General features: G+C 32.9%; 5 protein-coding genes across 8 annotated transcripts in view; 4 read left to right on the top strand and 1 right to left on the bottom strand.

The window, feature by feature from the left end:
* The window catches only part of LOC130960784 (putative disease resistance RPP13-like protein 1), a 3819-nt gene extending 1836 nt beyond the window's left edge, over positions 1–1983 (top strand). The window contains exons 1-2 of the mRNA XM_057886243.1: positions 1–1612; positions 1813–1983. The exon at positions 1–1612 is cut by the window's left edge and continues 1836 nt beyond it. Coding sequence (XP_057742226.1) covers positions 1–1607 — 1607 coding nt within the window. The 3' untranslated portion in view covers positions 1608–1612; positions 1813–1983. The remainder of the gene's footprint in view (positions 1613–1812) is intronic.
* A 25806-nt stretch (positions 1984–27789) lies between these two features.
* On the top strand, positions 27790–32412 carry LOC130960791 (putative disease resistance RPP13-like protein 1). Of its 2 annotated transcripts, none has more exons than XM_057886252.1 (3): positions 27790–31237; positions 31527–31622; positions 32200–32412. In XM_057886252.1, exon 1 carries the CDS (start codon positions 27885–27887, stop codon positions 31230–31232), a length of 3348 nt encoding a protein of 1115 aa, XP_057742235.1. In that variant the 5' UTR covers positions 27790–27884; the 3' UTR covers positions 31233–31237; positions 31527–31622; positions 32200–32412. The 2 variants fall into 2 exon arrangements, with proteins under 2 accessions (XP_057742235.1, XP_057742234.1); XM_057886251.1 differs by having other exon boundaries at positions 32196–32412.
* A 9040-nt stretch (positions 32413–41452) lies between these two features.
* LOC130960793 (putative disease resistance RPP13-like protein 1) lies at positions 41453–46262 on the top strand. Of its 3 annotated transcripts, XM_057886253.1 has the most exons (4): positions 41453–45048; positions 45261–45325; positions 45551–45818; positions 45954–46262. In XM_057886253.1, the coding sequence occupies exon 1, from the start codon at positions 41687–41689 to the stop codon at positions 45041–45043; it is 3357 nt and encodes a 1118-aa protein (XP_057742236.1). In that variant the 5' UTR covers positions 41453–41686; the 3' UTR covers positions 45044–45048; positions 45261–45325; positions 45551–45818; positions 45954–46262. The 3 variants fall into 3 exon arrangements, with proteins under 3 accessions (XP_057742236.1, XP_057742238.1, XP_057742237.1); XM_057886255.1 differs by lacking the exon at positions 45551–45818 and having other exon boundaries at positions 45958–46262; XM_057886254.1 differs by lacking the exon at positions 45551–45818.
* A 3129-nt stretch (positions 46263–49391) lies between these two features.
* LOC130960601 (kinesin-like protein KIN-UB) lies at positions 49392–58381 on the top strand. The gene is made up of 19 exons (XM_057886044.1): positions 49392–49637; positions 50596–50696; positions 50821–50943; positions 51130–51315; positions 51520–51741; positions 51870–52023; positions 52122–52271; positions 52489–52577; positions 53300–53503; positions 54113–54229; positions 54671–54805; positions 54896–55027; positions 55464–55602; positions 55679–55771; positions 56081–56206; positions 56355–56480; positions 57380–57523; positions 57708–57836; positions 57910–58381. The coding sequence occupies exons 1-19, from the start codon at positions 49472–49474 to the stop codon at positions 58068–58070; spliced, it is 2697 nt and encodes an 898-aa protein (XP_057742027.1). The 5' UTR covers positions 49392–49471; the 3' UTR covers positions 58071–58381.
* A 5812-nt stretch (positions 58382–64193) lies between these two features.
* On the bottom strand, positions 64194–65814 carry LOC130961453 (AT-hook motif nuclear-localized protein 22-like). The gene has a single exon (XM_057887351.1). It carries the CDS (start codon positions 65290–65292, stop codon positions 64357–64359), a length of 936 nt encoding a protein of 311 aa, XP_057743334.1. The 5' UTR covers positions 65293–65814; the 3' UTR covers positions 64194–64356.
* Between the last annotated feature and the right edge of the window lie 6275 nt (positions 65815–72089).

Genomic DNA, 72089 nt, shown 5'->3' with positions numbered 1-72089 from the left:
AATCCTTTTCCCATGAGGAAGACTTGTTGTACAAGTCGATTGGTGAATTGATTCATTTGCGATATTTAGATCTTTCTAACACATTTGTCGTAACATTGCCCGAGTCATTGTGTGATTTGTACAATTTACAAACTTTGAAGTTGAGAGAGTGTGAAAACCTTGAAAAGCTTCCCTCCAACATGCAAAATCTTGTGAATTTGCGTCATCTTGATATTGAAGACACTGAACTGGAAGAGATGCCAAAATGTATGGGCAAATTAAAAGACTTACAGATTCTGCGTTACTATATTGTTGGCAAGCATGAAGAGAATGGTGTTGGGGAATTGGGAGAACTTGTAAATCTTCGAGGGTCATTTCGTATTGAGAAATTGGAGAATGTGGTGAACAGCAGTGAAGCTTGGAAGGCAAGGATGGTTGATAAGAAATACATGAGTGATTTATGTTTGGAGTGGTCATCAGGTGAAGATAGTGATATGGTTGATTCCCAAATGGAGAAAGATGTACTTGCCAAATTACAACCTCACAAAGACCTGAAAGAACTAACAATCACGGGTTACCGGGGTACCATGTTTCCAGATTGGGTAGGGCAGTCTTTGTACCACAACATGACTGAGTTGGTGCTGAAGGGATGCGGGAATTGTTGGGTGCTTCCTTCACTTGGACAGTTACCCTCTCTAGAGACGCTGTTAATTTCGAACTTGGAGAAGGTGAAGAGGATTGGTGGTGAATTCTACAAGGATGATGGAACTGATCATCAACGGGAAATACCCTTCCAATCCCTTAAAAAACTTGTTATTTCAAGAATGCCTTGCTGGGAGGAATGGGAGTCATTTGAATGTGATGACGATGATGCACCATTTCCTCAACTTAAGGTGCTCATGATAAAGAAGTGTCCTAAGTTAAGAGGAGATTTTCCCACTTTCCTTCCATCTTTGGAGGCACTCTGGATTTTAGGATGCGAACAGCTTGGTTGTTATCTGCCAAGATCTCCCATCATACGCGATTTAAAAATATCTGGCAAACAAGAAGCAAGAATGCGGGAGCTACCACTTTCCACGTTGGAACAACTATCAATTAGTGGAGAGCAACAGGTGGAGTACGTGTTCACTGCCATGACCTACACCGAACCAACCTTTCTCACATGGCTAAAAATATCAAACTGCTCATCAGCCATATCATTTCCAGGGAATTCTTTGCCCCCTTCATTGGCATCTCTGTACATCATAGATTGCAAAAGTGTAGAATTCCCAATGCAACACCAACATCACTCACTAAGGTGGTTATATATAGACAACAGCTGTGATTCACTTACATCCTTTGCATTGCCGGCATTCCCGAATCTCAAATATCTGACAGTCCAAAGACGTGAAAATTTGACATCTCTGGAGGTGTCACACTCACAGTCCCTCCATGAATTATCAATTTTAGTCTGCTCCAAGCTGGAGAACATAAGGCTGCCTGCCTCTTTAAGTGAACTCATCATCGATAAATGTCCGTTGTTGGAGGAACGCATACAGAAGAAGGACCCCCACATTTGGCCATCCATTTCCCACATTCGCAACATTGAAGTTAATGGAAAACAGATTCGCAATGACTCAACATCTTAAAACAGGTACTGTTTTTCTCTCTCTATCCCAGACCCACTTCATCTTCTCCAACATCATATTCATTTTCTCCTACGTAATCTTTATTTTATTTCCAAATTTGTAGTCCATGGTAAAACTGTTAGCTTTTTTAGGATGCAGTATCAATTATGGATTTTCTTTCCATCCCCATTCAACTGTTTTTACCCATTTATTTCTTCATGTATAGGGACATCTAGTGATTCTTCTGGGACTCATGAATTTGTTGCATTTGGGTGCTGCATCTCCAATTTCTGTAAGGAAGCTCCTCTTTCTCTAAGCTCTCTATTTGAATTTCATGCTACGTTTGTCATGTACTTTGCTTTTTCCTGTTGAAATTTAAAGGGTTCCTGGAGAAATAATTGCCATTGCAGTACAAGTTTGACATTAAAATTGCTCTTATCATTCTATACTCTTCAAAGTCTCGTGTGTGAAATCTGCAATAAACAATATAGCAAAATATTTGGACATGCTTAAAGAAAGATCTTGCAGAGTAATTGAGTTACTTAGTTCAATTTTCTTAATCTAGAAGATCTTGAAAGTATGTTTGAAATGACAAAAATTAAAATTCTTTTTCATGCTTTAGAACAAATAAAAATAAATAATTTAAATTCGTTTGACAAATCGGAATTCTCATGTTTACTCCAGTTATGGAATGGAATTCTTGTATGTAGAAATTATTTTGCTGGTTGAGTGCATGGAAAAGGAGCTAGGCATAGAACTTTCTTGTCAAAACTTCAAGCTGGACCACTCTTAGAGTTAGAGGTATAATCCTATGCTGCATTACTTCTATGATTCATAGCATTTCTTATACAATATACCTTCTCATACATCTGTTTCATAACCATTGTGAATAAGGATTTTCCTTTTGCTACATCCAAGTATGTACAACCATCACATACGCATGGTGTTACCTATTTTAATGAGATCATAATTAAGCAAGTAAGTAAGCACAAGCATTGAATTTTCTTGTGTCTTTTTCCAATTTTCCACAAAATTCTTAGATTGTTGCGTTTTTTTTACCCTCTGATAGCATGGAAAAACTTGGTAATTTGGAGCAAGTAATGTTGAAAGCTAGGCTGAGTGGCTGATATGATGATCTCAAAACAATGTTGCTCAACTCAACGAAGAAATGAATTCTAAGGCATTTCTTTGAGTAAGTTTTAAGTTTTGAGTAGTATTACTGTTATTTTATTATAAGTTGTTGTTTTATCCCATAATTATGCATGATGCAGTCCTGAACAAGTGGCATGGCTTATAAGCAGAAACAAATGGTCATCTGTTTTTTTTTATTATTTTTTTTGGTCAGAGTGAGAGATTAGAGATTTTGGCCATAATATTATATATACACTACATACAGCATAGACATGCTTTGTTCTAATTCTAAGTGCAAATGCAATGTTTATTACAAGGTTATAATTTTGTTCATTCAAAGATCATCCCTCATTGGTTTTGGTATTCCATTTATTATCTTAGTATTACTTTCTGTTGAATTAAGAAACTAACTATGATGGCGAAAACATTTATGGTTTAGTTTCTAATGTGTTCTTTTTTGTGGCAGCAAGAAAACATATTGGATCAAGTTGTAGTAAGCACCATTTGGAGAGCAATGGAACCTGGCCAAGAAAGATTCTCTGCATCAATGTGAAAGCAGAATTCATGGAAGACATCATCCTCGTACACAATCAAAGGAAGAAATGGATGATGTGGAACAGAATTTCGCAAAGACAGATAGACCGATCAATATGCAATAAGACCTTCAATTATCTTTTTTTATCTTCAGAGTTTTCATGTCTTCATCATTTCATTCTATTTGATAGTTGATATATGGAATAATAAAAGACTAAACTATATTGTGGAGCCAAGTTAAGTCATTTCATGAACTTATTGGTTACCTCATTAGTTCGTTTAAATAATTGTCATAGGTTCGAATATGGTCTTCTACATGCAGTAATCCATTGGTTAGTAGCAAATGCTTCAATAGAGCTCGAATCCGGTGACGGAATAGTCATTAGCGTGCTGGGTTAGAAAATACTATGAGAAACCAAAAAAAAGGAAAAATCTAAATTCAATTTAAAAAATAAAATAAAAGTATCATGACAAAAATACATTACATAAAAACTAATAAAAAATAAATGATGAGAAAGAAGTTTAGAAATGTCTGCTTAATCATTGAACCAAAAAGAGAATTGTTTTATCTAGTAAAATTAGAAGATGAGTGAATACTTTTACTAAATTTAGAAAAAAAATTTCGTGATTTTTTTTATTGAAAAATATATTCTTCACTTTTTACTAGTGTTATCCAACAAAAATTATCTTGAAAGAATGACTAAAATATAAAAGTAAATAACATAAGAAGCGTCTTAGGAACATATCAATATAATTTTACTACAGATAGAATATACTTTTTGTTCTTAATATTTAAAAAAAAGTATCCATAATATTTAATTTGTTTAATTTTATTCTTAACATTTTTGATAAGTTTTAATTCTATTTTTACCGTCAAATTTTTAATAGTCAATACATAATTAACCCTTTTTTTTCCTTCTAATTTTTTTTATATTTATCTCTATTAGATAATATAGTTTTTCTACAGTGAATATAAATATTAAGAATTATTTTGTGTATTTTAAAATAGAGACTAAAGTGTCAAATATTAAAAATCTGAGAAATTAATTTTGATAATTACTTTAGAATTTTTTTTGTTAAACTATATAAAAGCTTATCAACTGTATTTAAACCAAAACTAGAGTGAGACCCGCGCAATGCTTGGAGAGGTAGATTATTTATACTATATAGTATATTTTAATAAATGTTATATTAAAAATATTTGGGTAAAAAACCTAATTGAGCCAAGGGGAGCTCATTTTAACCGAAATCAGCCAAATCAAAGTTTGATACCTTAATCCACCAGAACTCATTTAAAAAAGACATAGGTTATTTATATTAGAGTTATACAAAACTGTATTTTATTTTATTTTTTCATTTTTTGATTTGCATTAATGGCTACACTTTGTCTTTTCTTGCAGTTTTTTTGTTTGTAAATAATGAAAAAAATAAATGAATGAGAATGAAAAACATATAAAAATGTTATATTAAATTTAAGAAATTTTTGACAATTAGTATAAGAGATTAAGAAATGAAGAGTAGTAAGAATTTTAATATGTATAAGTTGTAGAATTTAAATTTTTGTAACTGAAATTTTTTATAATTATTATTATTAGGGATAAGTATTGTTTTGGTCCCTCACGTTGAGGGTCGGAATCGAACCCGTCCATGATGTATCTTTTGATTTAAAATCATCCTTAACGTATTTTTTTTGTATTAAAATCATTCTTTTTTAAAAAAAAAAATTAATTTTATTCCTAAAATACCCCTACTTTAATAAATAAAATTAAAAAATAAAAAAAGAAAAGAACATGTTTTAGGGGGGAGGAAACACGTTTTTGGGGGGGTGGGGCCGAAAGGGAATGCGAAGTGCGGAGGGGAGGGAGAGGGGGAAGGAGAAGGGGGGAGGGGACGGCGCCGGCGAAGCTTGGACTTGCCGTCGCCGTCGCCGGAAGAAAGAAGAAAGGAGAGGGGCTGCGACGGGGGTGAAGAGAAGAGGGGAAAGAGAGAGGGAGCGCCGGTGGATAGGAGGACCGTTCATGCATGCTTCTGCCGCCGTGGAATGCGTCGCCGGGAAGAGGAGCACAACGCGAGGAGGGCGGCACGCGAAGGAGAGAGAGACGGATCCGAGGCTGAGCTGGTCCGCACATGCTCCGTCACCGGTCCGCAGGTGATGGGTGGCCGAGGAGAGAGAGGGATCCGAGGGTGGAGTGTGTCGCCTGGTGCAGTATTTTACAACCCACAAACTAACCGGCAAGTGCACCGGATCGTACTAAGTAATACCTTACGTGAGTAAGGGTCGATCCAACGAGAATTGATGGATCAAGCAACAATGATTGATTGATTGGCTTAGTTAGGCAAGCAAAAATTGGTTTTGAGATGTTCAAAAGGTTTAAGTTCAAACTCAGAATATCAAAAGGATAGACAAATAAATAAGTTGGGAATAAAATATTGAGAAAACAGTTAAGGTTTTAGAGTTATCTATTTTCCGGATTAACTTTTATTACTAATTAATTTAATCATGCAAGATTTAATTTCATGGCAAACTATATGTGACTAGACCCTAATTTCTTAGACATTTCTAGTCTTCTCTAAAATTCATTAACTGCCAATTCCTTGGTCAATTAATTCCAATTAGAAGGTGATGATCAATTTCTAGTTTATATGCCAAAAGAATCCTAATTATCCAAAAATAAAGGGATTATATGTCACGTATCCCGTTAAATACAAACAATTAGAAATTCAGTATAATATGTTTTCAAGCTACTGTTCAAGTAAAGAGCTTTTCCAAGTTTCACAAGAACTCAATTAGAACATGGGTCATACTTCCGTTTCACCCATATTCATAAAATAAAGAGCAAAAACAATTATTGAAATATAAATCAAAACATAGATTAAATTAGAAAGATCAAACGAATTAATCCATTACAAATAGACAGAGCTCCTAACCTTAACAGTGGAGGATTAGTTGCTCATGGAAAAGAGAGAAAATTAGGATTGTCAGTTATGTTCCTATCTGATGGCATCTAAATTCCTATTTATAACTAATCCTAATAAATTTAAAATCTAATTATCTAAAATTAAAAATAATATCTTTTCCTAAAAGATAAGATTTGAATTTAAATATGAATTAATTAACAGATCTTCAGTTGATGGGTGGGGACCACTTGATTTGTCCATTCTGCAGCTTCTAATCTCTGTTTTATGGGCTGGAAACTGGGTTAAAACAGCCCCAAAATCGCCCCCAGCGTTTTTCTGCTTTTTCTGCACGTGGCGCATGTGACGCGTCCGCGTCATCCACGCGTTCGCGTCATTTGTGCAGATTCCAGTCCACGCGTTCGCGTCAGGCACGCGATCGCGTCATTGCAATTTCTCCATTCTGCGCGGTCGCGTGAGCCATGCGTCCGCGTCGGTCTTCGCTGGTAATCTCTTTGGTTTCTTCTTTTTCTCTGCAGAAACTTCATCAAATTCATTCGAATGCTATCTAAAATAAATAAATTTGCACAATACTCAAAATAGCATCCATAGTGGCTAAAATATAATTAATTCTTAATTAAACTCAACAAATTAGATGCAAATTTACTAGGAAAAGATTGACAAGATGCTCACGTATCACAACACCAAACTTAAACTGTTGCTTGTCCTCAAGCAACCAAAACTAATATAGGCTTGAGATGTAAATTTGCATGAGAATGAGAGTTTGATTAGGCTCATGTCTCTTTTTATAGTGGGGTTTATAACTGTAATCCTGAGTAGGTTTGGCATCTCATTCTCCTTTAAATCAAGAATGTTATTGTTATTCGAAATTAGAATCCGGATAATATTATGAATTCTCTGATCTTTACATTTCAGTTTAATCCTTGAACACAGCAATATTTACTTTAATTTATTTTTTTTCTTTGGTGCTTTGCACCTTGAGCCTAGCCGTGACTTTAAATGTTTTGTCTCAAGCTTTACTTGACACAGAAACACCACAAGCACTTAACTGGAGAATTCTGTTTGAGTTCTGATTTTTCTTTTAGTTACTCCCAAACAGTGGTGCTTAAAGCCTTTGGCATACTCTGTTAAATGCAATTGATCTCGACTCTAAGTGTTCTGTCTCAAGGGTTACTTGACACAATCACACCACAAGCATATGACTAGGGAAACAACTCTTTGAGCTTTTAATTATGTCTGACCTCCCTAGTCATTGATGCTCAGAGCCTTGGACCTTGCTTTTATTTATTAATTATTTATTTAATTTTTTTCTTTTGCTGTTTTTTTTTTTTGCTTCAAGGATTAAATTTTTGTTTATTTCAGAGAAGTCATAATAATTCTCTAAATTCCTGTTCCTTATACATCAAGATCCCTTGATTCAAATTCAAATATACACTGTTCATATCATGCATTCAAAAATTACAATTAATACCACCACATTTAAGTAAATAAGACTACTCTTAAAATTAACTCAATTTCTCATGTAATACATCACTTCTGTATTTTTTTATTTGAATTCAAGTTTAGTGAGTAATACATGAGACATCTTTTCAGAATTAAGGCAAATAAGAGAAAACTAAAGTAGTCCTAGGATTCTAACTAATAAAGGATCATGCAACAAACATAGCAAAATAGCAGAAAACCGGAACATAACATAAAAAAGAGAGAGGAATAAAAAAATGAAAGAAACTCAACCACCTTAGTTATCCTAGCAGTCACTTTATTCTTCAGGTTGTGCTCCTCAGTGAGGATGATTCGCCTCCCTTTTGGTGCCATAGGAATAACAGAAAAGCTTTAAACAAAGCGTCAATGCCAAACTTAAATATTTGCTTGTCCTCAAGTAAAGAAAATCTAAAAACAAAAACAAATAATAAGATGAAAGAAGAATAAAAGGATAAAGGAACAAGAGAAAATTAGGATTGGGAGAGAGAAAAAGAAAATTAAAACTGGGCGGCGAACTAGTGTAGTTGTGCGGCGCAGGCGACGCGTTCGCGTGGGTCGCGAATTTTTCATAATAACGCATTAGCATCAAGCACGCGTCTGCATGCTCTGAATTTTGTTCGAATGACTTGGGAGCCAAATTTTCATACGACGCGTTCGCGTCATGCACGTGCTTGCGTGGATGAGAGTTTGGTCAAATGATGCGAATGCGTCAGTCACGCGTCCGCGTGACCAAATTTGTGCTTTTAGCACACTTCGTGCCCCAAGCCAGCACAATTCTCTGCCCAAGCACTCTTTTACATCGATTTTGCAGGTCACGCGTCCACGTCGATGACGCGCCTGCGTGAATGGCGAAAATCTCAAATGACACGAACGCGTGGGATCATTTGTGCGAAAGGCTCTATTCTGGCGCTATTCCTGTGCAACTCTCTGTCAAATTTTTTTTTGAAATATAGCTTGAGGTGTTCGGTTCCTGGAATAATATAGCTGCATGATTAGAAAATTAGTAAGAACTCAATAAAAATAAAATAACTAAGAAAACTACTACTACAAAAAATAACTAAGGATACGAAAAGGAACGATCATACCACGGTGGGTTGTCTCCCACCAAGCACTTTTAGTTAAAGTCCTTAAGTTGGACATGTGGTGAGCTCCTTGTCATGGTGGCTTGTGCTTGTACTGATCCAGGAATCCTCACCAATGTTTGTAATTCCAATGGCTACTAGGATCCCAAACTAGGCGCATAACGCCTTTGAGCAAGTTGAAGCAAGTGACAAGGCCCCATGAGTGTTGATTGTGGGAATGAATTCTAGGGTCCCAAACCTTGCTTTTACACCCGTCTTCTTGTGTGTCACCATTGTTCCCACCGGGTGGCAAGCAATCTGAAGTCACACAGAGACATCCAAACAACCTTCTAGACCCATTCAAATTAGCTCTACACCAATCCTTGCACTTCAATTTGGAGCATGCAACCATATTGAACCTTGCTTGACAACTCTTACCACTAACCATCTTCCTCTTGCTCTTAATGTCACAAAGAGCTCTAAGTTGACCATCCGTCTCTAGTAGCCCATATTCAAGTGGGAAAGCAAAGGTTAAGGATAGGAGTTTTACCCACTTAAATGTTGTATTGGATGGTGATGGCTTTGGAAGAGGTCTTGCAAGCTCCACTCCCTTGTGCTCTCCTTTGAATTCTTCTACCTCTCTGCAAGCTTCATCAATTTCAACATCTTCCTCTTGGTAGCTTTCTTCTAATTCAATCTCTTCTTCATTGCTTACCAAGGGCATGGGAGGTTGTGCATCTTCCTCTTCTTCCATATGTGAGGGTGGAAAGTTCTCTAATTCACTGGAGTATAAACTTCTTTGATTGTCCTCACTTTCTTTCATAGGATCTTGCATTGTATCTCTTGGAAAGGAATTTGCTTGTTCCTCTTCCTGGTTCTTGATCATTGTCTGCACATATTTTTCTACATTTTTGACACTTGTCTTTATATCATGTAGACATTCTTTCATGAGAAGCTCAAGATCTGATGGTATTTGAGATGAATAAGGAGATGGTGGCTCTTGATATGCATAAGAAGGAGATGCTGGTTCTTGATAAGTGTAAAAAGAGGATGGTTCTTGGTATGGGTAGAGAGGTGGTGGTTCTTGGTATAAATATTGAGATGGTAGTTCTTGATATGAATATGGAGGTGGTGGCTCTTGATAGTTGGAATATGGAGTATTGAAGTTCTTTTGGTTTGGACTTTGCCAACCAAAATTTGGATAGTTCCTCCATCCACCATAATATGAATCACTACTTAGGTGTGAGTAGTAACCCACGTGATCTCTCTCCATTATTTTTCCTTAGCACAAAACACCAAACAGGATTAAATGCACTATGTAGTTGACAAGCAAGTAAAGAAGAAAGAACATAAGGGAGAATTAAACTCAATAAATAAAATAACTAGAAAGAATAAACAATTAAGGGGACACCAAATTTAATTTCAAAAATTAAGAAATTTTTTTTGTATATTTTTTATTTTTTATTTTTTTATTTTTTTTATTTAAATAATAAAAGAAAAAAAAAGAAGGAAAACGTAACAGGGAGAGGGGACGAAAGAAAAAAAGAAAGTGTAATGGAAAAGAAAGAAGAAAAAAAAGATTTTTTTCTCGAAAATTTAAAAGCAAATTTTAATTAAAATAAAAATTAAAATGCCTAATCTAAGTAATCAAACAACTAATAGTTGTTAATCATTCTCAATCCCCGGTAACGGCGCCAAAAACTTGATGCGGTATTTTACAACCCACAAACTAACCGGCAAGTACACCGGGTCGTACCAAGTAATACATTACGTGAGTAAAGGTCGATCCCAGGAGGGTTTATGGATCAAGCAACAATGATTGATTGATTGGCTTAGTTAGGCAAGCAAAAATTAGTTTTGAGATGTTTAAAAGGTTTAAGTTCGAACTCAGAATATCAAAAGGATAGATAAATAAATAAGTTGGGAATAAAATATTGAGAAAATAGTTAAGGTTTTAGAGTTATCTATTTTCCGGATTAACTTTTATTACTAATTAATTTAATCATGCAAGATTTAATTTCATGGCAAACTATATGTGACTAGACCCTAATTTCTTAGACCTTTCTAGTCTCCTCTAAAAATTAATAACAGCCAATTTCTTGGTCAATTAATTCCAATTAGAAGGTGATGATCAATTTCTAGTTTATATACCAAAAGAATCCTATTTATCCAAAAATAAAGGGATTATATGTCACGTATCCCGTTAAATACAAAGAATTAGAATTTCAGTATAATATATTTTCAAGCTAGTGTTCAAGTAAAGAGCTTTTCCAAATTTCACAAGAACTCAATTAAAACATGGGTCATACTTCCGTTCCACCCATATTCATAAAGTAAAGAGCAAAAACAATTATTGAAATATAAATCAAAACATAGATTAAATTAGAAAGATCAAACGAATTAATCCATTACAAATAGACAGAGCTCCTAACCTTAACAGTGGAGGATTAGTTACTCATGGAAAAGAGAGAAAATTAGGATTGTCAGTTATGTTCCTATCTGATGGCATCTAAATTCCTGTTTATAACTAATCCTAATAAATTTAAAATCTAATTATCTAAGATTAAAAATAATATCTTTTCCTAAAAGATAAGATTTGAATTTAAATCTGAATTAATTAACAGATCTTCAGTTGATGGGTGGGGACCACTTGATTTGTCCATTCTGCAGCTTCTAATCTGTGTTTTCTGGGCTGGAAACTGGGTTAAAACAGCCCCGAAATCGCCCCCAGCTGACAAACCCCAATTTGTGGGTTTGTCTTGTATTGAATTTAGAGTATTTTGATAACCTTTTATCACATTTAGCCTATAAATCAGCATGGTTTTGTTATCTCTCCCGTATTTGTGCCTAAGTGTAAAAACATGCTTTTTAAGCCTTATTTTGACGAATCCTATTTCTTCTTTGATTCCATAAGATGCCTTGATGTGTTTGCTAGTAATCTCAGGATTGAAATAGGTTAGGCATGGATCAAAGGAAGCAAGGAAGAAAGCATACAAGTGGAGAGAAGCATAAAAAGTCAAAGAAGCAAAGTCAGCCATGCACGCGCACGCGCACAAGGCGCTCGCGCGCACATTGCGAGACAGGCCAAGGACGCGCACGCGTACCATGCGCGCACGCGCCGATGATGGCACATGAGCTCATTAAGGCAACACGTGCCTGGCGATTTTGGGAAGGTTTCAGCAACCAACTTTGGCGCCAAAATGCATATAAGAGCCAAGGATTGAAGGGGATTGACATGACATTAACACATTCACATCCATAGACTAATTGGAGAGCATTAGATAGATAGTTTTTAGTTAGTTACATTTGTAGAGAGAGAAACTCCAACTTCTCTCTAGGATTCATCCTCATTTTCTCAATTCTCAACCATTCCTTGGTGAGATCTATTGCCACTCTCAATTTACTTTGTTCATGTTGTAGATCATCTTCTCCAATCTCAATTAGTGTTTGTAATTGTTCAATTCTTGTAGATCTTAGAATTAGCTTTGTTGTTTTGGATTCTATTGATTCATTAAAGATCTCATTTCCATTGTTGTTCATTGTTGATTGTTGTTAATCTCTTGTGTTGAATTGCTTTAGTTCTAAATCTCTTTTCAATTTTACTATGTCTTTCATTCTTGCTCTCCAAGTGTTTGAGAAAATGCCAACTTTAGATATGGAGTAGCATTCCCTCACTTGGCCTAGTGGTTGAGTCATTGGAGACACTTGAATAATGGATGTCAATCGTTGATTAAGAATTGAGGATTGCTAATTGACTTAGAGTGCACTAAAGCTAGACTTCCCTAGGGTAAGACTAGGACTTGTGACTTGAGTTAATTACTTTTACTTGACTTTCCTCTATTATTAGGGGTTAACTAAGTGAAGCAACACTCCTTTGTTATCACAATTGAAGGAAGCTATAGTGATGGGACTTCCAATGTTCAACCTTGGCCAAGGCTTTTAATATTGATTGATTGTTGTTTTCTTTTATTCACACTTTTATGCCACACTCTTCAAACCACAAAAAGACCACTTAACCAATACATGCATCCTTGTAGCATTCCTAGGGAAGAACGACTCGGGACTAATACTCTCGATTATAGATTGTAGATTTGTCTGATGATGGATTTTGCGTCGGTTTAGACTGTACTACGATTGACTACTTAATAATTTCTATACCGGCAAAAATCCATTCGTCAAAATGGCGCCGTTGCCGGGGAATGCGCATGAATGCCATGTTTTTGGTTAATGTAAATATGTGAATATTGTGAATATGTTTGTCTTTTGTTTGTTTGTTAGTTTTTGTTAGTTTTAAGATCTCTATTGGTTTTGTTTCTATTTGCCACTATGAATTCTCATCCTTGTGGTTTTGGATATAACTATGACTATTTTGTAGGTGATGAAAACTTGAATGATGGCTCACATTATGGGAGAGATGAATTCTTAGGAGGGGAGCCATATCCATATGAGCAATCATCATGGCAACCTTCCCCTTCAAGTTACTACGTTGGTAATCCTTCCTATAATGCATATCATTCCTGTGGATATGATGATTCTTATCATGGTTATACCACTCAACCACCACCATTCTATGCACCATATTCTCAACCCACACCTTATTTCCACCAAGTGTCCACATATGATCCAAATCTATATCCCCCCTATGCATACCCTTGTGACGATTATGAACAAGCAACCCTTGAATCACCACCACTCCAACATTTTTACCCTCCAACCCAAGTCCCCATGGATGATGCACTTAGTATCGTTCTTCAAGAGCAAGAAGAGCTCCAAACCGCCTTCACTAGTTTCACCTCTACCCTCCAAGAATTTACATACCGTATAATTTCACCCTCTACCAATAACCAAAATGACTTCCCACCTCAAAGCTTTGATGAATCTTCCTCCCAACCATATTATGACTTCTCCTCTCCGCCACAAACCTCCATGGAAGCATATCAATGTCCATTAATCCAAGAGCAATATGATCCTACTTATGTTAGCAAAGCGGAACAAGAACTAAGGGATCGTTTCAAGGAAGAAATTGATCGACTTCAAGCAACCATCCGTCAAAAGATAGATTCTTGGGATTCATATCACAAGCGAAATGAGTTCACGGATGATTGTGAGAAAGCAACCAAAGAGGAAGGTATGAGAGAGACTTCAGAGTCTCAAGTTGAGCACAAGGAAATGGAGTGTATGTTGCAACAAGCGGAGGAAATGAAGATTGTTGAAGATAAAGAAGTGGAAGAAGACCTAGAGGAGGATGAACAAGAAGGAAGTTCCATCAACAAAAATAACTCTACATCAAGTGACAATGGTGATCTTGTTGAAGCTTCCCCCTTCGAATGTGAAGCCAATGTTGAGGAGGGTGCGCAACCTCCAACACATAACTTGATCAATGATAAAGGTTTGAAGGAAGTTAGCAAACAAGAAGAATTTAAAAAGAGTTATCCAAAGATGGAAATCATCATGGAGAAGCCAAAGGAAGTGGAACCTACAATGTCAAGATCATTGAATATCTTCCTTGCTAAGTCGCCGTCCCAATCACAAATTGAGTGGGTAATCATCTCATCCTTTAATTTTCTTGGCCCATATCAATATGCGTTGTTAGAAACGGACGGTCAACTTAGAACTCTTTGTGGGCTAGAAAGTAAGAACAGATTAGATGTTGGTGGACAATTTGAATCAAGGAGCATAAAGGATGGGAGATCAAACTTTGAGTTTCAAAGGTTGAGTGAAGCCAAATTCGATGGGATTAAGATGATGAGTATGAGTTACAAGGAGAATTCAATAAGTTTGTCACCCTATTGGAAGCATGAAGATCAAGAAGAAAAGGGGTTGACAAACAAAGTATGGGACCCCGGAACATACATAGATCACTATCAACTTAGGGGCCTTGTTACTTGCTTAGGCTCCCTTAAAGGCCTTGTACGTTTAAATTGGGATCCCGGAGGCTATTGGAAGAGCAAACATTGGTGGGGATTCGAAGAAGAGTTTAAGCATAAGCCACCTTAGCAAGGACTCCACCAAATGTCCAACTTAAGGACTTTAACTAAAAGTGCTAGGTGGGAGACACCCCACCATGGTAAACTCTTTCCACTCCCTTCTAATATTGTTTAATAAATGATTTGAGTTACCATTGTAGGTAGTTTTTCATTTCATAATTAGCTGTTTGTGTACATTAGTTGCTAGCATATTAACATGTATGTTGTGCTTAGTAGAATCAGAATAAATCTCAAAACCAACTTGCATTTTAGAAAGTGTGTGGTTTTTGACCAAATAAGGAGTTGTAGGCACCATGGGGAGTCTTTGGGCAATTTAGAGCTTTTAGGCATTTTCTTGTTAAAAAAAAAAAAAGGGGGGGAGGGTGGACGCGCGCGTAAACCGTACGCGCACGCGTCCCTGTATGGATGCACCACGAGTCACACTCCCGAGAGTTGGGCTTCCCTTGGGCAAACATTATGCCCTGAGCCCAACACGACCCACGCGGACGCGCACTACGGGCGTGCGCGCCGTTTATGAGGACATGGAAGTTCGCGCGGACGCGCACCTGCCGCATCCGCGCCGATTTGCTACTGCAAATGATTGAGCCAAACCCCAGAGAGTTGAGCCATTTCTGGGCTAGCTTCAGGCCCCAGGCCCAACTCGATCTGCGCGAACACACGCATCGCGCCAGCGCGCCATATCACAATTCGTCCATGTACGCGAACGCGCACTTGCCGCGCGCGCGTCCTTACGTGCTGCCACCAATCTAGGCTTTTAACCCGAGAGTTGGGCGTGCCTCAAGACACTCTAAGCCTCAGGCCCAATCTATTGTACGCGTGCGCGTGCTGTACGCGCACGCGCTCATATCTATTCTGCCACCCACGCTAGAGCGCACTGCACGCTCACGTGTGAACCTCCAAATTCTCACGGCGCGCGGACGCGTACATGCCGCGTGCGCGCAGATCTGGTGGCGCGACTCCCAGGCCATTCTCCAGAGAGTTAGGCCTGAGTTGGGCCAACTCTAAGCCCCTAGCCCAACTCCACGCACGCGGACGCGCAAGGTGCGCGCGCGCGTCGATTCAAAATTGGGATAACCCTAGCACGCGATGCACACTGCGCAGTCGCGCACCCTCTCACCCCCATCTTCATTTTCTTCTTCTCTTCTGCCATAACCGCGGCCGCCCCTCCGGTTTAGCATCGAGGACGATGCTTAATTTTAAGTATGGGGAGGGCACCGGTAGCAGTATTTGGGAAACCGGTGAACCTTTCGGCCTAGTTATCTTGTTTTACACATCTTTGTATATATTTTGGATTTTAGAGATTTTGATGTTTGGATATTTTTAGATGTTTTTGATGATAGATTTCGTACTTTTAGTTGGATTCTTCTTTATACACTTTGTTTATCTTTATTTTTAGTTTGAAGTTGTGATTAGAAATCGTACTTTGGATTGCAAATATTTAGTCACCCTTTTTGCATAACATATTGGTTTTAAGTGAAAAAGGAAAGGGTGAACTAAGAAAAATTTTTGAATTTTTCAATCACAACAATGCTTAGTCAAACATTGAGATTTTTCAAGAAGTTTAAATAGAGGGCATTAACCCAATTGATTGAAAGAAAATTTTGGTGAAACTTGCTTGAATTTCATACTTTGTGAAGCATGTATTGAATTGAGAACACAAGCTTGTGAGACTTGAGCCTATTGATGTGGTTACATTTTATAACCACTTATTTTCCATTCTTGTGTGAAATTGTTCTCTTTCTATGATTATGATCCTTAATTTGCTTGATTCTATATATCCATTTATTTCTTGTATTTATGCATTTATATGATTGAGGCCATTGTTTCATTAACCACTTACCCAAATAGCCAACCTTTTACTCTACATTGTTAGCCAATTTCGAGCCTATGCTTAACCAACTTATTCTCAATTTAGCACATTACAAGCCTAAGGCGGAAAACCAATGAAAAGTCCTTGTTTGGATCTTTGATGAGCCTAGGCTAGTGAGAGTGTTTATGATTCAAGTTGGTGAGGCTTGGGAACATTGGATGGGATAAAAGGGGTAGTACGCTTTTATGTTTAGGAATTGGGTACATATTCATGTATTGATTAAATGTAAAGACCTTATGCATTGATGTTCTTGTATGTAGTTCGAAAGAAGAAAAAAAAAAGAAAAAAAATTATATAAAGAAAAGAAAAAAAAATGAATGAAAAAAAAAAAGAAAAAAAAATATGATGATGAAAAGGAAAAAATATATATATATATAATAAAGAGGGGACAAAATGCCCCAAAGTGAAGTCAATAAAAAGGAATCAATGCATAGGTGTTATGAATCAAATAAGAATGCATGAGTATGTAAGAGAAAAGTGAAGAATGGGTAGTTAGGATAGCTTGCATTTGTATAGGTCATTATATAGTTAGGTGGGAAAGTCTATGTTAATCAAAGATTCAAATCCTAGTCCACTTAACCATAAATGATCCTACCTTGACCCTAACCCCATTACAACCTAAATGAAAGACCTCATGATGAATGTATGCATGCATTGAATAAGTGTTGATTGTTAGAAGGAAATCAAATTTTGGAAAACATGATTAGAAGAGAATTGAGTGAATTAACCCTTAAACACTTGAGTGAATAGAGCGGATACACATCCGGTGAGGGTTCCAAAGTTCAATCACATGTATTCACCCATATTATCTATATTCTTGCAGGTTGAACTCTTTTTGATAATTCAATACAATTGTGGTTTGGACTTAATTCCTATTGCCTAGCTCTTGTACTTACACATGTTCTTGGGAATTGATTTGTTTGAACTAAGCATTTCCAATTGCTTTAGGTAGTTGCATTTAGATAGGATTCACATAGTTTAGTTGCATTCAATAAATGTCATAACCCTTAGTTCCTTCTTATTTTAGCATGAGGACATGCTAAGGCTTAAGTGTGGGGAGGTTGACAAACCCCAATTTGAGGGTTTGTCTTGTATTGAATTTAGAGTATTTTGATAACCTTTTATCATATTTAGCCTATAAATCAGCATAGTTTTGTTATCTCTCCCGTATTTGTGCCTAAGTGTAAAAACATGCTTTTTAAGCCTTATTTTGACGAATCCTATTTCCTCTTTGATTCCATAAGATGCCTTGATGTGTTTGCTAGTAATCTCAGGATTGAAATAGGTTAGGCATGGATCAAAGGAAGCAAGGAAGAAAGCATACAAGTGGAGAGAAGCATAAAAAGTCAAAGAAGCAAAGTCAGCCATGCACGCGCACGCGCACAAGGCGCTCACGCGCACATTGCGAGACAGGCCAAGGACGCGCACGCGTACCATGCGCGCACGCGCCGATGATGGCACATGAGCTCATTAAGGCAACACGTGTCTGGCGATTTTGGGAAGGTTTCAGCAACCAACTTTGGCGCCAAAATGCATATAAGAGCCAAGGATTGAAGGGGATTGACATGACATTAACACATTCACATCCATAGACTAATTGGAGAGCATTAGATAGATAGTTTTTAGTTAGTTACATTTGTAGAGAGAGAAACTCCAACTTCTCTCTAGGATTCATCCTCATTTTCTCAATTCTCAACCATTCCTTGGTGAGATCTATTGCCACTCTCAATTTACTTTGTTCATGTTGTAGATCATCTTCTCCAATCTCAATTAGTGTTTGTAATTGTTCAATTCTTGTAGATCTTAGAATTAGCTTTGTTATTTTGGATTCTATTGATTCATTAAAGATCTCATTTCCATTGTTGTTCATTGTTGATTGTTGTTAATCTCTTGTGTTGAATTGCTTTAGTTCTAAATCTCTTTTCAATTTTACTATGTCTTTCATTCTTGCTCTCCAAGTGTTTGAGAAAATGCCAACTTTAGATATGGAGTAGCATTCCCTCACTTGGCCTAGTGGTTGAGTCATTGGAGACACTTGAATAATGGATGTCAATCGTTGATTAAGAATTGAGGATTGCTAATTGACTTAGAGTGCACTAAAGCTAGACTTCCCTAGGGTAAGACTAGGACTTGTGACTTGAGTTAATTACTTTTACTTGACTTTCCTCTATTATTAGGGGTTAACTAAGTGAAGCAACACTCCTTTGTTATCACAATTGAAGGAAGCTATAGTGATGGGACTTCCAATGTTCAACCTTGGCCAAGGCTTTTAATATTGATTGATTGTTGTTTTCTTTTATTCACACTTTTATGCCACACTCTTCAAACCACAAAAAGACCACTTAACCAATACATGCATCCTTGTAGCATTCCTAGGGAAGAACGACTCGGGACTAATACTCTCGATTATAGATTGTAGATTTGTCTGATGATGGATTTTGCGTCGGTTTAGACTGTACTACGATTGACTACTTAATAATTTCTATACCGGCAAAAATCCATTCGTCACCAGCGTTTTTCTGCTTTTTCTGCACGTGGCGCATGTGACGCGTCCGCATCGTCCACGCGTTCGCGTCATTTGTGTAGATTTCAGTCCACGCGTTCGCGTTAGGTACGCGATCGTGTCATTGCGATTTCTCCATTCTGTGCGGTCGCGTGAGCCATGCGTCCGCGTCGGTCTTCGCTGGTCATCTCTTTGGTTTCTTCTTTTTCTCTGCAGAAACTTCATCAAATCCATCCGAATGCTACCTAAAATAAATAAATTTGCACAAAACTCAAAATAGCATCCATAGTGGTTAAAATATAATTAATTCTTAATTAAACTCAACAAATTAGATGCAAATTCACTAGAAAAAGATTGACAAGATGCTCACGCATCATCGCCGCCGCTGGGGATGGGTGGCCAAGCGCCGGTGGTCTTGCATCTTCTTTTTCTTCTGCTGCATCTGCTTCTTTTGCTTCTTCTTCTACTGCATCTGCTTCTGTATCTTCGGCTTGTGCATCAGCATCTTCTTCTTCTGCATCTGCCTCTACTTGAATTTCTGTTTCTGATTCTATGACTGTCTCTGCTTCTGATTTTGATTTGTTGTTTTTTGATTTGGTTGTTGAATTTATTGAATTTGGGTTGATTTGTTGAATTTTTTATTTTTAGATTTGTTGAATTGATTGTTGGATTTGTTGAATTTGTGAAATACACTGTGGTTCTTGCAGGGGAATTGGTTACCTTCTGCACTATGAGACCTTTATTTTTGTGTGGGTTTTGATTTGAATGAGTTTTTAGTGTGTTAACTGGGTTTGCTTTCAGTGTACTGCAAGTGTAACTGTTAGGTGTTTGTGGAATTAGGGATTTTTGTGTTGATTAACAAAGATTAACAAAGCTATTGATTATACATTGAAATGGATTGATGAGAGTGATTTTGCAACGGTGGATGAGTTTAAGAAGGAAGAGGAAGGTCTTTAAAGTGTGTTTGGTCCAATTATTTCCAAGATGATTGAAGATCATGATGCTCGTGGTAGTGAAAAGAGAAGAGAAAGGTTGAAGAAAATGTGCTGGTGGTAGTTGAGGGCATTTTTGTCCAGAAAAAATTAAAAGAACGATTTTACTACAAAAAAACATGTTAAGGATGATTTTAAATCAAAAGATACATCAGGGACGGGTTCGATTTCGACCCTCAACGTGAGGGAACAAAACAATACTTATCCCTTATTATTATGACACTTTTAATGTATGTTTATTGCATTTAATTAGTACTTGATGTTTCAATTAATAGATAAGAGTTTTTTGTTTTAATCTTTTTAAAACATTTTACTAAATAGTGATTGGTTGATTTTCATCTAACAATTTTGGGTATTAACTCTTTCGATCTGTCATTACCACTGTAAATCCTTCTACAACAAAGAGAATAAGACATGGTCAAAGAATGATAATCCATTCCAAGTAAATTGTAGAAGCAATACTGCACATCTGGAATAACAATTTCAAAAAGAGGAACACGTGAATATAAATTGTAGAAGAAGTACTCCACATGTAAAATAACAATTTATAATTTGATGATGAAATATTGCAATCGATAGTATATAGGGAGCAATAATTTTAAATGCACATTAATTTTGGTTGTGACTGTTGGACAGAACCATTTACAAAAGAGGAATACATAAACTTGTGCTACTTGCAATGAGTTCACAATTAAAATATTATTATTTATAACAAATAAATAGGACTATTGAAAATGATATTGAACAATGAGAAGAGTAAACAGCAAAGTTGAAAATCTTTAAGAAGAGACCTGGGACAAATTTCCCACGTTTGCGGTGCCGAATGGTGACGTTGATCTGAATTGAGCTCTGGCATGGAAACCGCAAGAGGAGAAATAGAGTTTGCCCTGTTTTATGTAATTTATGCAATGTGGCTCCGCCGGAGATGGACAACGCGATGTATAATTTGTTTTGAGGAAAAAACAATGACTTATGGGACCGGAAGAGGATGGAGGAAATAGGATGGGACCGAAAGAGGATGGAGGAAATATGATCTTGGTATGGAGAGGTGCTAAGAGGGTGAGGGTTTGAGAAAGGTAATAAGCTCTTTGGTTTTGAGAGCTTTTTGTTGGGGTAAATGTTAATTTGTATTTTTGTTGTTTTAGAAATAAGGATTGATTTGGAAAAAATTAATTTGTTGGTTTTTATTATGTTTTTTAGTTATTTTTTTATTTTTTTATGTGAAAATAAAAGTTGATTTGGCAAGACTTGAGTGATGGATTTTAAAATTTTGCCAAGTAAGCATTGGTGCTGACATGACGTTAGTAGAAGAAGAGAAATAACTTAGAAGTAATGTGGGTAAACCTATATACCAACTTTATATATTAAGAATAGATATGTTTGATTGTGGCTTCATTATTAAAAAGAACTAGAATGAGACCCGTGCGATACGTGGGACGGTAAATTAATGATAGTATATAATAAATATTAAAATTGTTATATTTTGTAGAAATAAATTAAATATGTGTAAATTGAAGCTAAATTTAAAAGGTGTTTTATTTTAAATAATTTGTAGTACAAAAGATTTGGATGTTGGAGTTGTACAAAGTGATATTTTTATTTGGTGGTTTGATTTTTGCATTTGTTTTAGTTGATGGACTTAGTCATCTTATGTGACGCTCGTCCTCCTTTTTTTTGTTGGTTGTTAGAGTTGGTGCTTTCTTCTTTTTGTCGTAGGTTCTTGCGAAGACATGTTCTTTATGAATTGTTGAGTTTGATGCACTTTCTATTGTGTTATTTGGTTCCATCTTTGTATGTATGTTCTTCTTTCGAAGATGTGTCTTGAATTTGTATAGTTTTCTTTCTCCTTAATCTCTTGATGGGGTGGTGCTTCAATGTCATTATTTTTCTGAAATGTCATTAAATTTGAAACAGTTGTGCCCAATAAGTTTTTTGCGTCGCCATCAAATAGTACAAAAGTTGTTGTAACACTTTGATCTAAAACCTTTAATTGAATTCTGAACTTAAAATAAGTATTGGGCTAGCAACTAATAATTTGATAGATGAGATTATGAAAAGTATATAGAGTTACCTTATTGTTGGATATTGTGGTGTTTGATTACATGTGCTACAAATGTAGTTGTTTCTTTTTTTTATATGCTTTCTTTTGACACTTTTTACATTTAACATAGTTTCATCCTAATTTGTCATCAATTTCGTTTATAGTTGCTAAAATTGTGAAGATCTTTTCTTATTCCAATATTCAATTTATGTTATCATTATGTATATGGTATTTGAGTAAGTATGAATGTATGATGCATATTGTGATTTTTTTTTGTCATACCTGATCATCAGATTCTTATTGCAGTTCGGAAATAAATTTTTTTGTGCTAAATTTGATGTTATGTGAAGGAATAGTGATAAGAGACTTATATATGTAGTTTAAATGGTATGAAATTTAAATACTTATAACGTAAAAGTTATTATAATTAATAATATTATTATGACATTTGTAATATGGATATTTATTACCTTTAGTGAGTTCTTTATAAAAATTAATAAATTAATTGTTGCGGTTATAAATTTATTGTATTGTTTATAACGGTAAGATATAATAAATATAAGAATATAAATTCAATGTATTTGGAGGTTATAAATTTATTGGATTCTATTTTTTAGTTTTTTATTTGTATCTAATATGAAAATGTATGTCTAATATCATATTTTTTGGTTTCGTTTTGATACTCTTTTAATAAATTTGTTTTTTTTTTAGTTTTCAAATATTCTTTCAAAATTTATATTGGTAAAATAAAATAGAATTTGTTTTTAATAATAAGTAAAAACTATAATAATAGTTCTTTGTATCTAGTGTTACTTCTAAAAATTAAAATGATTATTTTTTTTACCAAGTTACAGAGATTCAAACTCGCGACCAATATGGGAGACTATACCATTTGAAGTATAACTCATTGGCAAAAATTAAAATGATTATAATAAACATAATTATATTAATAAAATATAATTTTCATTTTTTTAAACTTTTAATTTATAAATTAATTGTTGCGGTTATAAATTTATTGTATTGTTTATAACGGTAAGATGTAATAAATATAGGAATATGAATTCAATGTATTTGGAGGTTACAAAGTTATTAGATTCTATTTTTTAGTTTTTTATTTGTGTATATATATATATATATATATATATATATATATATTTTGCTGATTTGGAAATAATAGTTGATTTGGTAAGAATTGAGTGGTTGATTCTAAAGTTGCGCCAAGTAATATTGCTGACATGACATTAGTAGGAGAAAAGAAATGTCTCAAAAGTAATCTAGTGCATATTTATGTATTTACTTTTATATATTAAGAATAGATGTTTATAGATACTCTCTATAATTAAAAAATTCTTAATCGGCTCCAAATTACTTAAGAAATTAGTCTCCAATAAAACTTAAAATGCAAGTCATTGCTAGACTAAAAAAAACATATTTGCAAGATAGAAAGATGGTTATTAGGATTGACGAAATCATTGCTAGACTAGAAGATATTGCAAGTCATAAAGTTATTCTTGGTCTAGAAAAGATTTCAATGAAGAACATGCCAGGAGATTTGAGGTATCTACAAATTACAAATTGAATAAAATATATAAAATACGCATATTATAAAGTAATTCGCTAATATATAGAACTGTAACTCTCAGAAATCCACAATTTATAAAAGCTCAACCTACTTAATCCAATGGATATATTATATACCTAATAAAAATAATTAATTGATGAAAAAATACTTTTTTTTTCTTTCAGACATTCAAATTTGCATACTTAACCGTATGTTTGTGATACGACAATCAGAATTAAATTGAAAATTATTAATTACAGTTTACCATATGGGTTATCTATAAATTTTTAGTTATCAATTATTAATTACTTTTTAACTACTTTTTGCTGTGAAATAATTTTTTAATACTTTTAAATTAAAATATATGATTGAAGATCTCTTAAGAATTAATTAGTATATGCTGATAAGTAGTGTGACTTCAGTGTGAGTTCACTTAGTAACTATTAAGTTAGTTACTCTGCTCATCTGTCCCTGAGTCAGTCAGTTAGTGATTAGTTACACTTTTTCTTCTTTCTCTTTCTGTTAATCGGTTAGGTTCTGTTATGATGAGTGTTAGGATTTGGTTGAATTAGTCCCACATTACTTAGGATAGCAAATGGAGTGGGTGGCCTAGGTTATAAATATGAGGCTAAGTTCTCCATTTATTTTTGCACCAGTCGGAAACACTTTAAGCTTGTATCTGATTTTTCTTTTTCTCTGTACTCTTTTATTAGAGAGTGTTATGAGGTGTAGTTAAATATTTGCTTTGAAAGAGTGTGGGTGTACTGGGGTGCCGGTGTTAGAGAGAAAGAAGTCTATGTGTTGTAACAATTTTCACATAGTGATATTCTCTGGTTGTCATTTGACAACGGCCGTGGTTTTTTCTCCGGTAATTAGAGTTTCCACGTTAAATTCTTGTGTTGTGATTGTGTCTATTTTATTTCTCTGTCAAAGGTGTTTTCTCAAGGGGAAATGATGTCTTATTCCCAATAAGTGGTATCAGAGCCTGGTTCGGTGGGATTTATTCTTAGTATGCTCTGTGGTTGCAGCCTAATCTGACCTTCCACATCAGAAAAGAATTTTGTCTTGTGCCTTGAGGTTGATCTTTAGTTGCTGTTGTTGTTGCTGGAAGGCAGTGTGACACTGTGAGAGTACAGTTTGGAAAGGTTCTGGCTAAGGAAAGACTTGGTATTTAAGTGTGTCCATTGTGACCCACCTCTCTTTCCTGGGGACCCTTCCTAGTGCACGGTCTACAGTTAAGTTATACTATTTCAGTATACGGTTGCAACAATGTCAGGATATTCAAGTGCTGTGAAGCTTGAAATAGAGAAATTTGATGGAAGAATCAATTTTGGCTTGTGGCAAATACAAGTCAAGGATGTGTTGATACAATCAGGTTTGCACAAGGCGTTGAAGGAGAAGATCTCTGGTTGCTCTCTCTATGAGAGAAGATGATGTTCTCTAGAAGACAAGAAGTATCCTCATGGTATTGCCGCACTACCATGGATAAGGATAAGTTGTGGCAATCAGGTCCACAATTGCACACGTGCATTGGTTGGCGTTGAGATGCAAGGTGTGTGGCGGAGTTAGGTCGATGGCTGAAGAACTTCCAGGAAAAGCCAATTTGGAAGTTGCACCATGAATTTTCAGGAAGGTTTCGATCTGTACCAAGGCAAAATGCTTGGAGTAGTCTAATTCCAAGTGAGTATACTTTCATGGTGGAGTATGATAGTTCTCTAAACTATGATTGTCGGTATAGACAATGGCAGCAAAGAATTGTCGGTGTTGACAATGGAAGCTGAAGATGTGTGACTATTTCAATCAAGGTGGAGATTGTTAGGATTTGGTTGAATTAGTCTCACATTGCTTAGGATAGCAAATGGAGTGGGTGGCCTAGACTATAAATATGAGGCTAAGTTCTCCATTTGTTTTTGCACCAGTCGGAAACACTTTAAGCTTGTATCTGATTTTTCTTTTCCTCTGTACTCTTTTATTAGAGAGTGTTGTGAGGTGTAGTTAGATATTTGCTTTGAGAGAGTGTGAGTGTACTGGGGTGCCGGTGTTAGAGAGAAAGAAGTCTATGTGTTGTAACAATTTTCACATAGTGATATTCTCTGGTTGTCATTTGACAACGGCTGTGGTTTTTTCTCCGGTAATTAGAGTTTCCACGTTAAATTCTTGTGTTGTCATTGTGTCTATTTTATTTCTCTGTCAAAGGTATTTTCTCAAGGGAGAATGGTGTCTTATTCCCAACAATGAGCTGGCACCAGTTGTTAGATTGGCTACTGCTCAGTCTCACTGTATAAGCCTGTAACTTTTCTGCCTAACACAAGTTGAATCACACATTCTCTCATCTTCTTCAATTTTATTTTTGCAATCTCTCTTCTCTGCTCTTCACGTTCTCACACTCAACTATTATTTTTCAAAATTGCTAAGCCTCTGATATCATTACATGGTATCAGAACTTGGTTCTCATGGCGGCAAACAATAATTCAGCTCCGGTGGTGAACTCAGCTCCAACGGCGAGTGCACCTGGATTCACATCGACTCCAACTTACATGAAACTTGACGATGATAATTTTCTGCAATAAAAGGACCAGGTTAAAGCAATGATCGAAGGTATCAGAGATTATTATATCAGCTTAAACTTTTGGGATGAGTGGTTTCATAACATGGTATCAAAGCTCTATGTTCGAAAGGTCAAGAATTCGATCTTTGGTGAAGCCAAAAGTGAAAAAAGATAGCATAAGGCAAATAAAAGAAAAAAGAAGGCCTATGCAAAATCAAATAAATCCAAAAAAAGGCTCTTGTTTGAGGGGAGTGTTAGAGATATAACTATTAATGTTGCCTTCTCCTATCAGCTTAAACTTTTGGGATGAGTGGTTTCATAACATATGCATTGCACTGAATAATTATTCAAATAAATTCTCTTTTTTCTTTTACCAAAAAGATAGAAAGACTCAAATTTGCGACCTCTTAAATGAATATGAGAAAATTATATCATTTAAATTATAACTCATTGGCTATCCAAATAAATTCTTAAAACTTTAAAAATTGGATAATTTGATCCTTAAATTTTAAAATATACCAATAGTCCCAAATATTTATTTTAATTAGACAATACAATGTTGTCTAAAAAATACATATTAAAAACTAATTATGTATTTTAAAACTTAAAGATTGAAGTGTCAGATATTAAAAATTTCAGTAATTAATTTAAATAATTACTTTAATTTTTTTTGTTAAACTACAATACTATATAAATGCTTATCAACTGTATTTAAACCAAAAATAAACATGTCGTAATTTTATTATTAAAAAATACTTATAATAATTTTTTATAATTCAAAAAGTTTTAACAAGTCACAAATTATTTAAGTAATTGGTCCCAACAAAAAAATATAAAAAGCAATTTTATTTTGAAATTATTTTTTAAAAAGGTAGCAGATGCGGGCTAATTTTTTTGGTAATGGATTGGAGAGGTGTGTTATGCATAGTTATGGAGAGTTGGTGTATTTTTTATGGATATAGAGATAATTATTTTTTTTAAATTAGAAACTACAAATCGGAGACTCAGATTTGGGTAGGAGTAGAAAATTTGAGGATCAGATTTTGGGTAGAATAGAAAATTGAGCCTCAGTTTTGGATAGAAATAAAAAATCGAGAGTAAGTTTTGAGTAAAAAAACAAAAAAAAACTCAAAATTTTTCAAATCGGATGGTTCGATTTACATATTTTAAAAAAAAATTTAACGTTAAAAGCACAAATCTAAAGGTCAGATTTGTAAATTTTTTAAAAAAAATTAAAACTAAAAAAAACACACAAACTCTCCACATTATTTAAAAACACCACCACAATCTTAATAATAAAAATAAAAAGTTCAGCAGATGCGTGCATTGTAGTATGTGACAAAATAAAGAGAGGTGAATAATTTTTTATTGTATAAGAAGCAGTAATGGTAGGTGGGTTAATAATAAATGTACAAGTGGATATTGTTAAACATTTTGCAGCTAAAGATCCGTTGTAGGGAGCATTTTAAAAATGGAAGAATGAAGACCAAATGCTCCGAAAGCATCTCACAGCTTCCGAGCAAGACAATAAGAATTATAATAATATCAGCATGCACCACATTACAATAATATTTCACTGAACTGCTACCACTTTCATACTCTGTTTGTGAGAGAATTCTGAGTTTTGAGTGCATACACAAACCGCTTCCTTTTACTTCTTGCTCTTGTGAAGATGGCTGCTGTACTTGTTGGAGGAGCTTTTCTCTCTTCTTTTATCAATGTTCTTTTTGACCGACTGTCCGACCCTGCAATCATCAACATGATGAAAGGAAAGAAGGTTGACCAGAAGCTGCTTCAAAAACTGGAGACCATTTTGAATGTGGTTGAAGCTGTGCTGAATGATGCTGAGAAGAAACAGATTTCTAACCCTGCTGTCAAGAGGTGGCTTGAAAATCTCCATGATGCTGTCTATGATGCTGATGACTTGCTGGACGAAATCGCCACCAAAGCTGCCACTCGGAAGGATCCACCACCAGGTAACTTCCTGTCTCGCATTCTTAATTTGCAAGATAGGGAGATGGTTACTAGGATTGAAGAAATCATTGCTAGACTACAAGATATTGCAAGTCATAAAGATATCCTTGGTCTAGAAAAGATTTCAGTGAAGAACATGTCAGGGAGAATTGAATCAACATCTCTTGTTCAAAAATCTGATGTTTTTGTTGGTAGGGACCAAGAGAGGGAGGATATAGTCAAATTGTTGTTGGATGATAGTAATGATGGTAAACTATCTGTGATCCCCATTTGGGGCATGGGTGGGATTGGAAAAACTACTTTGGCTCAATTGGTTTTCAATGATGACAGAGTGCAGCAAACATTTGATGTTAAAACATGGGTTTGTGTTGGAGAAGAATTTGATGTTCTTAAGGTGACTAAAACTGTGGTAGAGAAAGCAACTTCTGGTCCTTGTAACTTGAATGATTTAGATTCAGTTCAGCTTCGTTTGAAGAATGAGCTAGCAGGGAAGAGTTTCTTGGTTGTTTTGGATGACATGTGGAATAACAATTATATGGCTTGGAAAAAATTGCTAACTCCTTTTCAATGTGGAACTGAGGCAGGGAGACATGGAGGTAGGATTCTTGTGACAACACGTAACGAAAAGATTGCAAATATGGTCAAAAGTCATGACCATGAAGCCCACAATTTGAGTGTGTTGAATGATGAAGATTGTTGGTCGTTGTTTGCAAATCTTGCCTTGCTTTCTAAAGACCGCTTAGGTTTTGAAAAAGTAGGGAGAGAAATCGTTAAAAAGTGTAAGGGATTACCTCTGGCTGTTCAAACACTTGGGAGCTTACTAAGTACCAAAGATGATGAAAGGGATTGGAATGATATTTTGAACAATGAAATTTGGGATTTTTCTGAAGAGGAAAGCGAGATTCTTCCTGCGCTGAGGATCAGTTATTACCACCTTCCTTCATACTTAAAACGTTGTATTGTTTATTGTTGTTTGTATCCCAAGGACTATGAGTTTGATAGAGATGAATTGACGTTATTGTGGATGGCAGAAGGTCTTTTACAACAACCAAGGAGCGGAAGCACTTTAGAAGAAGTTGGTTATGAATATTTTAATGATTTAGCTTCAAGATCATTTTTTCAGCCTTCTAATGGTTACAAAAAATCATTTGTGATGCACGACCTCATGCATGATTTGGCCTCATTCTATGGTGGGATGTTCTATTTTAGAACCTTTGAACTCAAAAATGTACTCAAGCATGATATTAAAACTCGTCATTTGTCATATGTTCTTTGCAATGATTCAGTCTCAAAGATGGTGGAAGTATGTGATAGTTTAAAGCATGCAAGGACATTGATGCAAATCAATTTGGATACATGTGATGATTTCTCAGAGGGAATAATCGATCCTTGTCACTTGCTAGAAGAACTGAAGTGCTTACGAGTTTTGTCATTTAAATCCTTTTCGCATGAGGAAGACTTGTTGCATGATAGGATTGGTGAATTGATTCATTTGCGTTATTTAGATCTTTCTAACACATCAGTTGTAACATTGCCTGAGTCATTGTGTGATTTGTACAATTTACAAACTTTGAAGTTGAGAGAGTGTGAAAACCTTGAAAAGCTTCCCTCCAAGATGCAAAATCTTGTGAATTTGCGTCATCTTGATATCGAAAACACTGACCTGGAAGAGATGCCAAAAGGTATGGGCAAATTAAAAGACTTGCAGACTCTGACTTACTATATTGTTGGCAAGCATGAAGAGAATGGGATCGGGGAACTGGGAGAACTTGTAAATCTTGGAGGGTCATTTCGTATTGAGATATTAGAGAATGTGGTTAACAGCAGTGAAGCTTGGAAGGCAAGGATGGTTAATAAGAAATACATGAGTGAATTATGTTTGGAGTGGTCATCAGGTGAAGATAGTGATATGGTTGACTCCCAAATCGAAAAAGATATACTTGCCAAATTAGAACCTCACAAAGACCTGAAAGAACTAACAATCAAGGGTTACCGGGGTACCATGTTTCCAGATTGGGTAGGGCAGTCTTTGTACCACAACATGACTGAGTTGGTGCTGAGTGGATGCGGGAATTGTTGGGTGCTTCCGTCACTTGGACAATTACCCTCTCTAAAGACGCTGGAAATTTCATGTTTCGACAAGGTGAAGATGATTGGCGGTGAATTCTACAAGGATGATGGAACTGATCATCAACGCGAGATACCCTTCCGATCCCTTAAAACTCTTTATATTTCAGGAATGCCTTGCTGGGAGAAATGGGAGTCGTTTGAATGTGATGACGATGATGCACCATTTCCTCAACTTGAGGTGTTCATTATATGGGATTGTCCTAAGTTAAGAGGAGATTTTCCCACTTTCCTTCCATCTTTGAAGGATCTCGGCATTTCACGATGCGAGCAGCTTGGTTGTTATCTGCCAAGAGCTCCCATCATTCAACAATTAATGATGTTTGACATACAAGAAGCAAGAATGCGGGACGTACCACTTTCCACCTTGGAATCACTATCGATTAGTGGAGAGCAACAGGTGGAGTACGTGTTCAATGCCATGACCCGCACCCAACCAACCTCTCTCACATGGTTAGAAATCTCAAACTGCTCATCAGCCATATCATTTCCAGGGGATTCTTTGCCCCCTTCATTGCGATCTCTGTCCATCATAGATTGCAAGAATGTTGAATTCCCAATGCAACACCAACAACATCACTCACTACAGAAGTTACATATAGACAACAGCTGCGATTCACTTACATCCTTTGCATTGCCAGCATTCCCAAATCTCAAATATATGAGAGTCCAAAGATGTGAAAATTTGACATCTCTGGAGGTGTCGCAGTCACAATCCCTTCAAAACTTATCAATTTCAGGCTGCTCCAAGCTGGAGAACATAAGGCTGCCTGCCTCTTTAAGTGAACTCAGCATCAATAGATGTCCGTTGTTGGAGGAACGCATACAGAAGAAGGACCCCCACATTTGGCCATCCATTTCCCACATCTCCTACATTTCTGTTTATGGAAAACAGATTCGTAATCACTCAACATCTTAAAACAGGTACTCTTTTTCTCTCTCTATTCCAAACCCACTTCATCTTCTCCAACATCATATTCATTCTCTCTTATATAATCTTAATTTCGTTTCCAAATTTGTAGTCCATTGAAAAACTGTTAGCTTTTATAGGATACAATATCAATTTTGGATTTTGGAATTACAAGAATTAGAATTCACAATATTGAAATTATTTTTCATATTTTGGAACAAATAAAAAAATTGATTCTAATTCATTCAAGAGTTCGGAATTCTCACGTTTACTGCATTTATATAATGGAATTCTTGTATGTAGTAATTATTTGCTGGTTGAGTACATGGACAAGGAGCTAGGCATATAGTTGAACTTTCTTGTTGCAGACAGAAACTTCAAGCTGGACCATTCTTAGAGGTATAATCCTACACTGCATTACCTTCTCATACACCTTTCATAACGATTTTGCTTTTGCTACATCCAAGTATCAAGTATGTACAACCATCACATGGTGTGACCTATTTTAATGGGATCATAAGCATTAAGTTTTCTTGTGTCTTTTTCCAATTTTCCACAAAATTCTTAGATTGTTGATGTTTTCTTACCCCCTGATAGCATGGAAAAACTTGTTAATCTGGAGCAAGTAATGTTGAAAGCTAGGCTGAGTGGCTGATATGATGATCTCAAAACAATGTTGCTCAACTCAACCAAGAATTTTTTTTTTTTTTTTTTGAGTTCGTGAGAGATTAGGCATTTTGGCCCATAATGTTATACATAAACTACATGCAGCATAGACATACTTTGTTCTAATTCTAAGTGCAATTATGCATGTTTATTACAAGGTTATAATTTTGTTAATTCAAAGATCATCCCTCATTGGTTTTGGTATTCCGTTTATTATCTTAGTATTACTTTCTGTTGAATTAAGAAACTTACTTTGTGATAGCAAACATTTATGGTTTTGTTTCTAATGTGTTTGTTTTGGGACAGCAAGATTGCAAGAAACAAATTGGATCAAGAACAGAAATTGGATGATGTAGAACAGAAATTTGCAAGGACAGATGGACCTATTAAAATGCAACAAGAACACCTTCAATTATTCTTTTTTTTTTTTCCTTAAGAGTTTTCATTTCTTCATCATTTCATTCTATTTAAGGATAGTTGATATATGAAAGACTAAACTATATTATGGAGCCATCTTATTGAAATCTAACTCATTTCATGAACTTTATATGTGTAATTTAAGCTAATTGATTATTGCAAGTGAAATAATGAAATATCTCCCAAATGCTATACTTTATGAATATCTTTAATTTGTTTTTGAATATGTGTTCCTTCTAAATTATTTTTATCATAGTAAATATATATTTTGTATTATTAGAGGTGCCATTTTTATTCTTATTTTACCATATTTATTTTTTTAATTAGGAATAATAAGTGTGCTTATAGTAATTTTTGGTGTATATATAATATTAGCTATTATTTTATGTAATTAGTTTAAAAATATTTATATTTAGAAGAAATATAGATTTCGTATAGCAAATGATATGATGTACATAATCCATATATTTTTAAATTTGTAATCAGAAAGTATTTGTTTACTTTTATATATTATATCTAATACTTTAATTTGGCCATTAAACAATCAAAATATTGACAAGTTGTTAGTTCAAATATAAAATTTAATAGGCTATATAAAGGTACTTTAATATTCAACTTGGTTATTGTTAATAGGTATTACTTAAAAATAATAACAGTATACTAACTAATTTATTAGTAAAATATTTTTTTAATTAAGTTTTCAATACATTCATTATTAAAACACTATAATATCTTTTTACTAATAAATTATCAATGCCCTCATATTTTAAATAATTTTCTTAAACTTAATTCGTAAATATTAGTCTCTAAATATTTTATCTAACTCCACCTCTGCAAGCAGGGACTACTGAATTTGTGTTACTTGTTTCTAGGTCATAGTCAAAGAATTTCATGAATTTTAAGTTGAGTTTTGAACTTTGATACAAATAATAAATACACCAAGAGTAGTGTTAGGGAGCCAATGGCCTAAGTATATAATGTGTACAATGGACTAAATCTTTGATCCATGAATAGAATGAACATCACCCATACTATCTAGAAGATCGAACCCCTGACCTTTCAGACTTAGAACTCTAATGTCATATCATGAAACTACTCATCCCAAAAGTGTAACCTGATAGGACAATGTAACACTAATGATTATATCTCTAATACTTCATAAACCTCTATTGTACACATTGTACGCTTAAACCATTGGCTCTCTATACTTTTCCATACAGCAAACATCTCTTTTACATATTATAAAAAATAAAAAAGAATGAATGCATGAATTACCACCATTGTCATGTATTTAAGGCATCACCTAGAAATACCACCAGAAACTAAATGAGATAGTTAAATGGTGACTTATGAGGTAGTGCAAGAAATAAGAATTGTGATTTTCTTGGCTTTCAGGACACTTCTATGATTCTCATTCACTTCTAAATTCTAATTTAACATTCAAAATTTGTAGATAGTTATTTATTTGATTTGAGTTATTATTAAACCTTTCTTGTATTTTCAAAATATGTATATATAATATATAATTATTTTAAGAATTTAATTTTGATGTGTTTTAAGTATAAAATAGTATTATAGAAATATTTAAATACGTAATAATTCATAAATAAAAATAATTATATTTTATATTAATTACATAAAAGATTATTTAAAAGAATAAATATAATTAGACATGTATGTAAAATATTTTTTTAAAAATTAATAAATTTAGAGATTGAAAAAAAATATATTTTTAAGAAAATAAAAATTTGCATGGAACTTTAATCTTTTGTTGGGTTGGCAGCAGAATCATGTATATAACTATATATATATATATATATATATATATATATATATATATATATGGAATTATGGAATTTTTTATTTTAATAAATAAAATAATATAATAATTATCGGATTAAATAATTTTAAAAAAAATTACTGAAATCTGCGTCCTTTGCGTAAACGAGATAAGACACGTGTATATCTCGTTTACACTGTAAACGAGATATAAGAAGACAAATTTTCAGCAGCTATAAAAGGATGCGTAATATTTGACATTCTCCACACACATTTTATATCTTTTTCTATCTTGTTTTTCTCACAAAAACAAGGCAACAATAGCCAATAACAGCATATACATAGTTGTGTGTGTTTATCCCAATTGTTGTATGAGAAATGGAGACAACGGGGTGATATTTGAGTGTGAGAATCCGATGCTGTTGCGCATTCAATGAAGCTGTAGCTATTTCAATTTACTGTAAATGTAATATTTTAGTTTTATATTCGTATAAACTGTTTGTTTACTTTTATGGTAGTTCTATATTTCTTGAAGAATTGTCATAAGAAGGGGATAATGTCATAAGAAAATACAGCATAATAAACAACAGCAGTTTACAATACATAAGTTCGCAACAAGCTACCCTAAAGAATAAACAAGTCAACCAAATACAAAACAACAAAAATAGCTACAATACAAACATATAAACATCATCGGTGGTGGGGATCCTGGTAATGGAGCCTATGGCTGGTACCACATGGTGGAAGCTGAGCCTGGCGCTGAGGCCGAGAAGGACCAGGGTCTCCCATAGGCATTGATTAGACAGCAGGATCCTAGGACTGCTGTGCATGGTATGGCTGGAGCCCTCTGGAGGATGGAAATATAGCATACTGATGTAAATGACCCTGAGGGTGAGATGGTGGAGTTGATGGAGGGGTAACCTGAGGCTGTGCTGACGTCAGCAACACACCATAGTCGTAGGAGGGCGGGGTCGCATACTGGCTACCCGGCTGAAGGCTTGCCCCGTACAAAGAGGTAGAAGCCGGTGATATTTGTGGCATCCAGAAGGAGGTCTGTGCTGGAGCAGATAGATACTAGCTGATACTATCCGATACCCTACTCCCTGTTGGTTTGGAATGACTCGGCTATCCGATGTATCGATGCTAGATCAGCGGTGTGAAGCTAGAAGGCGTCATCAAAGAAAATCTCGTCAACCATCTCCTCCTCCTGATGGTGCTGGATGGACCTGCGTCATGCCAGCCCGACAGTGATGTGTCCTGTAAGATTTCGAATTTTTAAAAATTAAATAATTGACTATTTACAAGTTATTATATTATATTGAGATGTAATTTTAAAAAAAATTATTTTTAACAAAAATAATTAAATAGAATTTTATGATTATTAAAATTTAATTTAATTATGACTTATTCTATTATTTTAAATTATCTGTTAAAATTTATTTTAATAGTTACGGTTTAAAAAGAGAACCGTGACTTCTTTTGATTTTCCGGTCTCGATTTTTTGATATCCGTAACTTCAATAAAAAATCTAATTCGGTAAAAGTGTTTATATCTTCCTCCTTTACGTGTTGGCATTACTTTTGTTTGGTAGAAGTTGATGGTGACATAGCTCCCCTTTCCCTTGAGTTCGGCCAATTGGAGTTCTAGGAGGCACGTACGATTTCTGACGTTTTCTTCTTCAGCAGCTCGGTCGAAAAGTTTTTCCGGAGTTTTGAGCCTTTTGATTTCGTACGGAGGTAGGTTTGGTAAATTTTAGAATAATTGAATGTGAATTTGATAAGTGAATGTTAATTTGGAAGAGAGAGACAGAAACCAACAACTAATGAGAAGAGAAAGGAAGGAGTCGGCGAATGTGATGATGGAGGCTACCGCCGCTGACATTATTGTTGCGGTAGCCACTGCAGCCACCGGGTACAAGAGAGAAAAGGAGAGAATGGGCTCCAGGTAAAAGAATGCGAGGGAGGAGGAAACCCTCTAGCTGTCGTTGGTGCTATATGGAGCCGCTGCCGCTGTTGAAGTTGCTGAAGCTTGCGCTGGATTTTCTTTTTTGCAACGCCGTCGTCGATCTTCTACCTCCAACGTGAGCTGCCAAATCTGGTGTTGTTGTTGTTGTTAGAGTCATTGAAGTTGCGGTTGTTGTCATTGAACTCAAAGGAGGCCACTGCTGCTGTTTTAATTTGATCTCGTTTAGTGCACCAAAAAGCTGTGAATGCCCTCTTTGTTTTCCTTGCTTATGCCATTGTTGATTGTTGAGTGGGTGAGTGTCGAATTGATTTCGATGTTGCCACCAAAGATGTCCATGGTCTTAATGCTAATGTGGAAGCTGCTGTCGTCGCCCTCCATCATCATCGTTATCTCATTTGTTTGGTGTTTCCTTCAACCCCTTCGAACACCAGATTTCAGTTATACGTCGGATTCGATCTCTTCGGTCCTTTGGGACCAAGTTGTGAGTAGGCTTTACATTTATAATTGTTTGATTGTTCATCTATAATTATTTTGACATATATCTATTATGATCTTTGAATTATACTCACTATATTTGTCTTGAACGAGTTTAAATTGATTAGAATAATTGATTTATTAGAATTTAATAATTTGTTTTTGTAAAATTTATACTTTAAGAACTATACATGAGACCATATATATTTTTGATGAAGTTTTACATTATTCCAAAATGTTTGATTTTGCTTGAATATATGTTTTTGAAGCATTAATGTATTTATTGGTACTCACTTGTTTTAAAATTGTGAGATATATTTGAAATTTTTTTTAGTGAAAAAGTATGATTGGAAAAGATTTCTGATGAAAAAGAATTATCTGATTTGATTTGATTCGATATCTTATACATTAGAAATATCAAAGATTTGTTGTATTCGAAATTATATGTTTTGAATTGGTTTGGGAGGCTTGTATTAGAAAACCGTAGTTAACAGCGTTCATGACGTTAACTTAGATGCATCTAACTCAGACTCCAGCTAGCAGGGGTGTTGCTAGCCTAATGTGTATGTCACACGTTAGATCTGTTATTCTGTTAAGACACACAAGAGGAAAGGGCTACCTATAGAGGTGGAGCCGCCCAGATGTGAACTTTTGATTTGATTTCTATATGAGAACTCCCTTATTGATTCACTTATTGCTATCAACTATCACTTCTAATTAAAGTTACTTTGATAATAGTATTCATATGGTCTTACGTCGATTATAAATGTATTGTCTAGTCACTGAGTTGCAAAACGCACCCTATTTTTCTAAAAATATTTTTCAGGAATAAATATTTAATTATGTGAGCATTTCTATTCAAGAGTAATGATCTGCAATGGGTATCTATTTTTTGTTGAGTTCTTAGACATCATCTGTTCCATATGTCACAGGCACGATCCAACCATTTGTAATTATCTTTTTTTTTTGTTAAAAATGTGTAATTAACTATTTTAGAACTTGTAAAATATTTGTAACTTTCTTATTCAGTTTATATATAAGTCGATTAGACTTGCTAAGGGACTATTTTTCTTAGCGCGAGTCATGGTTAATTTTGGGCCGTGCAAACATATCTATCAGTCATCTGTAATTTTTTAACAAAAACAAAATCAACCAATAATGCTCAGAACCATAAAAATTTTTAAAATGAGAACACAGTAACTTTTTTCAACAAAACTGAAACAGAAAACAACCATAACAGAGTGCATTTGCATGCATCGCACCCTACACTAAATGGCAGGGCTGTCAAACGGGCTAGTCCAGCCCATTTAGGCCCGGCCTGTTAAACCCGTGGGTTAAATGGGCTGGCCTGTTTAAACCCGCTTTATTTGCGGGCTAAAATTTTCTAACTCGGACCGTTTATGGTCAGCCCGATGGGTTAAACGGGTCAGCCCGTTTATCATTTTATTTTATTTTTTGAAAAATATTTTGACAAAAAATACCACTTTTAGGTCAAAAACTATTGAAAAATAATATTTTTTTAGTTGATGGGTCGAATTTTTGGGTCGGATCGGGAGAAATATTAGCTAAAAGTGCTACTTTTTTAAAAAAACATGTAAAAAAATTAACGGGCCACCCGTTTAGCCCGCAAGTTAGTCCGTTTAACTCGTCATTTTTTTTCGGATTAATCTGGCTCAACCCGTTTAACCCAAAATTTAAACGAGCTTAATTTTAGAAGCAAAGCCCGCCCATTTAAATGGGTAAACGGGCCGACCCGATGGGTTTAACCCATTTTGATGGCCCTACTAAATGGAATCCTAACACGAATATGATCATGAATGTTGTGGATTTTGCTTTTCTTAATTGATGACTTAACTTTTTTAACATACAAACTTCGTTTTTCCTACTCCATCTTCTTCAATTATGCTTCAGTTCGATTCAGAGGGAAGGAAGCTCTGACTTCATGAAAAGATTAGGAAAGTATATGTAATTTTTCTTACGTTGTTTTGATCAGCACGAACTTATTTATCCTTCAAATTTTATGCGATAGTGTAACGGATATTTCGATAATATTTTAACCACGTTAGCCAATTTTATTTGGTGTATAAAAAACAAATGAACAGAAGAATTAAATTATCTTCTATTTATTAAAGTCAAAAAAAATTTTATATTTAAATTTTATAAAAAATATATTTATCAAAAATTTAAAAGATGAAAACCCTATTTGTTCTTTCCTCTAAGATTTAAGAGTTAAGACACAACAACACAAGGACACACACTTCATTTGAATTTTTGAATTTGTAGAAAAGTAACTTCTCTCTTCACCTATTCTTCTTTGAAGCTTTTACAAGCTTGAAGCTATGGCGTCGACTATTCACCGAAACGGCGTCGTTCAACGCGGAAGCGCCAAGTTAGATCGCCAAGGCGCCAACAACAACAGCATCCTCAGAACGAAGCCTCGCAACTCTCACCCGCCGGGACCCGCCGCAGCTCGCCATCTCACGCTGGCAACGCAGGTTTCCTAACACCTCTCTTATTCTTCCGATTTCAGCTTTTGAATTCTCGTTCTCATTCCACAATAGAAATGTACGAGTAGTAATTCGATTCCCTTCGGCTTAGTTACTCTCTTCACTCGCAACGCTGATAACGGAATAGAGTGAGAAAGAGCAAGTGCTTATGTGTTTGAATAGTGAAACAGTAAGCAGTAGTAGAAACGAAGAGTATGAAGGTGAATGCAAATGTAGCTCTAAATCAGCACTTTGTTAACCGATTTTTCAGTAGCTTCTTTCTTTATTGTTACGATTTCAAATAACCTAATAAATTTATAGATACTCGTTTGATTTTGTTATAGAAGCCTTTTTAGTGTTTGTCGCGTGTTCTGTTATAGGTTTATAGCGGTCAAATTTATTGTATGTGTTCAAATTTTCAAGTAAGTATTAGTTTTTTAACGTGTGGATGATGAACTGGAAAATAAACATGTGTGATATTGGTTAAATCATCATGTCTTAATTATGCTGCCTAAGCTCGAGATGAATAGTTGCTGATGAGGTTTTTAGTTGAGAAAAAGTGCTAGATTTGTTCTCTAAGCTTTAGCTGATTTTGAAGAAATGAGGTTCTTAATTTATATTCAAACAGTATTCTTTGGAAGTTTTATGATTCTGTAATCCTAGATTATACATCGGAGTAAAGTATATTCTGGAACTGATGTTGAAAAGGATATAGAACAGTTCATTGTGACAAGATACTGTAGACTTGGCACTTGTCTGTAATCTCAGCAGCATTTTTATGCTTATGTTGTGTGTGTGTATATATATTTTAAATTGTTGGATGCAAATCCTCAAATATTGGTAATTGTTAACTGTGGTTTCTGCTATGATGATATTGTAACATTTCTTTTCTATTTCATACTTGTGTAAAGTTCGTGGAAGAGTTCAAGTGGCTGTAAGATTGAGACTTCCAAATGCAGAAGAAATGATGGCAGATGCATCATGTCTTCATCATTTCATTCTATTTAATGATAGATTGATAGTTGATATATGGGATAATGAAACACTAGATTATATTATGGAGTCAATTTATAGAAATCTAAGTCATTTCTCAATCTCATTAGTTCCTTTAAGTAAATGTTGAAAGTTTCGATTTTGCCTTATACATGCAGTAACCATTTCAATAGAACTCTGATCCGCAATGAATTAATTATTGGTCTATTGGGCTAAAAAATACCGTAAAAAAATTTAATTTAAAAATAAAATAAAAGCATTGTCACAAAAAAATTACATAAAAACTAATAAAAATAAATTGTGAGAAAGATATTTGAAAATGTCTACTTAATCATTGAAGTAAAAAGAGAATTTTTTTGTAAATGGTAAAATTGGTAGATGAGTGAATGTTTTTACTAAATTTAGAAAAAAATGTGGATTACATATGATCAAATATTTTTGGTAAATTCTTTTTACAGAAAAAAATATTTTTTACTTTTCACAATAGTATTATTCAACAAAAATTATCTTGGATAAATGATTATATCAATATAATTTTGTGATAAATAAAATATATTTTTTATCTTTAACATTTTTAAAAATACCTATAATGTTTAATTTGTTTTAATTTTATTCTTAACATTTTTGATAATTTTTAATTCTACTCCTACCATTAAATTTTTAATAGTAGATACGTAATTAACTTTTTTTTTCTAATTTTATCATTTTTTCTTTATATTTATTTCCATTAGACAATATTATTCTTTTCTAATGGCGATAAATATTAGGAATTACTTTATTTATTTTAAAATAGAGACTAAAATGTCAAATATTAAAAATCTCAAAAATTAATTTTGATAATTACTTTAGAAGTTTTTTTAAACTATATAAATGCTTATCAACTGTATTAAAGCAAAATATGTTTATCATGACTTCATTATTAAAAACTAATTATAGATACTCTCCATAATTAAAAAAGTTATTAATCGGCTCCAAACTATTTAAGTAATTGGTGTCCGATAAAATATAAAAAAAACAGTTTTTTGTTAAAATTAATTTTTTTGTTTTGTTTTTTAAAAAGGTAGCAGACGCGTGCATTGTAATTGTAGTATGTGACAAAATAGAGGTGAACAATTTTTTAGAGGAGTATTAGAGGTAAGTAGAATTTGTAATGTTTTTAATGGTGTGAGATGATATCTAATGATATAAGATTATTCAATTTTCTTTTGATGGTTAAATACTGGTCAAATTTTAATAAAAGTGTTAGTTTTCTAAACTTTTTCATTTTTTATAGTATAAGAAGGCAAGAAGCACTAATGGTAGGTCCGTTAATAAATAAATGCACAAGTGGATATTGTTAAACATTTTGCAGCTAAAGATCCGTTGTAGGGAGCATTTAAAAAATGGAAAAATGAAGACCAAAGGCACCGAAAGCATCTCACAGCTTCGGAGCAAGACAATAAGATGCTTCACATGAACTTTGTTATGAAGACCAAACCGGGAAAAAGCATATGAAGTCAACATATGTTATTATTCGCTAATCATAATAATCTAAGCATTCACCCGATTCACCACATTACAATAATATTTCACTGAACTGCTACCACTTTCATACTCTGTGTTTGTGAGAGAATTCTGAGTTTTGAGTGCATACACAAACCACTTCCCTTTCCATCCCTTTCTTTCTTTCTTGCTCTTGTGAAGATGGCTGCTGAACTTGTTGGAGGAGCTTTTCTCTCTTCTTTTCTCAATGTTCTTTTTGATCGGCTGTCCGATCCTGAGATCATCAACATTATGAAAGGAAAGAAGGTTGACCAGAAGCTGCTTCAAAATCTGGAGAACATTTTGAGTGTGGTTGAAGCTGTGCTGAATGATGCTGAGAGGAAACAGATTTCTAACCCTGCTGTCAAGAGGTGGCTTGAAAATCTCCAAGATGCTGTCTATGATGCTGATGACTTGCTGGACGAAATCGCCACCAAAGCTGCCACTCGGAAGGATCCACCACCAGGTAACTTCCTGTCACGCTTTCTCAATTTGCAAGATAGGGAGATGGTTACTAGGATTGAAGAAATCATTGCTAGACTAGAAGATATTGCAAATCACAAAGATATCCTTGGTCTAGAAAAGGCTATAAAGAATAAAAACATGTCAGGGAGAATTGAATCAACATCCCTTGTTCAAAAGTCTGATGTTTTTGTTGGTAGGGACCAAGAGAGGGAGGGTATGGTTAAATTGTTGTTGGATGATAGTAATGATGGTAAACTATCTGTGATCCCCATTTGGGGCATGGGGGGGATTGGAAAAACTACTTTGGCTCAATTGGTTTTCAACGATCAGAGAGTGCAGCAAAAGTTTAATGTTAAAACATGGGTTTGTGTTGGGGAAGAATTTGATGTTCTTAAGGTGACTAAAACTGTGGTAGAGAAAGCAACTTCTGGTCCTTGTAACTTGAATGATTTAGATTCAATTCAGCTTCATTTGAAGAATGACCTAGCAGGGAAGAGTTTCTTGGTTGTTTTGGATGACATCTGGAGTAACAATTATATGGCTTGGAAAAAATTGCTTACTCCTTTTCAATGTGGAACTGAGGCAGGGAGGCATGGAGGTAAGATTCTTGTGACAACTCGTGACGAAAAGATTGCAAATATGGTCAAAAGTTATCACCATCAAGCCCACAATTTGAGTGTGTTGAATGATGAAGATTGTTGGTCATTGTTTGCAAATCTTGCCTTGCTTTCTAAAGACCGTTTAGATTTTGAGAAAGTAGGGAGAGAAATCGTTAAAAAGTGTAAAGGATTACCTCTTGCTGTTCAAACACTTGGGAGCTTACTAAGTACCAAAGATGATGAAAGGGATTGGAATGATATTTTGAACAATGAAATTTGGGATTTTTCTGAAGAGGAAAGTGAGATTCTTCCTGCACTGAGAATCAGTTATTACCACCTTCCTTCGTACTTAAAACGTTGTTTTGTTTATTGTTCTTTGTATCCCAAGGACCATGTGTTTGATAGAGATGAATTGATCTTATTGTGGATGGCAGAAGGTCTTTTGCAACAACCAAAGAGCGGAAGCACTTTAGAAGAAGTTGGTTATGAATATTTTAATGATTTAGCTTCAAGATCATTTTTTCAGCCTTCTAATAATGCTTATTATGAAAATTCATTTGTGATGCACGATCTCATGCATGATATGGGGACATTCTATGGTGGAAAGTTCTATTTTAGAACCTTTGAACTCAAAAATGTACTCAAGTATGATGCCAGAACTCGTCATTTGTCATATGCTCTTTGCAGCAATGATTCAATCTCAAAGATTGTGGAAGTATGTGATAATTTAAAGCATGCAAGGACATTGCTGAAAATCAATTGTACATATCATGGATTCTCAAAGGGAATAGTCGATTCTTGTCACCTACTAGAACAAATGAAGTGCTTACGAGTTTTGTCATTTAAATCCTTTTCCCGTGAGGAAGACTTGTTGCATGATTCGATTGGTGAATTGATTCATTTGCGTTATTTAGATCTTTCTAACACATTTGTCGTAACATTGCCTGAGTCATTGTGTGATTTGTACAATTTACAAACTTTGAAGTTGAGCAACTGTACGAATCTTAAAAAGCTTCCCTACAACATGCAGAATCTTTTGAATTTGCGTCATCTTGATATTAAAGGCACTAAACTAGAAGAGATGCCAAAAGGTATGGGCAAATTAAAAGGCTTGCAGATTCTGCGTTACTATATTGTTGGCAAGCATGAAGAGAATGGTTTTGGGGAATTGGGAGAACTTGTAAATCTTGGAGGGTCATTTCGGATTGAGAAGATAGAGAATGTAGTTAACAGCAGTGAAGCTTGGAAGGCAAGGATGGTTGATAAGAAATACATCCGTCATTTATGTTTGGAATGGTCATCAGGTGAAGATAGTGAGATGGTTGATTCTCAAATGGAGAAAGATGTACTTGCCAAATTAGAACCTCACAAAGACCTGAAAGAACTAACAATCACGGGTTACAGGGGTACCATGTTTCCAGATTGGGTAGGGCAGTCTTTGTACCACAAGGTGACTGAGTTGGAGCTGAGTGGATGCAGGAATTGTTGGGTGCTTCCTTCACTTGGACAATTACCAGCTCTAGAGAGGCTGGTCATTTCGAACTTGGAGAAGGTGAAGATGATTGGTGGTGAATTCTATAAGGATGATGGAACTGATCATCATCAGGAGACATCCTTCCGATCCCTTAAAAAACTTGTTATTTCAAGAATGCCTTGCTGGGAGGAATGGAAGTCGTTTGAATGTGATGACGATGATGCACCGTTTCCTCAACTTGAGGTGCTCCACTTAGAGGTGTGTCCTAAGTTAAGAGGAGATTTACCCACTTTCCTTCCATCTTTGAAGGGACTCTGGATTTCAGGATGCGAGCAGCTTGGTTGTTATCTGCCAGGAGCTCCCATCATACGCCAATTAATAATATATGGCAAACAAGAAGCAAGAATGCGGGACCTACCACTTTCCACGTTGGAACAAGTTTCAATTAGTGGAGAGCAACAGGTGGAGTACGTGTTCAATGCCATGACCCACACCCAACCAACCTCTCTCACATGGCTACGAATCTCAAACTGCTCATCAGCCATATCATTTCCAGGGGATTCTTTGCCCTCTTCATTGAAATATTTGTTCATCATAGATTGCAAGAATGTTGAATTCCCAATGCAACACCAACAACATCACTCACTACAGACCTTATATATAGACAACAGCTGTGATTCACTTACATCCTTTGCACTGCCAGCATTCTCAAATCTCAAATATCTGACTATCAAAAGACGTGAAAATTTGACATCTCTGGAGGTGTCACACTCACAGTGCCTCGGAAGTTTATCAATATCAGACTGTTCCAAGCTGGAGAACATAAGGCTGCTTGCCTCTTTAAGTCATCTCTCCATTACAAAATGTCCGTTATTGGGGGAACGCATACAGAAGAAGGACCCCCATATTTGGTCATCCATTTCCCACATTGCCAACATTTCTGTTAATGGAAAACAGATTCGCAATGACTCAACATCTTAAAACAGGTACTGTTTTTCTCTCTCTATCCCAAACCCACTTCATCTTCTCCAACATCATATTCATCGTCTTCTACATAATCTTAATCTTATTTCCAAATTTGTAGTCCATCGAAAAACTGCTAGCTTTTTTAGGATACACTATCAATTTTGGATTTTTTTTCCCCTCCCCATTTAACTGTGTTTACCCATTTATTTATTTCCTCTTTCTCTTTACATAGGGACATCCAATAATTCTTCTGGGACTCGTGAATTTATTGCATCGGGGTGCTGCACCTCCATTCTTGTAAGGATGCTTCTTCTCTAAACTCTCTATTTGAATTTGATGTTTAAATTTGTCATGTACTTTGCTTTTTCTTTTGTTGAAACTTAAAAAAGAGTTCCTGGAGCATTAATTGGCATTGCGGTACAAGTTAAACACTAAAAGTGCTCTTATCATTCTATACTCTTCAAAGTCTCATGTGCTCTTATCATTCAAAGTCTCATTGAATTTTCTTGTGTCTTTTTCCAGTTTTCCACAAAATTCTTAGATTGTTGATGTTTTCTTACCCCCTGATAGCATGGACAAACTTGTTAATCTGGAGCAAGTAATGTTGAAAGCTAGGCTGAGTGGCTGATATGATGATCTCAAAACAATGTTGCTCAACTCAACCAAGAATTTTTTTTTTTTGAGTTCGTGAGAGATTAGGCATTTTGGCCCATAATGTTATACATAAACTACATGCAGCATAGACATACTTTGTTCTAATTCTAACTGCAAATGCAATGTTTATTACAAGGTTATAATTTTGTTCATTCAAAGATCATCCCTCATTTTATTATCTTAGTATTAGTTTCTGTTGAATGAAGAAACTTACTTTTTTGTGACAGCAAACATTTATGGTTTAGTTTCTAATGAGTTTGTTTTTGGACAGCAAGATTGCAAGAAACAAATTGGATCAAGTTGGAGTAAGCGGAATTCATGGAAGACATCATCCTCGACAAAATCAAAAGAAGAAATGGATGATGTAGAACAGAATTTTAATCAAAATGCAACAAGAACACCTTCAATTATTCTTTTTTTTTTCCCTTTAAGAGTTTTCATTTCTTCATCATTTCATTCTATTTAAGGATAGTTGATATATGAAAGACTAAACTATATTATGGAGCCATCTTATTGAAATCTAACTCATTTCATGAACTTTATATGTGTAAGTTAAGCTAATTGATTATTGCAAGTGAAATAATGAAATATCTCCCAAATGCTATACTTTATGAGTATCTTTAATTTGTTTTTGAATATGCGTTCCTTCTAAATTATTTTTATTATAGTAAATATATATTTTATATTATTAGAGGTGCCATTTTTATTCTTATTTTACCATATTTATTTTTTTAGTTAGGAATAATAAGTGTGCTTATAGTAATTTTTGGTGTATATATAATATTAGCTATTATTTTATGTAATTAGTTTAAAAAGATTTATATTTAGAAGAAATATAGATTTGTATAGCAAATAATATGATGTACATAATCCATATATTTTTAAATTTGTAATCAGAAAGTATTTGTTTACTTTTATATATTATATCTAATAATTTAATTTGGCCTTAAACAATCAAAATATTGACAAGTTATTAGTTCAAATATAAAATTTAATAGGCTATATAAAGTACTTTAATATTCAACTTGGATATTGTTAATAGGTATTACTTAAAAATAATAACAGTATACTAACTAATTTATTAGTAAAATATTTTTTTAATTAAGTTATCAATACATTCATTATTAAAACACTATAACATCTTTTTACAAATAAATTATCAATGCCCTAATATTTTAAATAATTTTCTTAAACTTAATTCGTAAATGCCAGTCCCTAAATATTTTGTCTAACTCCACCTCTGCAAGCAGACTACTAAATTTGTGTTACTTGTTTCTAGGTCATTGTCAAAGAATTTCATGAATTTTAAGTTGAGTTTTGAACTTTGATACAAATAATAAATACACCAAACATCTCTTTTACATATTATAAAAAATAAAAAAATGAGTGCATGAATTACCACCATTGTCATGTATTTAAGGCATCACCTAGAAATACCACCAAAAACTAAATGAGGTAGTTGAATGGTGACTTATGAGGTAGTGCAAGAATTGTAATTTTCTTGCCTTTCAGGGCACTTCTATAGTTCTATGATTCTCATTCACTTCTAAATTCTAATTTAACATTCAAAATTTGTAGATAGTTATTTATCTGATTTGAGTTATTATTAACCTTTCTTTTATTTTCAAAAAAAGTATATATAATATATAATTATTCTAAGAATTTAATTTTAATGCATTATAAGTATAAAGTAGTATTATATGACTCATAAATAAAAATAATTATCTTTTATATTAATTACATAAAAAATTATTTAAAAAAATAAATATAATTAGACGTTTATGTCAAATATTTTTTTAAAAATTAATAAATTCAGAGATTGAAAAAAAAATAATTTTTTTAAGAAACTAAAAATTTTACATGGAACTTTAATGATTTAATCTTTTGTTGGGTTGGCAGCAGAATCATGTATCTTTTTGGGCCAATTTTCTGCAACGTGGGCCCACTTGGTTTTCCAATCATCTTTTAATTTTCGTCAGTTACGTTTCACTCTTTTTCTGCCTCCTCCCTTTTTTACTTTCACTTTCTATTTCTTTTTACACCCAACAAAAAAAATGAAAAATTGCTTCCATAATTCCATTTTTTCTCCTCATTTTATTATCTGCTGGATTTAGAGAAGCAAAAATGTCCAGCAATACAGATATTTGCAAAAATCCCTGTTATGGAGATGAAAATAGAGATTTTCCAAATTCACAGAAATGAGATTATCTTTGTAAATAAACTGGTAGAATGGTTTAAATTTCTTTGATAGTATTTATAAATCATGATTCTGTGAGAAAATTTAGTATATGTTTGATTTATATTTTTATTTTTTGTTTTTACTTTTAGTATTTTTTGTTTTTTAAATTTTGTTAGAAATAAAGACAAAATAATAAAAAAATAAAATTTTGTTTTTTATTTTTTATTTTTAAAATAAAAAACATTAAAAATAAAAACACAAAACAACCGCATTTTTAGTTTCATAAAAATAAATTGAGGTGTCTCTAAGGTGTTTATCAAGCATGACAATTTTTTTACTTATTTAGAAAATATTTGCAAGGAAGATTTTGAATTCGACTGAAAAGGTAAAAATAACCTAATGAAAAATGTAAAATTAATTTGTTTTTAAAAATTTTCGTTTCCTTTCCATAATACACTTTTAAAATAATAAAATGAAATTACACGTATGATCTTATGCGAATTACGTACTTAAATTCTCCATGTTAACCCATTGTGGTAATTCAAAACATTTTAGTTAAAAAATTAAGACAAATATGACAAGAAGATGTTAGAGAAATCCATTGGGAGCAAGAAACGATGAATCTGTGTATGTAATAAATCATTCTGACGATAACTTATGCATATATAATATATTTAATTATTAAAAATATTATTTATTCACTAAAATTAGTTAGGTATAAATAAATGTGTGATTTATTTTATTTTTATTATATATTTTATAATAATAATATCTCCTAATTCGATAAGGTAAGGACTAATTCGTCGCAAATATGAACTTTATTCAAGAGTCTGACATTAGTTAATAAATTGCTGCATGCACAAAATAAAATCCAATATTTGAATAATTTGACCACTTGATCAACTCAAATTAATTTTTTAATAGTTAATTTTAATATATATATATATATAATTATTTAATTATTTATCTTCTTCAGATAATTGATGATTAATTTTCGGTATTTATGAGATAAATTTAGACGGAATCTTAATCCTTAATAATAAATTATGACATTAATTAAAATTAATTTCATTTTTAAAAAATGAATCGGTAGACCGAACTCGAGTTTTATTAAGATTTGAGAGCTATGATGTATGGGTACTGATATGGACACGAGATACGATACAATACGGAACACACCGATACGTGAATTTTAAAATCTTATATGATACAAGAATACGCATACATATAAAATATAAATTATTTTTTAGATAAACCGTAATGATATTTTAATATTTTATTGATATTAAAATATAAATTAATTTTTAAATTATTTTTAATATTTTATTTTAGTTATATCAAGTATTTAAAATATTTTTTGTTTAAATAAATAATAATATATACTATATTTAAATTTATTTTAAGAATATATATTAAAAATTTTTTATTTGTAGTGAGACACAGTTTAAACACAAATAAGCCTGTAACTCAACAAAGTCATAGTTTAAGAGTTAAGACACAACAAAAACAGTTACTACTTAACAACACAAACACACACTGCATTTGAATTTGTAGAAAAGTAACTTCTCTCTTCACCTATTCTTCTTTGAAGCTTTTACAAGCTTGAAGCTATGGCGTCGACTATTCACCGAAACGTCGTCGCTCAACGCGGAAGCGCCAAGTTAGATCGCCAAGGCGCCAACAACAACAGCATCGTCAGAACGAAGCCTCGCCACTCTCACCCGCCGGGATCCGCCGCTCCCCGCCGCAGCTCGCCATCTCACGGTGGCGACGCAGGTTTCCTAACACCTCTCTCATTCTTCCGATTTCAGCTTTTGAATTCTCGTTCTCATTCCACAATAGAAATGTACGAGTAGTAATTCGATTCCCTTCGGCTTAGTTACTCTCTTCACTCGCAACACTGATCATGGAATAGAGTGAGAAAGAGCAAGTGTTCGTGTGTTTGAATAGTGAAACAGTAAGCAGTAGTAGAAACGTAAGAGTATGAAGGTGAATGCAAATGTAGCTCTAAATCAGCACTTTGTTAACCGATTTTTCAGTAGCTTCTTTCTTTATTGTTACGATTTCAAGTAACCTAATAAATTTATAGATACTAGTTCGATTTTGTTATAGAAGCCTTTTTAGTGTTTGTCGCGTGTTCTGTTATAGGGCTTATAGCGGTCAAATTTATTGTATGTGTTCAAATTTTCAAGTAATATTAGTTTTTTAACGTGTGGATGATGAACTGGAAAATAAACATGTGTGATATTGGTTAAATCACCATGTCTTAATTATGCTGCTAAACTCGAGATGAATAGTTGACGATGAGGTTTTTAGTTGAGAAAAAGTGCTAGATTTGTTCTCTAGCTTTAGCTGATTTTGAAGAAACGAGGTTCTTAATTTATATTCAAACAGTATCGTATGATGTGTTCTGTAATCCTAGATTATACATCGGAATAGAGTATATTCTGGAACTGATGATGAAAAGGATATAGAACAGTTCATCGTGACAAGATACTGTAGACTTGGCACTTGTTTGTAATCTCAGCAGCATTTTTTATGCTTATGTTGTGTGTGTGTGTGTGTGTGTCTATATATATATATATATATATATATATATATATATATATATATATATATATATATATATATATATATTGTTAGATGCAAATCCTCAAATATTGGTGATCGTTAACTATGGTTTTTGCTATGATGATATTGTAACACTTCTTTTCTATTTCATACTTGTGTACAGTTCCTGGAAGAGTTCGAGTGGCTGTAAGATTGAGACCTCGAAATGCAGAAGAAATGATGGCAGATGCTGATTTTGCAGATTGTGTAGAATTGCAACCAGAGGTGGGTATTCGTCTATAGATTCTTCAATTTACATTGGTTATAGGTGTACCTTTGGCTTTTTTATGCATAAGCCTTGCTTGAGGTTTAAATAGCCTTCCTTTTTTCCTCCTTTTAAATGTTTCAGCTTAAAAGATTGAAGCTTCGACGTAACAATTGGGATTCCGACACTTATGAATTTGATGAAGTGCTCACTGAATTTGCGTCACAGAAGCGTGTTTATGAAGTTGTAGCTAAGCCCGTTGTAGAGGTCTGTTGTAGTGATGCATTTTCTATTTGTACTAGAATATCCTTTACTCTGCCATCTTCTTTTAAGTAGTGCTATTTAAGACTTTATTAGATAACCATAACTCTTAGTGGTAATAGAAATCAAAGGATTGCGGTGCTTTTAGATGTTGTATGTAACTTGACATTCCGTTTGATATGTGGTTTTTAGAGTGTTCTTGATGGGTATAATGGAACTGTAATGGCTTACGGTCAAACTGGCACCGGCAAAACTTTTACCCTTGGACAATTGGGGGAGGAAGACACTTCTAGTCGGGGTATCATGGTTCGTGCCATGGAGGATATTTTATCGGACTTATCCCCAGAAACTGATTCTGTCACAGTCTCATACCTGCAGGTTGAATACTTCTGTCTTTTACTGCAATTGCATCATATGCTATTTTTTATACTTCTTCCACCATATTGTCCTTATATAACCATCAAGCTTTTGGCCTGTTGACTATGATATTTCTATTGGCATCTTTTTATCTCATTTTTTGTCAGTGGCCATCATAACTTTTACTAAAATGTTCATATCATCTCTGTCTTCCAAAATGTGTAGCTTTACATGGAGACTGTCCAGGACTTACTAAATCCAGCCAATGATAATATTCCCATAGTGGAGGATCCAAGAAGTGGTGATGTGTCTTTGCCTGGTGCAACTCACGTAGACATAAGGGACCAGCAGACTTTTTTGGAGTTGCTTAGATTAGGGGAAGCTCATCGAATTGCTGCTAACACCAGGATGAATACTGAATCTTCTCGTAGTCATGCTCTTCTGACGGTAAAATGATGAACTGTGTTTTATGTAATTTCTTTTACATGTCATGAATCAGGATATCCAGTTAGCCACTGGTTTTCATTTCAGAACAATTGCATGTAATCTTGATGTAGTTATCTCTTCTTTATCAGGTACATGTGAGGAGGTCTGTTGTGGAAAGCGCAGATAATGTTTTGACTGAAAATTATGATGCCTCTCACTTGACTAAACCTTCGAAACCACTTATTCGAAAGAGCAAGCTTGTTGTCATTGATTTGGCAGGATCAGAGCGTATCCATAAGTCAGGTGTATACTGAAATGTGTTTAAGATATGTTTATGTTTTTTGTTGTTTGAAAATGTGTATTTTTGTGAATGCTAAACTTTTTCACTTTTTCTCCACTAGGAAGTGAAGGGCACATGCTTGAGGAAGCAAAATCTATCAATCTTTCTCTTAGCGCATTGGGGAAATGTATTAATGCTCTAGCCGAAAACAGTGCTCATGTACCATTTCGTGATTCAAAGCTTACTAGGCTGCTTAGGGATTCTTTTGGAGGTAAGATGCTTTAATTTGCTTTATGATGTAAGAATGCTGCTTAAGTTTTTCTTTACCATGTATACGGTTTAGAAAGCTGGTTTCTACATACTATATGCTGAACAAAATTGTACTAGATGTCTCTTATCAATCTTATGGGGATGAGTCCTATTTGTTGAAAATTACATTGATTATAGTATTTTATATTCCATGTGTTCTGTCTTACAATCATTTGCAGGAACAGCTAGGACCTCATTGATTGTGACCATTGGTCCATCTCCACGGCATCGAGGAGAGACATCTAGTACAATTTTGTTCGGCCAAAGGGTGAGCTTTTACCTCTGTGATCATGTCTAACCATACAATGTTAGATATAAAACCATTACTAGACCTCCATCTAATAGCTTAAGCTTTGAGTAAAGTTGGTTGTTGACGTGGTTTTAGTACCTTGTGAACAAATGACTAGGAGTTTGATCCTTGCCACTTCTGTTTATAGTTAATTTAAAAGGCAACTCAACTGCAAAACAAAAATAAAATAAAATAGAAGACACTCCATGCTTCAAACCCAACGTCTTTGGCTTGAGAGGGGGTATCATATGCGAGAAAACAGAAATATAAAACCATTAAGACCAAATATCTTAAGCTTTATTAAGAGTTGGTTGTCATGACAATACACATTAAATACCGTTATCAAGATTTATGCAATTTTTAATTCCTCTTCATGATGTGTTTTTCATTGGCAAAAAAAAGATATACAAAAAAAAGTAGTTGTTGGCGATATAATTTGCCATTTATTTATTAGATATTTATATGCATTGATTTTCCTGTCTCTTTTTAGTTTTTATCATGCATTCATATACTTTTGCTAGCATCTAATTTACCCCTTTTTTAGCTGGATTTCCCCAAACAATTTGTAGTAAATTCATTATTCTTCACAGTTTTTGTCTGGCTCATGGAAGTTATTTTCCAATGATGTATTTTATTATTATTAGTTATTACTAACCAAGTGCATTAGCTGGCTTTACATGAAAGATGTATTGATGTGTCAGGCTATGAAGGTTGAAAACATGCTGAAAATTAAGGAGGAGTTTGATTATAAAAGTTTGTCTCGGAAACTTGAGGTACAGCTAGATAAGCTTATTACAAAAAATGAAAGGCAGCAGAAAGCTTTTGAAGATGAAGTTGAAAGAATAAATTTGGAGGCACAATGTCGTATTGCTGAAGTTGAGAAGAACTTTGCTGAAGCATTGGAGGTTTGTTGTGTTTTTATTTATTTATTTATTTTTATTTTAAAAACTACATCTCCTGCTTTTGAAATGATCTATAAAGTTTATATATCATGCTGGATAGTTAAGGGTGGTTGTTTTTTATTAAGGTATCTGATTATGAATTTCATATATAATTTAGGTTTGGTGATTGATTGAAGTTAGACCCTAGCTTTCTAGTCTGTAAACAGCATCTACAGACAGTAATTGAGGTTATGAAGAAAGTATTACAAGTTGTAAAATAGATTATGTCCTCTGGCTGACCTAAAAGATCTGAATAAGCAATAAATTTATTTGGAAGAAATTAATATAGAAAGATGCAGGTAGAGAAGGACTAGGCTTCACAGATAGGATTGCGAGGCATTGAGACCTTTGGGTCATATTATCCAAACCACTAGTCTGCAATGTCAATGTGGTTGCACCAGTGCCTAATTACCAAAATATTGCAGCTTTCATGAATCCTCCTAACCATGTTGTACTTCTAAACATGTTACACATATTTACTTTATTTTCTCTTGAACGCCTAAGAGGATTTTTTTTAAACATAATGCGAACAATATATTTACTTAATTTATTAAACTAAAATGTTTCCTGTAGAGAGAAAGATTGAAATGTCAGATGGAGTACATGGAATCAGTTAAGCAGCTGGAGCAGAAGTTGATGACAAGTCAGGAAAGACATGGTTGCAATGGTTTTGTCAATGGCTGTGGAGAGGTATTTTATTTCAAAGGTTATCTAACTATATGAAAATCTTAAGACTAGATTGTCTTTGTTCTTGATAAATGGCAGATGTTTTGTGATGATATCTTATATTTAGGGTATATCAATGTCTCAATTACACATTGCATGTGGCATGCATTTTATATCTTAGCCTCCAACTCTTGGAATATCATTTACTTTCCATTAATAATATTTCTTCTTATATATATATCACACCCATCTTTTATTTTAGGATTCTTCTAGTTGCCTTCGCTTGTCTTTGCTCTAGGTTTTAATGCTTGATTTGATTTCAGTGTCATTATTTATAAGTGTTCAGTGGTATGTTTTGACATTGGCTTGTTGAAGTAGCGTGGCTAATTGTGTAGTGATATTCAATATACATTTTTTATTGTCTTCTGCTTTTTTTATTCATGTGTGTATTCTTTACTTGTATAGGGGGTTGCAACATCTTCTGCTGATGAAGTTGCTGAGGTCAAAAAGCTTCTTGAAATTGAAAAAAGTAAGAGAAAGGCAATTGAAGAAGAGCTAGAAAGTCTAAAAATCCAACGGGGTAAATATGGACAAGTACAGGTTAGTTTCAATTAAATGATAACTCTCACTAACTGAGTTCTTTTCCAAGCATGATTTTTCGAATATATGGGGAACATTTTGGTGTACTAGGCAGGAGGTGATGCTGACACGATAAAGCTTCGCAAAATCCTGGAGGATGATGCTAGTCAGAAAAAGAAACTTGAAGAAGAAATAATAATATTAAGAAGCCAATTATTGCAATTAAACTTTGAAGCTGACCAGGTATGTGTTACTTTGAATCTCTGATTCAGTATGCAGCATACGCTTGAGTAATAAATGCTAGTTTGGAATCTGGATCCATATGTAGACTAGTTTAATATTTTAGTCCTTGATAATTCAATAATGTATATTTAAGTGTGACTAGAGTTTCTAATACTCCAAATGTATCCCGAGGTTGAGCACCGTTATAAATTACTAACATGGTTTTAATAGTAAGGACAACATGAAAATCTTGAAACGCAGACAACCAAATAAAAAATTTTCAACATATAGATCGAGACCTAACTGAAAATCCATGACTAGTGACCTTGTCATGACTTCAGTTTTGTCTTCTTTCTCCATGCCTCTTGTTGCCATTATACTCCAGTTTCTTGCATAATTTCAATAATATCTTATTTAATTTCTTTCATGTGAATATACATTAATGCTATGGCTATAGATGAGAAGGTGCTTAGAAAGTGGAAGTTCTGGAAATGCATTTCCTGCCATGGATACTTCGTTGTCTCAAAGTAGACATTCCCAACCCAAAGACACCAGGAATGATCAGAAGGCATCTGTTGCCACCCTCTTTGAACAAGGTACAAGTTGGCTGAGTTATAGTTGAAACTTTACATCCTTGTGTATACGACTAACATTATTTTAATTTTTAAACAGTTGGATTGCATAAGATTTTATCATTGCTCGAGTCAGATGACGCCAATGTACGAGTACATGCTGTGAAAGTGGTGGCGAACCTAGCAGCTGAAGGTAGATGCTTTCCTCTTGTTAGTGTTGTTAATTGATACCGACCTTTTCAGTTTTGTTTTCAATGCATTTGTTTTTACAATATATCAGACAAACTCTGGGAAGAGAGTGAGTTCTTTCAAGATCAGAAGGGCCATCCTTTTGAGAATTTTGTTCAGAACAATATGAGCTTCAAGATCTCATGTTTTGTCCATTGAAAAAATTCACCCCATTTCATTTCCATTCTTACGGCCTTTCAAAAAGATATCAGACTATGCCTTCATGGTAGTATATAAAGATTCTTAACACTTCATCTCAATATATAACATGCAGAGGCAAATCAAAAAAGTATTGTTGAAGCTGGTGGTCTTACTTCCTTGTTGATGCTGCTTAGAAGATATGAGGATGAAACTGTTCGCAGGGTAGCAGCAGGAGCAATTGCTAATCTTGCCATGAATGGTGATCATTTATTTGCAGATATTTACAATATGCTGAGTTAACAGGATTATTTATTCCTAATCTGTTAATCTTACCAGTTATTAGGGATTTGGTGCTTCTGGTTCCTGTTTGTTTTGATATTCGTTTGGTTTCTTTCATGGCAATTCAGAGGCCAATCAAGAACTCATAATGTCTGAAGGAGGAATTACTCTGTTATCAATGGCTGCATCCGATGCTGAAGAACCACAAACTCTTCGAATGGTTGCTGGGGCCATTGCTAACCTATGTGGGAATGGTATGTTCCCTTGTTTTTCATGGTAGATTTTTGAATTTCACCTTCCAAATTAAAACAATGCAATAACTTGACATGTAAAATTTTCGTGATATTTTTAATTCTTTCTCGTTCACGTTCCTTCTAGCAGAGTCAAACTTGAATGATGCATCATGGAATATTGAGTAAATGATTAAATTGGTCCTGAAAAGATTATTCATTCTCCAAATTAGTCTCTGAAAGATTATTCATTTTTCAAATTGGTTTCTGAAAGATTTTTTTAGTCAAATTTGTCCTTTAAAGATTTTAAATTAATCATGTTGGTCCTTTCGCCACTTCCTTTGTTAACGGCATCAAAGTTTGCTAATTAAAGGGGACCTTGAGGCATTAGAATCCCTTTGGGATTAATTTGATCTGATTTCATAAACGTATCACATTATGCGCCAATTAAGACTACTAGGTGTGTGCTGCGGTGTCACTTAACGTGTCACATTCGCAAACTCTAACGCCATTAGCAACGGGAATGATAGAAGGACTAACATGACTAACTTAAAATCTTTGAAGGATGAATTTGATTAAAAAATCTCTCGGAGACCAGTTTGAAGAATAGGTGATCTTTCAAGGAACTAATTTGACCATTTAATCATGAAATATTGTCCAGAAATTCAGTTTACATAATATATAACCATGTCCTTGTTTCATTTTGGAGTGAACAGAATGAGGAAATGATTTAAGAGAGAGAACATTTATATAGGTGAATTTACAGTAAGTACCAACAAATAAAAATAGCTGGCTACTATCTCAACAAGGTGTAATAAAAGGTTTTGTTTTCCTTTGTAGATTTTGAATTAGGGCTCAATATTGTCCCTCGGGTTATCAATACCAGAGATATTCACAGTTTTACTTTCTTGTTCTTCCTTCAGATAAAATACTGATGAAGCTGAGATCTCAAGGAGGTATAAAGGCTTTACTGGGAATTGTAAGATGTGGACATCCTGATGTTCTTTCGCAAATTGCTCGAGGAATTGCCAACTTCGCTAAATGCGAGTCTCGAGCTTCTAATCAAGGTCTGCTTTCTTCCTTGTCAGTATTTGATTATCAGTGTCAAAAAATTCTAATTCACTGCTATCAGCACTCCCTACTCAGTCTTGTCTGACTTATGGCACTGCCAAATTTCGGGCGCTAGCATGGAAGAGAAGATAATAGATGTCGTTTTTATTTCAGCTTGATAATTATGTCTGGCATTTACAGGGATAAAAAGTGGCAAATCCTTTTTGATAGATGATGGTGCACTTCCATGGATAGTACAAAATGCTAATAATGAATCCGCACCAATTAGACGCCACATTGAGCTTGCACTTTGCCACTTGGCACAGCATGGTATGCTTTATCCACTTTGCCACATTGAACAATGTTGAGAAAGTTCTAACAGTTGATTTTATGAGCATTGCAGAAGTCAATGCAAAAGACATGATCAGTGGAGGAGCCCTTTGGGAGCTTGTGAGGATATCAAGAGATTGCAACCGAGAAGATATTAGGAGCCTTGCTCGCCGGACTCTGAGCTCTATCCCGCAATTCAAATCTGAATTGCGGCGACTACGGATAGAATATTGATCAAAGATCTTCTGGGTACGATATCCTGTGCTAGTTATTCATTCTTCCATAGCTCCAATGAGATTGATCTATTCAAACTACAATGTTTTACACCTTGCAATTTTTCCGTAGTAGAAGAAGCTAAGCAAGGGTGTAGTAAGTACTTAGTGTTAGTGGTTTCTAGTCCAATGACCTTGAATGTTGTATATGTAAATAGAAGAGGAAAATAGATTAATAGAATTGAAATATAATTTGGTCATGAAGAGAAGGAGAGGATATACGTTCTGTATTAATTTGATTTGTGTAAGTAATGAAAATCATGATCATTTTTTTGGAGTATGGCCGAATATTATTGTATCAAAATTAGGCTCATTTATTCATGATTGAATAATGAGCCTGTTCGATTTTAATATTTAGCTGGACTCAATAACATGAAGAACCTGATAAATGCAAATCTTTTAGGTCATGCTTTTAGATTAGATGAAAATATTAGGACCTACTTGACATGGAACTAGTAGTTGATGTTGTTGTTGTTTTCTATACTTTGCTTACATTGCTTTGTGACATAATCATATGGAAGACTCTCTTATCATTTTGTAAAGTTTACTTTGATAAATACAATTTGTCACATTCAATTCTTGCTATTGAATAAGTCATGAGATACAACGAACCTGCTAATAGACCAAAATGGGAAACGGATAAGCACAAGAGTTACATCTAGTTCCCCTTTCCTCCTCCCTTTCACGTGCCTATACCTTCTCTTTCATACGACATGTATTTTCTTCCATTGGAGAGATACATAAACATGCCTACATACGGTCATACATATAAATATATATATTCTTTTATTATGGTATTAAAGGATATGTATGTCAAGTCTATATATGAAAGAGCTTGAAGATCTTATCTTGATTTTGATGGGATGATCCATGTCAAACTCATCTAAATTTTAGTTTAATATTATTATTATATGAAACTTGTAATACATGTTTATCGATAAATAAAAATGTTTACATTAACTTATTCTATGTTGAAAAACAATGACATATTCTTTATTTGGGAGAGACATCTAAACATTAAAAAAAGAAAACCTTTGAAAGGTAAAATTATTCAAATAAATGCAATACTGAGTGGTGGCTAGTACATATATACTGAACCCAACTATCATTATTTCTAGATTAACTTGTTGGAGTTAATTAAGTAGCAGTTTGAGGAATTGAGTATTATTCAGTTCATCAGTTGTTGCACTTTCTTTCCTCTAGTAGTGCTATTTTTTCTATAATTTCAATAATGATGTAAATATTTTTTTTTATTTTTTTGGAAGCCGATAAGAGTGATGCAATATGAGATTTTAATTATTGGACGTTGTCCACCTCATATATATATTATTTTCCTCCTCTATTATATTATCTGAGGACTTATTTGTCCCCCTTTATTTTTTGACATTACTAAATGATATATAATAATAATAATATGCAGTTTAAAAATATGGCAAATAATCCATCAAACACGTAGATGGCATATAATCCATAAAACACGTATATTAGTTTCTTTAAGCAAAGTTGACTGCTTGTATCGAAATCAAATCATAAACTATTACTAAAGACGTGCATGGTCAAAAAAAGAAATTGCCAAGCATTTTACATGCTAGCTAACTTCTTGTCAAGAACAATAATTTATTATTTAAAATTCTACATATTTCTTGAATTTGTTAATTGTAATTTAACTTAAGTACCAATAATATATTTACTCAATCGTATCAAATTCACAACGAATTAATTATTAGTCTAAAATAGAAAATATAGTAGAAAACTCAAAAAAAAATGTCAGTCCTAATCTTAAAACTGTAATTACTCTTTAAGAGTATTTTTAATGAAGTGACTAATACTATATGATAGAGGGTCAATCACTATTATTTCCTTTAGTTTTTAATTACTATAGCTTATAGTTGTCATATATGGTTAGATTTTTTGATCCCTTATAATGTTATAATCATTTCGCATTATATTCCATATTATAAAAAAATAAATCGATCTACATTATAGATCATACTAAAGTACTCTTATCACATCTTAACACATCTGTTTCTTCAAGAAGGATATATATATAAAATTAAATTTTGTTGTTTCACATAGAGATTGAGATGAAACAAACATTTCAACCTACATTGTCCAAACTCCAAACAATGACACTTTTTTATGTACTTGATCACTACTTATAGCATAAGTTACCAAGTTTAATTTATAAAGTTTTATCAGAACTTAAAAAAAATATGAACTTGAAATATCGAATAATAATAATAATGAATGATAGCCTATTATCTCCCATAAAATTATTAAAAATATAATAATAATTTATGTGTCGTCTTTTATCAATTTAATTTTTAAAAAATTTATGACAAAAATCAACCCTTGAAGAATATAGAAAAGCTTTAGATTCACCAATTTCCCATGATTAACATCATCAAATTTATCCTAGAAAAGGAAGAAGAACAAAATTATATATAATAATTCTAAAGGTATATATGTACTATGTAGCCAAGAAAATTGGGATAGATGAGAGAATTAATGCTGGATTATTTGACCTAAATATTAAATAATAGCGAAGGCTTATCATCAAAGATAATGAATTGCCAAGTAAAAAATTTCAGGAGATGATTCATTCCTGCATTATCATCATGGAATTTTATTATCTTTTGAGTTGTATATAATTATTATAATGTAGTTCCAAGTTAGAAGTGATGCTCACCATGATGAAGCAGAAAGGTATAATCATTAATTAAAAACAAACACATCATTAGTATTGGTCCACCAATATTTATTTACACTACACTTCTAAAGATTCATTATGAAATTAAAGCTCCAATTAAAGTTATTCTTTGATTATTATCCTAAAAATAATTGTGTTCATGCTTAATTTGTATTTATTTGAATTATTGACTGAAATTAAAATTAAAAGTTTATTTTCCAGTTAGGTAGATAAATTAATTACTTAATTAATTAATTAAGGAGAAAGAATGACATGAAACTAAAGAACTAAAGCAATGTGCCACTATTTATATTCCATGGGTTTGATTCTCTTATTATAGCTATACCATGAAGTGATAATTAAATTGGTCACACCGCCCCCCAAAAAAAATAATAAATTGTGTGCTTACCATTGTATTAATTAAGATAAAAGATATGGTTGTTCATCATAAGAGTATATTTTAACCTTAAACCGTATTTATTTATATAGCATGAGGGGTTATAGAATTATAAGTGTCAAGATATAAATTAAAGTTCATGGGACAGTTCCCAATTCTGAATGAAAGGACTCCAAACAACGTTAATTAAATAGATGATCAATTCAAGATGCTTCGGTTTCCTTTATCATATGATCTGAATAATATATATATAGAAATAATAAAATAAGAGGACATGAAATTCAGTGAAATTAATTGATTTATATACACATATATAAGTTTGATTTGATATGTTATGACATACATATAATATAATATGTTACTCGTATATTATATATATATATATATATATATATATATATATATATATATATATATGTATATATTAAAGAAATAACTCAAAAGTGCAAGAATATTATTGCATGCTGGGATGTGACAGTGTTAAAATATATATGACACACAATTAATTAACACATATATATACAATGCAAGTAGTGCTATATATAGACTTTTTCATGAGGCAGTAGTAGTGTTTTTCATAATTATTGAGAATGATCTTTGGGAACCGATGATCTAATCTAATACATATATAAAAATAATAAGAAAGAAAAAAAAAACTTATGATCAGTTATAGAGAGGGAAAATAATGGACAAGCTAAGAATAGAATCCAAGGAAAAGATGGATGTATAAATTAAAATAAAGAAAGTAGTAGATGTTGGCATTGGTGGAATAACAGTGTAAAGAAGCACCTCAGAGAGCTAGGGTTTCAAGGAGCATCTATTCCATAACCAAGACAAAACTCTGAGTTTAATTTATTTATATCGCTCTTTCTCCTCTCTCTATTTTAATATATACCACAAGATTCTTCTTTAAATATAAATTTCATATATATATGAACCAAACATATACTATACTGTATACCAGTGAAACTAATAAATAAATATAAAAAAATCTATGGGTAATAATCTAATATTCCCTAACCAAAATCAGATAACAATTCAATCTCTAGTTATGAAAAGGGAGATGATAGATTAAAATTTATTCAAAATATAATTGTTTATATATTTTTTTATTAGTTTAAAATTTTGAGAGAAATTATTTTATGATTTAGTATTAGAATTTTATGACTAAATATCTAGAACAAATTTTATGTAATAAACCAAAAAAAATGTTTGTATAAAAAATATATTAAAAATATAATTATTTAGGTATTTTTTTGTTTTCAACTTAAGTTTTGAAAATAAATAGTGTCATGGCAAAAATTGTTATAAACAATGAAATAATGTTTACTTTATATTGTTATTTAGGTCTAAAATTAGGTCAAGAAGTCTTCCATTTATAAGTAGAATAATTATTCTAGTATGATTATGTTATGATGTCTATACTTTAGTATTTTATAAAATACTATTAAAATTAAAAAAATATGTTTTTATTATTAAACAATATCTTTTAAACATTATTCTTAAAAAAATATTATCAAAATATTAAAAAATATAATTTTAATTTTAATAACACTCGTATAATTACCAGAATCACCAAAATATAATTTTACTAATAAAATCCACCTTATAAGTATTCTATAAATCATATTTTTGACCGACAAAAGATTTATAATTAATAGCTTGCTTGATAACATACCTCAATTTTGATTTTACTTGAAAATCCATTGTTTTTCCCTATCAATAATCTAGTGGGAATGAGAGAGAGAGAGAAAGAGAGAGAAGAGCTTTAAGGCTTTAACAGTTTGTCCCTAAGGTTGTATGGTGGTGGTGGTGTTGTGGTTGCAATGTTGCCTCGAAAAGGAGCTTTTTTTTTTTCACAGAGGGGCGCACGTGTGACCCAACACCCAATGCTCTTCTCTGCCTCCAAACCCTAATCATATACAGACAAACTCACTAGTGAAGCCCATAACCCCCCACTACTCTTCATTTTTTCATTAATGCCAAAATTCCTATTTATAACTTACTGACTTACTCTATTCAAAATTAATGTATCTAGTCATATATAATTTCAATGGATTTAGCTAACATGTGTTCTAGAACACATGATAAAATTATTATTAATAGAATATTTTAAATATTTTTATTTAATAAATAAAAAATAAATATATTAAAAATTTAAATTTTTTTTCTAATTTATCATCTTAAGAATATACGTTAGATAAACCCAATTTTAATTAAAGATAGAATGGGATAATGATAGTAATGATAGTGCTACTAATTTTTAAGAATATGTGGGAGTTTGGGTGTAATGATGAGAATTAGTAGCATAGAAAGTGAGAAATGTATGCTAATCATGTCTCAGTTTAGTGTTCTTCTAACTACAAAGGGGCCTAATTATTGTGTTCCCAACACTTCAAAATAATTAAAAAAATAAGCCCATAATTTTTTTTTTTGTGGGGTTATATTGTAAGATATATATATATAATTTTCTAGAATCTGAATCTTGGTTCGGAGTACTAGAAACCACAAACCTGGAACAAGAAAAAAAAAGGCACACATAGAAAAGAGAAAATATAATTGAAAATATATAAATTCTCTCTCTGTTTATTTTTTCTTTTTTTTCCCTTTCTCTGCAAAGATTGACTGATAAATTATGAGACAAGGTACTAGAATAGCAGTAATGGAGAAATCAGAGGGAGAGAAAAATGAAAGAGACAAAGACAGAGAGAAAGAAAAGAGAGCACATGCTAGTAGCTGCTGTAACTGCTTCATCTTGAAGCAACGCCAACTATGAACACATTAGCTCAACTAGATAGAAAGAAAAAATATATAAAATTAAATAAAAACAAAACATAGATAGAAAAAATAAACCGGTTAATAATAATAATAATAGAAAAACTCCACCAAAATTTCATGATTTATACATCCTTCTTCAAATTCAACACTGACCAAATATATATCAATAGTAATCATAACAACAAATTAAACATCCAAGCTAATAATTAAGGCCTCTTCAATTAAATTAAAGCATGATAATAAACTAGGTTATATGGAAGAAGAAGGAGAATGAACATTGATTAAAGAGATAATAAAGTCAAAAAGAAGATAACAAAATCAAATTAAAAAAAAACATGGTAATAATAATTAACCAGAAAATGATGTTTTTTTTTTGGATTATAATTAAAAGGGAGGGCGTGCACCGGAACCACCCCAGAAACCTTCAGCTGGCAATTGGCATGAATTAAGAAGATTTTGAGGCACTCCACCATGAAACATTGATGAACTATTGGGATCTCCTCCCACTAGTTGTTGCGGTTGCGGTTGTGGCTGTGGCTGTTGTCCGACAATTCCAGGGGATCCTAGTCCCCCGCCTCCGCTTCCTGAGACGGGGACGGACCCCTCCTCCTCTTCTAGTGGTAGTCTCTCGTAGGCTGCATTGCCGAACGAGGCTGCCATGATCACCACCGGGCCGGCCGCCAAAAGTGGGCCCACCACACTCCCACCTACTACCTGTCCCTGTCCACCAGCCAGATATATGGCTAGTCCTGACGCTGCAGGCGGGGCCGGCGGCGGCAGGAATGATCCGGACAGGGACAGAATCTCAAATCTACCATGTAGGGTTACGACGGCACCCGGCGAAGCCGGCTGCCGGAGAGTTACGTTGGTAACCGTTCCACTGCCGCTGAGGATACAGACACCGCGCTGGCGCCGCCGCGCGAAGACGGTGACACTCTCCATGATGTCACAACCGTTTGCAACTTCCATGACATGAGATCTTAAAGCATTTGCACTGTCCCTTGTGATGATGATGGGTGGCTTAGGCTTGTTCTTGGAGCCTGCTGGTCTCCCCCTGGGTCTCCTGGAGATCTCGCCGGATTCTCCTCCGCCGGAGTGCGGATCCTTGCCGTCTCCAGTAGAAGGAGGGGTGGCGGGGTTCTGGTCATCGGCACGGTCACGCTTTTGGCCACGGTTTTGGTCATTCAAATCGGTGGTTTGGTTGGTGTTGGTGTTGTTGAGATTATGGTGTGGTTGAAATTGATGATGAGGGTGTAGATGAAGGTCTCTGGTAAGAAAAGGAGGCGGTAGAGGTCTTCCTTGTGCTGCGACTGGGTCCATAGATGATTCTTGTTTCTTTGTTCTTCAATAATAATGATATTGTGTAACGGTTTTCTTGTTTCTTTTCTTTCTGTGTATCACAATTAACCCTAGCTAGGTAGCAAGATTGTTGAAAATTAAAGAGAGAGAAGGTTTTTTGGGGTTTGAGGAATGTGTGGGAGAAGAGCTAATAGGTGTGGCTAATTAGGTGTGGTGGTAGCATGCTACTTGGTGAGAGTAAACTAAACTTACCTTTGAGTTATGGAGAAAAAGTAGAGCAATGAATTCAAGCCTTTTTTTTCTATCTACAGAAGCCACCAAATTCTGAGCTGAATTGTTTCCACCATTTGTTGTTCATGCGTGATGAGGGAGTTGGAGGTGGTGGTGATGATGATGATGCTTTGTTGATTTGCTGTTTAGCATCGAATAAGAGAGAGAAAGAAATGGTAGCTTGGAGTTTGGAGGAAATAAGGTAAGAGAGAGAGAGAGAGAGAAGAGAGAGTTATCTCAAAGTTGAGAGAGAGAGAGAGAGAGAGAGGAGAAAGAGAAATGAGTTAGAGAGGGTTTTGTGTTGGGTTATGAAGGGAACTGTGGATGGTGATGGTGGTATTTGTTTTATCTTTATAATTTTTTTTGAAAAGGAAAATTGCATGTATCTTTTAAAATATTAATATTACTTGTATATATATTAAACATAGAAAATAAAACCGGCTTTTAAAATTAAATCGTCGATATTGTAGTTTTTTAGGTTAAGATTTATAAATACTTGAAATATGTAATAATAAAATAAAATTAATATTCTTGAGTTTTTTCTCCTAGTATTCAATTTTTAATAAAATTATTATATTTCATAAAAAATTAAAATTATAATGCTAATAACGTTATAATTATCAACAATTTTAGTATTAATTATAAAAAAATGCTAAAAATCAACATTTTTAGTATAAAAGGAAAAAATTAACTCATGTTAATTAAAAAAAGATTAAAATAAAAAAATATTGATCACGTAAATTTCTCTTAATTATATATTTAAATAGGTCCTTACAAAATTTTGAGTCAGACGTTTTTGTTTTTAAAAAACTTTTATTATATTAAAATATAAAAAATAAGATATTCAAATTTTTCTATCATATTTTTGAAAACATGTTTATCCAAATAAAAGCAAGGAATCTGAACAAGGTAGGAATTTGTGTTTGATTTGAGTTTTTATTTTTTGTTTTTATTTTTAGTATTTTTTTATTTTGTGAAAAAAAAGTAAAATTAATAAAAATAATAAAATTTTATTTTTTTATTTTCACCTCTTATTTTTATCTTTTTTTCACAAAATTTAAAAAATAAAAAATAATAAAAATGAAAATATAAACTAAACGCATTCTATATGTTTTATTTTTATAAAATTTGAAAACTTTGATGTAATAAAATTTTTTGAGAAACAAAAACATTTTAAGCAAATTTCTTAAAAATCTATTTAAATATATACTCATATTTTTTAAATTTTAAATTTTAAGAATAAATTGATACCCGTGTTTTATTTTGAAATTGAATATGTCAAATTTGAAAATATAGAGAAGCTAGTTGGTATATATTAATTTATTTAAAATATTATTTTTATATTAAAATTAATTATTAAAATTAATTATTATATATCTGTGTATAAATTAGATGTATAATTTAATTTATTTTAATATATATTTTATTTTAATAATTAATTTTAGTAGTTAATTTTTGTGTATATATAATATGATTGATGATTTTATATATCTATTTTTAATTTATATTTTAGTAAGGTTGATGTGGAATCCTTTTGGGGGTTGTTACTTGTTACTGCGCTGTTGGGTTAGGGTTAGGTCCAAGGAATGAGATAGATGATGGAATGAATGAATGAATTTGATTCATTGTTATATCAACACTGCGTGCCCATGGGCGGTGACGTGGCCCCCACATGTTCATTTTTCCATAGTTCCATTCTCTGCACCAATTTCATGTACAAAAATATTTAGTATAACTTTCTTTTTTTTTTTTTCACTATGAGTTCATCATTTTATGATTATACTACATTAATATATGTGATGAATTTCTTTTTATAATCTTAATTACTTTTATGCAAATGACAGAAAATTAAGAAAATAAAAAAAATTACTTAAATTTTAAATAAATATTTAAATATTCTTATAAAAAAATTAAATTAAATATATAAATTATTTATCATTTATAAAAATTAATAGTACCTTTTTTATTTTTTTATTATTTTTGTTTGTTAATATTTATTAGAGTTTCATTTTAACATATCTTTACTGATGTAATACTATATAATATTTTAACATCAATAGTACTTTTTAATTTTAATTAACTATTTATACCGTTAATGTAAAAAAATAATTATTTTTATTGATATAATATTATATATAAAATTATTTTATTGATAATATATTTAATTAACTTTTATTCATTAATATCTTAATAAGGTGTAGTTTTTATAGTTTAATAGTGAGAATAAAACTTTTCCATCTTTAGAAGCCTGCAAATTTAGGAACACATTCTGTCCTTCACTTAATTATTGGCCAAAAACCTTAGCTTACTCCAATTCCATAAATAAAATCCTTAATCCTTGTACCTCTTTTTTGCTTTCTATTTTTTTTTACCTCATCTCTCTCTGCCTGCACCTTCTCTTCCAATGATCACATTCATCAGCCATCTCTCTCTCTCTCTCATGATTGCTTTCCTCTGATGGTTCCTAGAATTGGCATACTTCAAAGTTCAGCCATGTCCCGTGCGTTACAACTTTCCACTTTGCGGTAAATTTTAATTTAAAGCGAAACACAAATTGGGATGAATACAAGTTTATCGTGTCATTTAAATTCCATTCACTCTAAATGTATACTTCACATTTTATAGGTTTTTATCAATTTTTTTATGAGCGTTAGTTTGTATAAATATTACATAATAAACTTGGATTTAATAAGAATAATTTGTTTTAAGAAAAAATTTCTCATTAGACATATTGTTATCTTTAGTTTTTCATTGGAGTATGTATATAATTCTCTTTTTTCAAGAATTTTCATAGCTTTATTAGTTTTTAATTTTTATATTTTATTAAGTGTTAGAATTGAAAGTGAGTTAAGTGGAACTCAAATTTAGTAACTTCAACTCAAGTCATTAGAATTAAACTCGATCGGCTCAAGGATTTTGGTTTATTAATTATCAAACTTAAATTTAATAAGGATCAAACTAAACTTATTATCCAAACTTTCATGAGCTAAAGAAATTTTATCTTGATTACTAAAATATACATTAATATAATTTCATAATCGATAATATTGAGGGAAAAATTTGAAAACATAAGTTATTATGGTTAGAGATATAATATTAATATTTTTTTATTAGTTTAAATTTTTTGGATGAATAGTTTCATAATATAGTATCAGAGTTTTATGTTTGAAAAGATTAAAGTTCAATCTTTGGTAAATCTAAAAAGAATCTAAAATTTGATCTTTAATGACCTAAAAAATATAAAAAATAGTATAAAACAAATAAAAAAAAGTCTATAAAAAAATATATAGAAGAGTGATTTTATGACGCTATACTATAATTTTAAGATATTTCAATAAAAGAGTTATACCGAAAACATTTTAAAATATCAGATACAAAATAAAAAAAAAAGTAAATTTATTATTAAAAAATATCGATAAGCATTAAATTAGGTTTTAAAAAATGTTAGATTTGGGATATTTTAATGTATAATTTTTTAAAAAAGCTCTTAAAATTATTCCTATAGAAGAGATTATCTTTTCATTAGTTGGATTTGTTAATAATTGACGAAGAAATTTAATATAGTCATTAAGTAGCTGCATAAAAAAATAAAAAGTCTAGGAACCAGCAACTTTGTTAAATTCTGACCAGCATGTAATCAGTAAAAAAAAGTGAGTTATTAGATAAAATCTCACACTAATCTCATACCATTAAAATCATTATTAATAACTATTTGATGACTACAAATCACAAAAGTTGTTGTCCCGTAACATTGCTCATAAAAAAATATATGATATCGTAATGTCATATTCTTCTATTAATCATTATTAGATCAAAACAGGAAACGACCTATTTTTTAATAGATGTAATTTTTTAAATAATAAAATATCAGATACAAAATTGTAAAAAATATATTTATGATGAAAAGAAATATCGATAAGCATTTAAATTAATTTTTAAAAAATTTTATAATAAAAATATTTTAGTGTAATAACTTTTTTTTTTAAAATCTCTTAAAATTATCTCTATCAAAGCAGTTATTTTTCCATTAGTTGGATTTGTTAATAACTGACGAATAATTTTGATATGGTCATTAAGTAGATGACATAAAAAAAAAGTATGGTATCGTAATGGATTGGACACCTCAATCACTTAATAGTCATGTTAGATTCTTCTATTAATTTTTATCAGATCAAAACAGTGAATGACCCATTTTCAAATAGATATAATTTTTTAAATAATAAAATATCAGATAGAAAATTGTAAAAAAAATAAATTTATGATTAAAAGAAATATCATTAAACATTTAAATTAATTTTTAGAAAATTTTTTATTAAAGATATTTTAGTGTAACAATTTTTTTCAAAGTCTCTTAAAATTATTTCCATCAAAGAGATTATCTATCCACTAATTGAGTTTGTTAAAATTATTTTCTTTATACTCAAATTATCTCTATTTTTTTTATTTCTATTTCAATTTTAATGTATCTTTTTTTATTCAGTTTAAATCTTTATCTTCTTGTTTATCTTTTATCTCTTTATCATTTGATATGCGAGTTCAGGTATTAGATTAATTCTTATTAATTTATATCTGTTCTTTTCTTATCAATTAAAAGAAAGAATCCAATATCTGTCATATCTTTTTTTATGTTCTTGTGTTCTTATTTTCTGTGTACGTTTCATTATTATTTTAAAAAAATAAAAAAAACATAAAGTACAAAAAAAAGAAAAAAATTATCTTTTTTGTAATTATTGTTCTTTTTATATACTATTTTTTTTCACCTACAAGATTTGAGGACGAATCTTTTTTGAAGAAGAGGAGAATGATACGTGATTCAAATGTTCGTGATATGAAGAGTTCAAGTGTTATTTAGAAGATATTATTTTATATTTTTAGAATGTTTTAATTTGATATATTTTGATTTTGTTTATTTAATTACTAGATTGGACTTTACGTTTGTGTGCTTAGGTTTTTTATATTTTAATCTAATAAGAGGTTATAAATACCTTATAAACTAGGGTAATAGTAGTATAGAATGATTTAGAAGTTTGAAAACCTTTTTTTGGTTTCGTGATTAAATCATGGTGTGGACAATTGAAGTTGAGAAATCCCTTCGATTCAATTTTCAAATTATGGCGTTGACAATTTAGGTTGGGGAGTTCCAAATTGAGTAAAAAGTACAGTAATTCTCTTTATACTCAATTTCAATCTATGTTTCTTGTTTCTATTCAATTTCAATGTATCTTTTTTTATTAAGTTTGAATCCTTATCTTTTTGTTTATCTTTTATTTCTTTATCAAATCTATTTTTTAATAGATATAATTTTGTATATAATAAAAATTTGAAAAATTAAATCAATTTATTTAAAAATTCATAAAATCACTTTGATCATGTGTATTCAAAAATATATAATTAACTGTTAATATTTAAACTTAATATAGATAGATCATCTCCTTTTTAGAAAGAAATGACTGCTAAAATAAATCAATCTAATCAAATAATAATAAGAAAAAGATGATAAAGCAAAAACTATATTCCGGGGGAATGGATGGGAGTTGGGGGAGCCAGACAAGCGGTATCATAGGAAATTGTAGAAGGGACCCACCCCAACAATTAAAGCCAGGAGAAATTTATGTGTAATTTTGATTATGTATTGAATAAATAAGTTTGTATGTGGGATGATCATGATAGATATGAAATTAGCACTAGGTACCACTTTGCGCTTTTTATTTTTAATATGGAGGAAGGGTTGGGGTGTAACAGCATTATGGAGAATAGGGGTGCTTTTCCTGCATGTGGTGTTGGGAGGCTGAAATCAGACCGAGCGATTTAGAGTAAGGAACTCGGACGGTCCGATTAGAGGAGATCCACAGAAAAATAATTTTTTTATAAAACTCGGACGGTCCGTTTTGATTTTTTCAAAAAAAAAAAAAAATCTGAAAACGGAGGGTCCGTTTTGTTTTAAAGGAAAAATTAAAAAAAAAACACAAATGGAAAACGGAGGGTCCGTTTTCAGTTTTAAAAAAAAAAAACTGTAAACGGAGGGTCCGATTTCATGTTAAATAAATAAATAAAAAAACAAAAACTAATCGGACGGTCCGATTTGTGATTAACGAATTTTTTAACAAAGAACTCGGACGGTCCGATTTCTCCTTGTCCCACACTTGTGTCTAACACCTGTATACACCATAACCAAGCATAACTCACACACTCTTCCAATATAAAAAAAATTAGCCAACACTTTGAGCTACTTTTGAGTACTTATACATGATATTTTAATATTTTAATTTTACTTATTTTAAAATATTCATATGTAATTATAAAATACTATTTAGTAAAAAAATTGCTATGCAGAGACTAAAACTTAACTAGTAAGTCATTATATATTTATGTATACTTATACGTATTAATTTATAATTTTTTTCAATTAAATTATTAGTGAATAAGTAAAATTTGTCATGATAGAATATTTAAATTTATAATAGATGATTATTTATTTACAGTATTATATAATTAAAAAAATTTAATTATTTTATTAGTTTTTATAATTTTATTAAATTTATAATTAA

Source organism: Arachis stenosperma, chromosome 2 (assembly GCF_014773155.1).
Source record: "Arachis stenosperma cultivar V10309 chromosome 2, arast.V10309.gnm1.PFL2, whole genome shotgun sequence".
NCBI classification, from domain to species: Eukaryota; Viridiplantae; Streptophyta; class Magnoliopsida; order Fabales; family Fabaceae; genus Arachis; species Arachis stenosperma.
Note: the sequence above shows the minus strand (reverse complement) of the source record. Positions and strands in the feature narration are given on the sequence as shown.

Excerpts from the sequence above, each read along its gene's own strand:
- LOC130960791 (XM_057886252.1), top strand. The coding sequence starts at position 27,885 with ATGGCTGCTGTACTTGTTGGAGGAGCTTTTCTCTCTTCTTTTATCAAT.
- LOC130960793 (XM_057886255.1), top strand. The coding sequence starts at position 41,687 with ATGGCTGCTGAACTTGTTGGAGGAGCTTTTCTCTCTTCTTTTCTCAAT.
- LOC130960601 (XM_057886044.1), top strand. The coding sequence starts at position 49,472 with ATGGCGTCGACTATTCACCGAAACGTCGTCGCTCAACGCGGAAGCGCC. Across the intron at positions 53,504-54,112 it reads ACTTTGCTGAAGCATTGGAG|AGAGAAAGATTGAAATGTCA; the intron begins GTTTGTTGTGTT and ends TGTTTCCTGTAG. Across the intron at positions 56,481-57,379 it reads TGCTAACCTATGTGGGAATG|ATAAAATACTGATGAAGCTG; the intron begins GTATGTTCCCTT and ends TTCTTCCTTCAG.
- LOC130961453 (XM_057887351.1), bottom strand. The coding sequence starts at position 65,292 with ATGGACCCAGTCGCAGCACAAGGAAGACCTCTACCGCCTCCTTTTCTT.